General features: G+C 32.7%; 4 protein-coding genes across 7 annotated transcripts; 3 read left to right on the top strand and 1 right to left on the bottom strand.

Annotated features, from left to right (window-relative positions):
• The first annotated feature begins 9,773 nt into the window (after window positions 1-9,773).
• Window positions 9,774-15,898, top strand: LOC130644947 (ubiquitin-conjugating enzyme E2 Q2-like). Its single transcript, XM_057450751.1, has 12 exons — window positions 9,774-10,027; window positions 10,925-11,122; window positions 11,689-11,751; window positions 12,332-12,387; window positions 12,471-12,561; window positions 12,642-12,726; window positions 12,945-13,008; window positions 13,210-13,303; window positions 14,525-14,583; window positions 14,743-14,890; window positions 15,028-15,100; window positions 15,184-15,898. The coding sequence occupies exons 1-12, from the start codon at window positions 9,878-9,880 to the stop codon at window positions 15,213-15,215; spliced, it is 1,113 nt and encodes a 370-aa protein (XP_057306734.1). The 5' UTR covers window positions 9,774-9,877; the 3' UTR covers window positions 15,216-15,898.
• A 3,874-nt stretch (window positions 15,899-19,772) lies between these two features.
• Window positions 19,773-25,326, top strand: LOC130644931 (neuronal acetylcholine receptor subunit alpha-7-like). 3 transcript variants are annotated; one of them, XM_057450725.1, is made up of 9 exons: window positions 19,773-19,859; window positions 21,419-21,478; window positions 21,911-22,050; window positions 22,155-22,199; window positions 22,795-22,904; window positions 23,194-23,426; window positions 23,678-23,890; window positions 24,089-24,311; window positions 24,586-25,326. In XM_057450725.1, the coding sequence occupies exons 2-9, from the start codon at window positions 21,436-21,438 to the stop codon at window positions 25,043-25,045; spliced, it is 1,467 nt and encodes a 488-aa protein (XP_057306708.1). In that variant the 5' UTR covers window positions 19,773-19,859; window positions 21,419-21,435; the 3' UTR covers window positions 25,046-25,326. The 3 variants fall into 3 exon arrangements, with proteins under 3 accessions (XP_057306708.1, XP_057306715.1, XP_057306723.1); XM_057450732.1 differs by lacking the exon at window positions 19,773-19,859 and adding an exon at window positions 19,967-20,302; XM_057450740.1 differs by lacking the exon at window positions 19,773-19,859 and adding an exon at window positions 20,410-20,729.
• Window positions 25,327-40,651: 15,325 nt separating this feature from the next.
• On the top strand, window positions 40,652-56,220 carry LOC130644914 (semaphorin-1A-like). 2 transcript variants are annotated; one of them, XM_057450705.1, is made up of 20 exons: window positions 40,652-40,791; window positions 40,952-41,060; window positions 41,398-41,443; window positions 41,624-41,677; window positions 42,141-42,248; window positions 42,744-42,840; window positions 43,705-43,833; window positions 43,956-44,047; window positions 44,450-44,482; window positions 44,706-44,817; window positions 45,171-45,246; window positions 45,368-45,521; window positions 45,601-45,734; window positions 50,642-50,724; window positions 51,008-51,090; window positions 51,400-51,435; window positions 52,047-52,257; window positions 52,553-52,837; window positions 54,193-54,270; window positions 55,018-56,220. In XM_057450705.1, the coding sequence occupies exons 1-20, from the start codon at window positions 40,704-40,706 to the stop codon at window positions 55,389-55,391; spliced, it is 2,382 nt and encodes a 793-aa protein (XP_057306688.1). In that variant the 5' UTR covers window positions 40,652-40,703; the 3' UTR covers window positions 55,392-56,220. The 2 variants fall into 2 exon arrangements, with proteins under 2 accessions (XP_057306688.1, XP_057306697.1); XM_057450714.1 differs by lacking the exon at window positions 54,193-54,270 and having other exon boundaries at window positions 55,018-56,219.
• A 1,423-nt stretch (window positions 56,221-57,643) lies between these two features.
• LOC130644907 (sodium/potassium/calcium exchanger 2-like) lies at window positions 57,644-64,461 on the bottom strand. Its single transcript, XM_057450694.1, has 7 exons — window positions 63,431-64,461; window positions 62,429-62,522; window positions 61,346-61,872; window positions 60,738-60,887; window positions 59,804-59,923; window positions 59,322-59,458; window positions 57,644-58,820 (listed from the first exon to the last, which is right to left on the bottom strand). The coding sequence occupies exons 1-7, from the start codon at window positions 64,364-64,366 to the stop codon at window positions 58,577-58,579; spliced, it is 2,208 nt and encodes a 735-aa protein (XP_057306677.1). The 5' UTR covers window positions 64,367-64,461; the 3' UTR covers window positions 57,644-58,576.
• Window positions 64,462-65,112: the final 651 nt, after the last annotated feature.

Genomic DNA, 65,112 nt, shown 5'->3' with positions numbered 1-65,112 from the left:
AGCAAAGTTGTGAAACTCTCACCAACCGACTCTCCTTTGTAACACTAATCCTCTGCTTTATTGTCAACTATATAATAATATGTTCATACCGCTACTCTGGGCTAAGAATATGCGACGTTTCTCTGCGATTCTTTATCCAGGAGTGAAAAAGTAAGATTCAGACGTTTTAGTGAAAAATAAAAATGTAGATTTATGGCTATCTGGAAAAAAATAATTTTATACTTTTATTATCTTATAGACAGCTTAATTTGCTTTTATATTCAATAAATAACTTTGTAAAAAAAGAACTTCTAATAAAAAAATGAATATAATGAATATGTGTCTGAACCATAACAGTATCCTTAAACCTTGAATTTATCATCAAGGAGAATAATTTTAGAAATTTGAACTTCAAACTCGTTTTAAACACAGGATTAAATAAATTTTAGGATTTGATATCTTGGCTGAACTAGTTGTAAGTCCGTGGAAAAATGACAGTTCATTCGTCCCACACATCTCTATTTCATGCTTCCCTTTTGGCTGTTCGCATTAATCTCCGAAGAGTGCAGTAAAAGCTATGCGCAACCGTTTGACGCACAGCATATTATATGCTTATACCGTGTGCCGCCTCTTAAACAAACCTTCGGATTATCTATTATTTACTTTGGGAACACGATTCTGTACAGAAGTAAAAAATTTGGGGAATTAAGATATGCTAACTATACCAACTGGTTGTTTTGTTGCCGTGTCGGATTTTTGTGTTACGGCAGACTCCGTCACCTAAACACCGAAGTTATGTGTGATAAACAGAGTGCTATGTTGTTGGTGCTGAAAATATCTTGTAGGAATATTGCGCTGCGAACAATTTCCACTTTTCTCTATATGTCCCGTTTTGCTGCAGAATGGAGGTAGATGTTTATCAGCAGGGCTGTAGACGAAACGTCATGATCAGCGCCAAATCCAGCACTTTCTACGAGTGCTACGAGATTAAAGTCCATTCACATCATAGCCTGTTGTTATTGGAAATTCTTTGATAGGTTCCGTTTGTAGGTTGAAAAAAATAACATGGTAACCTTCTTTTCAAACGGGGAAGCAAAGAAACGTTAGGAAAGCTTTCGAAAGGCATTTTAAACTAGTGTCAAATACGTCCAAGAAGTCTGCGCAAAAGTGACTTTCACGATTTCACGAAATAAGATTCGATAAGTCTGTAGATATAGTATTTTAAAAAAACTGAAAAAATAATTTTACATGAATTTACATTTTGTAACAACGCACCGCAATAGCAACAAAAATTTCAAAAACACTATAACTTAACAGCATCTTCAATCCTTGGCATATCATTAGCCATCTGAAAAACATTATACATGTTAGCGTTTTTATCACCCTTTAAGGTGAAATATTAACTGTATTGTGGTGTCATGCACATTTGAAAATTTATCAGCTCTGCTCAACCTTATTATCGCAAAACTTATTTCGTAATACATAATAATAAATAATAAGAACTACAAATACAACACAACCACTACATATCTGTGTCTTCCACTTTCTTTAGTCCTTTGCACAACCTCCTCAACGTGTTTTGCCTTTTTATTGAGAAAACAAATCGCTTGATATAAACCAACAAGTTATATTTTTCTTTCTTAGCAAGCCATGACTACAGTACAAACAAAGAGACGTCAGAGTGACGTCTGTTACAGTGACATCAAAGCTGTCGGTATTTTTATCAACCGGTTTCTACGTAAGTGAACAAGCGTTGACGTATGATAAAGAAATTATAGAAAAGAATCTACTTCCCGGGGCGTTTTAGTTTTTTTATATTTGACAGAACCTAAAGAAAAGACAAGAAGAATGGTGAATATTTAACGAATATCGTGCCTTGTATTTCACAGAACAACATCAAACCGGGTCAATATACCCGTTTAATTTTTACCACACTTTTTCAGTTTCTCTAACAATATGAATAATTGGGAACGCGGCTGTTACTTTGTAAACCAAAATAAAGTTGTTTACAAACAATTTCCGGACCCACCTTACGTAATAGCATTTTGACACCCAGTAGCAATTTATAAAAAAAGGAAAGTTCATCGCCAACAAACATGCTTGAACTAATGTTTACAATTTTTAACCAATTTGGTTGAAAATACTCTAAGGGAAGAAAGTGTCTGCTTAAAAAGTCAATCCTAAAACGTGAAAGTTTATCTCACAAAATATTTCATTTAGAAGATGAGAATTTCGCTGCTATAAGACAAAAATCATAACAGCTAGTCCAAACTAAACAAACCAGCAATCGTTTATTAAACTTTTGTCTGTATCTATGATCTTCATATAAGTATAAAATGTTAATATTATGATTAGAATATACAAATAAACAATGACAAAATATATTTCATTTCGACCAGCAGTAAAAACTTTTTCCCGCTAAATTGATTCGACAAACACTATCTGCTTTTGTTGTTTTACGCAGCGCAAAAATGTTTTTTTCTCCGTCATGTTTTTGAAAGCAAAACGTGCTAAAAATATTTCTCTAGTAAAGCAGTGAAGTTAACGCGATGTTTAATATAACCTCTTGTTTTTAATAGCAAGTGGAATTAATGTTTTGTTTTGTTTTTATTTACCGACCGCAAAAAGCACAAATATGATTATTGTAATTTATATTTGCTGATGACAACAAAGGTGACATTTTTTTAGATTTATAATGCTGGCTTCTCAACTCTTCAAAAATAAACCATGTACACATAACAATACAAACCATGTACACATAACAATACAAACCATGTACACACAACAATACAAACCAAGTACACACAACAATACAAACCAAGTACACACAACAATACAAACCAAGTACACACAACAATACAAACCAAGTACACACAACAATACAAACCAAGTACACGCAACAATACAAACCAAGTACACACAACAATACAAACCAAGTACACACAACAATACAAACCAAGTACACGCAACAATACAAACCAAGTACACACAACATTCAAACCAAGTACACACAACAATACAAACCAAGTACACACAACAATACAAACCAAGTACACGCAACACTACAAACCAACTACACGCAACAATACAAAGCAAGTACACACAACAATACAAACCAAGTACACGCAACAATACAAACCAAGTACACGCAACAATACAAACCAAGTACACACAACATTACAAACCAAGTACACACAACAATACCAACGTTGTTGTTCACCATTATATTCTCAACTAACTCGCACTTGCAATATCAGAAACTTTCGTGGGCAGAAAGTTCGGGTTTTTGCCTTTAAAAATTTCAAAACAGCAAAACGCAAATTTTTTTTTACGCGAAATCATAGCAAATTTAAAAAAAGCGAAAGAATATTTTTTTCCAAGCAAATTTAATGCCCTTCCTGTAATTCGTTGTTGTCAAAAAAAATAAAAAAAAATAGATGGATAATATTAATACGTATACAATTTTTCCATTTCTCAGTCTATCATTCTATTACAAATTTTGTCTCTTTTTTTTATTTGCCATGCTAAACATTTCTCTAATATCTTTATTTCCTTTTTTCTATTTTGCGCTAAAACAGGTGGAGGTTCACGACTGTGGGCGAAGTTATTACAAAATCGAAAAGGTTGCCAATGGCTGTCTTCTACAGGCTTAATATAACACGGTAGAAGAATTTGAATATGGTAGCAAAATTTAGCGGTAAATTGGTGGGAGAAACCGTTAACGGAACTGATTCTGAGTGGGAAGTTAAAGAATTTTTTTTTTTACTTTAAACCAAGCAAATAACTTACAAAGAAAAAAGACAACCATTTTATTTAGAACCAATAAAATATACAATATTGTAAAAAATAAACTGAACCATTTTCCTTTTAGAATTGATACATCAACTTTTAAGACGCTGAGACAGAAAAAGATCGACTATAGCTTTTAGGAAAAATAAAAATGTATTTAGTTAGTTTGAATGTACTTAGTGTACGAAAAGCTTAACAAATAAATACTTTTTTACTTTTGAAATATTTTTTTTTACGCTAATTGTAATTGTCTCCTCTCTTTAACCTCAACTAGATGGGGCTTGATGATAAAACAAAATATGTCTTCTACTTGTTCCAGTCATTATTTGATTGTAAACGCGAACAAACATGTACAAAAATATATATATATATATATATATATATATATATATATATATATATATATATATATATATATATATATATATATATATATATATATATATATATATATATATATATATATATATATATATATATATATATATATATATATATATATATATATATATATATATATATATATATATATATATATATATATATATATATATATATATATATTCTGACAAAATATATACATACATACATAAAAAAACTTAATTTTTTTTAATATCTAGTTTAGATAACCTAAATATGGTATATATATATTTATAATTTTAAGTACAATGCTTTTATTGTACTTAAAATTATAGTGGCACCTTTATAGTGGCACCTCTCTACAACAGACATTATTTTTAGGGACGGATAAAATGACGGTCAAACTCTCATAACAAAACCTCTATGTAGCAGAGTCTGTAGCGTACGAACAATTTACTTCACCGCCCAAACTGACGTCTCTATAGCGAAACACAATGGGTCTCCCGGTTTATACAGTTTACAGTTTATAAAAAATTTTTGTAAGCAGTCTGTTCGTTTTTTTACCTTAAAACATTACCTTTCAAAATATTAAATTGTCTGCGCTAGATAAAGCAGAATCTAGAAGTTTTTGTGAAATCTAAATCTGTTTTACTTTGTTAAATGAAAATTCTGTCCTTAGGCATCTTCTGCTCCAAAACCTAGACTGTTGGCACAGTTTGATATCGATTTTTTAGGCCCTAATACCTCAGAGCAGGTTTTTATACTTAGGACAAACCTCTCTGTAGCGAACATCTCACTATAGCGGACACTTTTATCAGATCCCGATAGTGTCCCCTATAGAGATTTTTATGTGTATTCATCAGTTATTACCAGAAAACTTTAAAGCCCACAAGTGGTAATACTATTTTTGTAGTGCGTTATCCAACCAACCTTGTCCCCAGGGCATCTTGTATCTTTTCTGACCTCCGGGACGGCGATAAAGACGCAACAGGCGAGGTTGTTATCCACTAAGTATGTTTTTTACTGTATTAATTTTTTTTTAAATTCTGACCGTAAATCTTCAAAACCCTAAACCCCATTGTGAAGCTAGCGAAGTGTCGGGAGCAGAGAGGGAAAACCCTACTCTCTTCACTTGCCTTGTGTTGGGTTTTGAGTCATAGAAATTGTTACGAAGGATGTCTGTTACATGACAATTAACAATTATGCCTCAAGTGAAGATTTGTTAGCAATAATTTTTGCTGACGATAGCATAGCATCTTTGGTATAGATTTTGGCGATGTTTAAGAATGAACAAATAAAATATTATATTAATACTTCCGATGACAGTAATTAACTAGCCATAATAGATTACCTTTGTGCGATGTGTGGGCGTTAATATCAGTAAAACATAAACGCCGTAAAGGAACGTAAATTGATCCGTTGTAGCAAGGAGCTAAAATAGAACTTCAATGGAAGAAAATCAGTAACATATCAAAAAATTCGAACCTAGCTTTTTAAAAGGCATATGCTTGAAATTGTTTTAAAAAATATTTTGGTATTTCCATTCCGAAATGATAAGATTCGGGTAACATCAATCTCATCCCCAGGGCATCTTGTATCTTTCTGAAATCCTTGTCCCCCCCTTTATCACTCTTTATCGCTTGTTAAATCCTAGTTTATTCTTTACGTCACGGTGGATTTGCTTATTTATCACAGCTCTGATTTCTCAAGAGAAATCTTATTACAACCAAGAATCTGGGTTGAAAAATAGTCACGTGAACAGGCCTGTACCAGGGTCATGTTCGTATCACACCGTGTCCTAATATGTCAAAAAATACAAGATGTCCTGGGGACGAGGTTGAGTTATCAAAAAAGTTTTCAGGGATGCTTTTTCTCGAATTAGCGCCCTGTGTATAAAAATATCCGTGAAATTGTTACATGAGCCAGCAAGTCATTAAAGGGGTATTGATTTTGGAATTAAAATCATCATAAGGGAACTTTGTTGAAAGGGAAATTTTGGTGGTGTGATTTATATTTTGTATTGTTAGCCTCGCTAATTTCGAGGGTAGCGATACAATGCCGGTTGTGTCCAGGTGAAACTATAAAAGCGGTTCTAAATTGTGTAACCCTTTACTTGGACAGATTAAAAAATTGTGGATTTGTTTTTTTTATCTAATCCAAACTCCGCTCCTTCCCTCCCTCCAGCGAGACATCTGCAGAAAATAGGTAACACGCTGTTAAAAAGCCACTTTACCTCTCTTTTTTATGTTGTAGACAACTTGGCAGCTAGAGCTCTTATTTTCCCTCTAACGTGTTGTCACGTCTGACCAAGGGAAGTGTGAACCTGTTTTTTGAAGCTCCTCTTTGATGTTTCTGGCAGTTTTTTCCCAAAAGGAATTTTGAACAGATGTAATCAGTTGCGATGTGATTCATGGTTGTGAAAACTAATATGGCATCGTTTTTGATGAGTAAATTATTAAGTGACTGTTCCCTCTCTTTCTCAAGAAAGGCATAGCGTAAACCGACCAAATTCTGTGATTATCTAAACAAATAGCTCTAGCGACGATCTGGCAACTCCGCTCGTCACATAACTTCATGGTTTTAACTATAAACCATCTCTAAAGACAACTTTGCAGAAAATTCCTGCGAACAAAACGGGCATTTGCGCAGGGCAGAGCGAAAAAGAAACTGTCAAAAACGTCCTATTTTTGTGATTTGCGTCTTAACTCAGTAATGTGTTTTTTTCCAATGTGAGATCCACTGGAATTATTTCTAAAGTCTTAAAATGGTTGCAATACTTTGTCACTTGTCTCAGATGGAGCTATTAGCTGCTTGAAACATTGTCATGAACCTTTTTCTGATGCTCAAAAAGCAGACGTGATATTACGAAAACTTGGTGACGTGAATAACCAAAGGGGATCCATGGAGGAAAGCACACGTGGTAATAAAAAATTTTTCTTAAAATTATTGTTCAGCCTGTCTAATTTCATAATAATATATGTTTGTTTGGTATTTAATGAATGGTCACAAAGATAACAATAGATTAAAATGTCAAACCCCCACTGTGCAAAAATTTCCCCATGTGTGATCTACCCCAACAGTTTGTGCTGTCTGTATACAAATTTTCTTTTTGCCATACAGTAATTAAATTCGTATGAAATTTTTCTAAATTCGTATGAGTTTTAAACTAAATTCGTATGACTTTTAAACTAAATTCGTATGAGTTTAAAAGAATTTGTATGAGTTTAAAAAACTTCGTATGAGATAAATTCGTATCAGTTTTAAATTAAATTTGTATGACTTGAAAAAAATTTGTAGGTGTTTTAAAAAAAAATTTGTTTGAGTTTTTAGAATTAGATGCGTATTTTTTTTTTTTAGAAAAAATCGTATATATATACATTGTTTTGTTTTATATTTTTAGCTATTTACTAAATACATACAGATCAAGGTTTCAAAACCCTATACCAAAGATTATCATACTTCAGTCTGGGAAGCATGCACGTGCGCCACTCGGAAAATAATTGTTTCAGTGTAAAAAACAAGCTTTTTTATATTTCATTCTGATGTTTGCAATAAACATTTCTAGAAATATTTTTTGATGAGCAGGTCCTTTCTAAATATGCAAAAATCATTATTTTGTGTAAGAATAAACAATTCATGCACAAAAAGATTAAACACGCTATTTTTAAATCTGTTGTTTTTCAACAACGAAAGTAATTAAAGTTAGGTGAGAAATTTATACATAGAAGATTTTGAAGAAATAAAAAAAACGCTAATCCTAAAACCTTGTTATATACCTTTATTATTATATTTTAAACATTTTAACATTCAAAAACCTTCATTTGCAATTAACGCAAAAACCCTTCCCTATACCAAGTTTTCGAAAACAAATTAAATATTAATGCTGTTATAAGCTTGTGAAAGATCAAATGTTAATTATGCTGAAAAAAACTTTGTTATAAGGCCTTTTGTTTTTGTAAAGTATTGGAAAGAAGACACATGAAAAATGCTATATACCACAAATTATTTTTTTTTCTTTCAGATTGTCTAACTTGACAACATTTTGAATTTACATATTCGTTAATATTTTTAATATCTTCAAATTCATCACAATGTCTTTTTCTCGCTGCTGAAATTATGGTTTTCATTCTTCCAGGTGATAAGGTATCTTTTTCTTGGAAAAAGTCCTTTTACTTCCGATTTCCTCCACCTAAGCTTCCATTTAAAATTTTTCCTTGCTGTACAGACAAACCATTTCATTTTTGATAAATGTTGCACATTTGTTTTTTCGTGTTTGTTTCTTATCGAGGTTAACTTTTGGTGTTAATGGTTAATTGGGTTAATTGGAGGAGGAGGAGGAACACATTGCAAAATCTTAATAATTTGTATGAAAATTCGTATAAAATAGAATATAATTCGTATGACAATTCTTGAGAAATGCGTAATATATAAATGAGAGAATATAATTCGTATGAAAGTTTGTATGAAAATTCATATAAATGAAAGAATATAATTCGTATGACAATTCGTATGAAAATCGTATAAAAGAGAATTTAATTTGTATATGACAATTCGTATGAAAATCATATAAAATTCGTATTAGTTTTTTTAAAAATCGTATAACAATTAACACTATACGAATTATATACAATTTTTTTACAAATTGAAAGCAATTAAATTCGTATATATTCATTTAAAATATCTACGGAATTTGTAGACAACCCCTAAGTAAGTAAGTAAATGTGTTTATTTCTCAAAAACACCAGATGATACAAAATTATGCAAAAGATGATAGACTGAAATAAGTTATTATGAAGGAAACAGTGAGAAATAGCTTAAAAAGCTAGTATTGAATCATCATCACCTGAAGAAAAAAATTCAAAGGTTTTTAAAAGGTTTTTTGTGTAAGGTGTTTAACAAGATGCAATGGTTCTATGTTAAGAATATTTAATAAGTATTTTTCCATTTATATATGTCATTAATGTGCTCTTTCCATTGCATTTTTTGGTCAAATGTATAGTTATATAGTTGATAGTTTTGTTCTCAATTTTTTTAACTGGCTGTGGTTGCTGAAAGGATTGTTTAAGTTTTGTTCGTATTAAAAGTTATTAGAGACTTCAAAAGGAGAACCTTTGTTTTTGAAGATGGGGACTACTTTAACTAATTTTAGTGCATTGGGAATACCTGTACTAAAGAGAGATTAAATATATCTATTAAGATTTTAGATATGTCTATTAGGAGAATATTCAATAATTTATTTGGAATACTATTTGGTCCAGTTGCCTTGTTTGGATCCAAAGATTTTATTATTTTTATTACCTCATATTTCTTTATTGGAGAAAAGAAAAAGGATTCAGCAAAATGGTTTTTAAGAAAATATTTAAAAGTTTTATTAGAGCGTGGGATATGTTGTCTTATTTTGATTGCTATGGTAGTGAAATAATTTATGAATGTGTTACAACCCTATTCGTGCTGGGGGGGGGGCTATTTAGCTTTATTTTCCAAAAAGTTTTTTTGGAATTATGCCAAAGTGTTGCCACGGCAACATTTTTTTATGTTGAGCGAAATTTAAAAAAATGTTTTTACATGTTTTAAAAGCTTTATATGACTTCTTAGTTTATATTATTATATTATTTTGTGTTTCTATTATTATTTGTGGTAGCAGTGCTAAAATGGGAATCATGAACATGTATACATAATTTCTGTTTTGTTATTTTGCTTTAGATAAAATATGTGGCCTAAATAAAAAATATATACCAACCTCATCATAATGAAAGTCAAATCAGAGATAACATATTTAAAGACTGTCTTTCCGAAAACCCATGATGTTTTACGAATTATATCAGGAACAGTGGATGATTTGACTTGCTCCTTTACAGACAACAGTTCTAAAAAGCACACTATATTATGCAATATCACGGTAACTACAAATTTTAATATATATGTTATGAACTTTAACTAGATTTCACAATACGTAAGAAAAGGACTTTATAATAGTCACTCTTTAAATACTGTATTTGCCTGAAGATAATCCCTGATAGACTGCTTCCATCTCTCCATTTTGATGGAAAATATTAAATAAGTAGTTTCCTTTGAAAGTAAGTCATGCATTCATTTAGAAATTTTTCAATGTTGTCTCACAAAAATTTTCAGGCAAATTAAATTTTCTGCAAATTGTGTAGTATTTATTCTTTGTGTTCTGTATACATTTAAAAATGACAAAATTATTTCAATCTTTTTTAATATATACATGTTAATTGAACGACTCAGTGCAAGTAATAGAATTGTAAAATCTTAGAACTAAAATACTGTAAAATACTGTAAAAAACAGACAGAGGAAAACGCTAGTTAGTTCAGAAACATTTCAAAATGAAATTGCAACAGAAATCAAGAAATTTGTGAAACTGTAAACCCTGAGTCAGTTATAAAAAAGTAAGCATTAAAAGAAATAATAAAGTATTCTGAATATACAGTTGCATCAGTATTTTATGAATCCTTGTTTGACTGAAGTGATGAATTACTCTGCCAGGGACAGAGTGAAACAACATGATCATTTTGAATATAGAGACCGAATTGTGGTGTGTGGCCTAGCGGTTATGGAGTTTGCTTCGTAATCACAAAGTCCATCTTTGGGTCCACAGTGTCTTCATGTATAGCAAGTACCTTTACCACAGCTAACCCATGCATTTGGAACACAGGACCTATGTTGATAACAGTGTTTTTAACACTAACTATATACTGTACATATATTCGTAATAATAATAATAGATGGAGTATAGAGATCCTCAAAAAATTAGACTTTTTTCATCTTTTGCAGCATGAATACCCTGTTATCTCTCCAATATGGTTTTCTGAATCTGAAGAGTCATACATTGTTGACATCATTGAAAAGGTTAATGCTGTGAAAAGTGATAAACACTTGTTACTGAACATGGTGAAGTCACTGGCAATAGAATTGTACAAATTAAGGCAGCAAGCCACTCCAAGTGAAATAATGAATATGGCTGTTCCTGAGGTTTGTATTTTTATCTATTTACCAACATAAACTGTAAGCATTGCACAACACTGAAGTCCTGTGAAGATCTAAAGATTTTACATCTTACAGGCAAAAGAGTTGACACGTAAAAGCCTTCCATATTCAGTAACATCATCTCCCAATAACATCATCTCACAGTAGTATCATCTCACAATAGCACCATCTCACAGCAACATCATCTCACAGTAACATCATCTCACAGCAACATCATCTCACAGTAACATCATCTCACAGTAACATTATCTCACTTTTTGACAGAAACTATTTTACCGTTCTTATATGCAGTTGATTTTATTTTTGAGATAAAGTAGTCTCACTCAATGAAATTACGTTTGCTCCTTTGTCCTTTTTAATTAGTTATTCCAATACTTACTATTTATCTGGGAAAATTTTATATTTTGTATATTTTATCTCAAAAAATTCGACATTGTGACATTCAGTCAAAAAGTTGTTTTTGGCTGTTGTATACAGCTCGTAAAGCAACATAGGAAAATCTGTTTTCTGTTTCAATTTTATCGTCTTGCACTTGTTGCGTTTGTCTTTAGTCCACAGAAGTTGAAGAAGATGATGTCGATGTGGATATGGATGAAGATGAAGGAATTGAAGATGTAAGTTCCTGTAAAATTCTTCAAATACAGTAAACTCACTCCACGTATATGATGCTTTGTCACCAGGTTCAATCTATTACAAATTTTGAATGTTTAAATTTCCAATGCCTAATTCACCAAGTACTTAAATGATTTAAACAAATAATCTAATGACAAATGAAAACAAAGAGGACTTTTAAACGAGCTTTTATTATTTATTATGATTTTTTATAGTAACATTGTTGTGTCTCCCTTTTAAAAAACCTTACATTGTGATTTCTCTCAAAATTAAATCCCTTTTTATATGGGAAGTTGGAATCTTTCTTTACCAACATTGCACTGTAAAAAAGCCCTTCTTACCTTCTTAATCTTCTGCAATAACTTAGAGGGAAGGGCTTTTTTTCCTTAGAAGGCGGACAATTGCTGATTACCCTAACACAATTTAAATTTGCATAAAACTCTTTAAAAAGTTTTGATCCTATGTTATAGTGAACATGCATAATCCTTCTTTGTGACCTCAGGATAATTTGAGCAATAAATTTAGTTTATTTTACTTTCACTGATCATTTGTTTGAGTTTTCACTTTCAAATTGACCTACAGGAACAAGATGACTTTTACATTGATGACCATTTGAATTTTGATGAGGAGCCAACTAGGTTAGCTGTTCTTTTTCGTTTGTTGCGGACATTACCATGTGCATATATAAGGTGCTTGAAATGTAAAAGATAATTACTTTTAGTGAAGAACGTAAAGAAAAAGAAGAAATTGGAAGCGATAATTTCACACAGTTGCAGAAACTACGCGTTACCCAGAGACAGGAATATTTAACGGTACTACAATACGATCAAAGCATAGATTTGTGTTGGATGTTTGTGATGTTTGTGTTTCATGTATTTGATTATTTTCACAGGGTCGAGTGAGTGGATCAGTACAAGCGACAGATAGGTTGATGAAAGAGTTAAAAAATATATATGCATCAGAAAATTTTAAAGCAAGTAGGTGCCTTCTTTTTTTTCAAAATAAGTATTTCAACAAAAATTTTTTCCAGTACATTACTTTTTCCCTTTGGGTCATCAGGCGAAACTTAGGAAACTCAGGTTTGAGATTTGCATTTTAGACTGGGGAGTTTTACTGTGTGTTTTTCATTGTAACAACCGCGGACAAAATGTGTTTAAACATGTTTCAGTTTATATTTACCTTATCCATTTTGCAGAACTGTATACGATAGAATTAAAAGAAGACAGTAATTTATATGATTGGTATGTGAAACTGAGAGGGTGAGTTTTGTTTTCACACATTTTAAACTCTCATGTAATGCAAGGCCACACTGCAAGTTTGATAAGTAGGTGTCTGAAAGGAGTCCAATTTACTAAGCAGTGTGAAGCGTAGACAACAGAATGTGATTCATAAAATGGAACAATGTGTGTCACATGGGACTACGCATTTATAACTTCTATAATTATTAATTCTGCATTTAGGTTTGATAAAGAAAGCAGTTTATACAAAGACCTTCAAACACTTTATAAAAAAGATTCTAAAACAGACCACATATGTCTTAATATAACTTTTACTGTAAGTGATATATTTTATTTGTTTTTCACATGTGCCACATCTTATTTAACTATATATATATATATGTGTATGTATACCTAAAAACTGCATGACTTTGTTCGCAATATTGTTGAAAAAAAACATAATTCTTTAATTTTTGTCAATCTTCGACTTCACTACACTCAAGTATTAACATGAAATTCAAGCTGCATAGAGTGTTAATTTCTCTCTGTTAGGGCCTTTTTATATGAGACCGGGAAACTCGGTCCACCGAGATATCCCGCATGACCGAGATCTCAGATATTTGCGGAAGAACGCTGAAAATTGAAATCGTGTTTATATGGTGCATATTCATCTCGCCCCGGTTACAACGGGAAACTCGGTCAACCGAGATCCCGGGCAAGTGACCCGGGATCCCGGTCAAACGGGATGGATATTTGTTCATGTAAACAGAAAAACCCGGTGGCAAAGTACGGAAAAAGTTTATGTAACCATAGAGGAGCAAATAATTATCACTATTAAGGCATATCAATGGACATATTTGTTTTTGTATCATAGTGTATTTGTAATAAAAGACAACAAAACCATGAAACATGCTGAAAACACCAGGTTTCACTAAAATTACAATTGAAAATGATCTAAGATTAACTTTTAATCCTGTTTCAAGCGTGTGGGAGATGTTAATGAATAATATTTAAATTGGTCAGAAATGATGGTAATTTTCAAAAAATTTGGGAAAAAATCAATAGTGATACCACAGTTGTTTCAAGCATCAACAGTATCGCTATCTTCTTTTTTCTGTTGTTGAAAGCCATATTTGCTTACATATTCACCCCGCCACTTTTAGTTTCCCGCTAATTTTTCTTCATATAAACCTGGGATGGGAAATGACAAATTTACATATAAACCCGAGTTGATATTAGCCCGCTCTACCGGGAAACTCGATGGGCGAGTTTCCCGGTTCTCATATAAAAAGGCCCTTAACCACTCTCATCATCACTACCAACAGGTAGTGAAAAAATAACTAAATATACTTTTTAATTCAGTCAGGTTATTATGACGCAGAGGATTCTCTTCTCTAAGTAAAGTATTTTTTAGACGAAAAGAGCTTTTTCTGTATCCAACGCTTACTTTTGTTGCTAATGCTTGATAACAATTTGTTTAGTAATACACTTTGCCTGCTACTGACATCAAGAAAGTGGGTCACAAAACAAAACAAAAAGATCTTGTAAATTTTTTTAGGATCGCTTTCCAATGCAACCACCTTTTATTCGTATCTGCTACCCTGTTATATTTGGCGGGTAGGTTTCTGGCGTAATTTATCTTGTTATTTCTAGTACTTTTTGGATGCTTTTTAATATATTCTCATCTTGCCGGATGTCATAAAAAAGAGAAGTCTACTTACAGTTTTCACTTTTAGCGATCCCGTTTAAAGTGTGTTTTGACTCTCCTTCTCATAGATACGTTTTAAGTGGTGGTGCCATCTGTATGGAGTTGCTAACACCTCAGGGATGGAGCAGTGCTTACAGTGTCGAGGCTGTCATCATGCAGTTGTCAGCTACCCTGGTGAAAGGGAAAGCAAGGGTTGATTTCGCTGGCACAACCAAGGTATAACATAACATCTGGTGGAAAGAAAGTACTACCAGTCTTCGTCGTCAAGCGGTGTCGACACACTCATATCAAAAGCTCGTTTTCTGAGAAGCTCATTTAAAATAATTAAAATTAACTTTCTCATCTTATTTCAGGTTAATCATGTATATTCTTGGACGAAAGCTCAATCGGCGTACAAAACACTCGTTCAAATACACGAAAAAAGTGGTATGTCATTTTTATTTTCAACATCGTAAGTTTTGGATAGAGTAACATTGCTTATGTAAAAAACAACCTTACATTGATTTCAGGTTGGTTTACACCACCAAAAGATGAAGGCTGATCGCACTCGTTTTCTTCTTTGTTCTGTTTCCTATTAATTATTATTTTTTTTAAACTACCAAAAAAACTTTAAAAAATTTCCTTTAGAATATATTTTTAATATGTCGCATATGCTGCAGGGGGTAAAATAGGTAACGTGTGAGAACCACGACATAGAAATAGTTTCATAGTTTAAGAGTGACGAGCAAATTTATTTTGTAAATTTTAGAAGTAAGTAATTTGGGTTTCCATCAATTTTCTAATGTCTTTCCTTTCTTTTTTTTTCCCTTTCTAAAAATGAGATGTAAGGTAGAAAAGTTGAAGATTCACACAGCGAATTTTATGAAATAAACAGGAATTGTTTTTCACTATGCAAATGTCTGTTGAAGCTCACTGAATTTATATTCTATAATTTAGTGGACATAATTGTATAGCACCTATATGCTGCCAGGACTCTTGTTTTCATCTGTTTCAAGTCTTTTTGAATGATAAGTTTCCTGTTCAGGTTCTAAACTTTACATGCGTTTTGTAAATGCTTTTGCGAACAGCCACACAATCAAATCAGAGGTACTCTAAAGGAAATTTATTTTTGTAACCCTTTATTCTCGTCTAATCAGGTTATTTGAGTAACATAAACTGTTTCATGATGTTGTTGTTTTTTGTAAATATTTTGTTATTTTAAATATATGACTGCTCGATCTAAAAGAGTTTACACTTATTGTTTGTCATACATGCAGAGTAGTGTGATTTACCGGTTAACTTTTTGCAGTGGCTGCGGTGGTAAGGCCATTTTCAGCACATTGGAGTCAAGTCATGATAAAGATACATTTCACTAAATTTAGAAGTTTCTAATGTTTTCTCGCGACACAGTATAGTGTTGTTGTCTGTGCAGAAAGTTTTATGAAAGGAAGAAAATTTATCTCTAGCGTTTTTCTTATTAAGTGGTTTTAAGTAAACCCAAATCTTTTAAAAAGCATCAGAAAAAAATTGACATGAAAAAATAGTTTTTAAGACATTTTATTGTGAGATTGGTCAAAGATGTGCGCATTTCACTTGCAATTTGACTGTGGTTTAAGTGGAACAAATAGATTCATGTAATGTTGCTGAGAAAATTACTAAAAATGCAGAAGCCCAGTTGGATATGAAAATATGTGCCAATTACGGTGTGACAAAAAATCAACATTTATTTTCACTATCATGTTCAGTATGGTTTTCTTCTTTTTTGTCAATTATTTTTGTTCGATGTACGTTTAATCGATAACAAAAACGAGGCTCAGTCAGTCATGCAGCCAGTCAATCAGTTAAATCCAAGAAATTACTGTTACAAGAAAACACCATAAAAAGTTCACAAAGGAGGGGTTATTAAATGGAAATTCATCTTGCAGTTATTACTTAAAGGGTCAAGATTATGCTAATAAGAAAAGAATTAAACGTTAAGGTGGTTCCTATACCTGTGATGCTAAAATCTTCTGCCCTGTGTGTCTTCATATTTTGACTGAGTATACCATTACTTGTGTAAAACACAATGAGAAAATCAAAAATACAAAATTTAATTTACTATATACTACGTACTATATACGCTGCAGTCAATAATTCAAGAAAAATAAAAGACATCTTCCAATTTTTACTACTCATTCACATTATGAAAAGACAGGTAAAATTCAAATCAAAAGTACTAATTGGTTTCTATTTATTTTGAGTTTTAGGGTACAAAATTTGCCCAAATTTTAAAAAATAGGGGTCCAAAACTCACAAAATAAAATTCATAACATGCCTAAAATCAACCAGTACCTGTCTTTTATATAAATAAACATTCACTGAAAGTTATTGACCGCAGCGTTTGAAAAACGCATCTATATTATGCGTTTGTCTGTCACGCGAAGTGGCACTCCAAATAGCGAGACGCACTGAAAGCGGTATAGAAGGACGGGCGAACCCGTGGTTTTTTGCCATGGGCCACCGACTAGTATATTAAATAAATCGACCTAAAGCTCCAACAACATATTTCTAATACACTTTTCCCGAATATCATAAATTATAATAATTATGACGTCATCCAAACATTTTTAATCGTTCTGTGCTCTTCAACTAAGGATATTTAGATAGAATATCAAATTATAATGACAAAAATGAAGTTTTTAGAGTAATATAATATTCTGGTTGAATTTTATTTACCTGTGAAGAAAATGATTATTTTGAAAATGAGGCTATTCTTCAAAAACTCGGCTATATAAAGGGTTTGACAGTAGCCTTCTGTTCTGAATTGAGGCACTTAACAAACAGAAATATTTACGAAATTAGGTAATTTGTTCTACATTTTGCCAAGGAACTTAGGAATAAGAATAGCTTTTAATATCGACCGCTTTAATTGAGTTTGGCATGATTCGGAAAAGGTCTGTTACAAATCATTTCAGATTTAGGCCAGTTTTAGAGTAATTATGAAGCTGTTATGTCAAAAAATTTTATTTATGATGACTTCAAACTCACTGTCCATGAAGACTCTATTCAAACGCTAAGTTTGTCATAAAGTGACCTTGATGCTTTTGAAAAAAAATTATTCACATAAAAAAATATCAGAAAAAAATTAAAAATCAAATACAGCTAAAGAGTCAAAATAACAGTTATATTGTGTATTTTAAAGACCACCTTCATAAATAAGGCCTTCTTTTTTTCACTTGGGTCTATAAACCCTTTCTTTTTAGCACGGACATGCTTACGTCTCTTCTTTACTTCAACTGACGACTTTCTCCCCATTACCACAACGCGTGAAATATTATATTTACCATTAGTGTAAACTTTCCTGGAACGTTTAATTCTTCATACACTTTAACAATGTTAGACAATACATTTCTACCGTACTTCGTCCAACATACACATCCTTTGGGCATAGCTTTCATATGACACCATTCATTGACTCATTGTTGTTTTGAGTTTTACCGTGCAAACATTTGCTCAGCAGCTTGTCGTACTAAGATCTAAACACGCTGGTTTGATGGCTTGACGGATTGCTACTTGTAAGCCAGGCGTTTCCTTATACGAACTTGTGCTATTTAGCCGGTCAGCTTGACAGTGAGTGGACACTATCAAGCTGCATCAATTTTGCAGCTTATTATTTTTCTGTGAGTTTTCCCTTTCCACCTAAGGGTTTTTTATCTGATAGCAGAGCTTTGTTTGTTGCTTTTAGTTTTCGCAAGCGTCCACCAACTCTTTTTTAGATGTGATCGACACATTCCAATTTTTTCACCTCTGTACCTGGATATGGGTCACTTTTGACTATTTCACTATATGACTTTGTATCGCCATCCCCGATGTACGGAGTTTAGCGTAACTGTCGATTAGCTACTGAAACATTCAACTAAACCAGAAACTTCCATTGAACCTGAAGAGCCCTCATGGCTAATCTCACAGTTATGTGAAGATACGAAAGCATCATGCAAACCCGGCTCAGTGTCGTTTTGCTGTTCTCATAAAACACAAGGACCACATTGTTTTGAACGTACACGGTAATCAATACATTTCCCTGTATCAGCAGCAATAACGGCAACTACGCCATCCAGAAAGGCGTATCCTCTCCTCTGCCAAGTACCATCACAAGAAACTGTTACGTCAGCTGAAATATTATCATCATGATCATTATTATTACTGCACTGAGCTAAACACAACTCATATGCAGCACTTGGCATTTTGAACTTTCTTCAATATTTTTATACTAGTCGGTGGCCCGTGGAAAATCCACGGGTTTGCCCTTTTTTTAAAACCGCATAGCGTGCTTGTCGCTACTTTCGGTACCATTTTGCGTGACAGACGGACAGACGTATACGGGTGTTATAATATAGATACCAACATAATATTAAGTTGCATTTCGTTATACGCCCTTAAATTCTAAATAAATACAGGTGTTGTAAGAAATATGTTTTAAAAAAAAGCGAATTAAAAAGATGTCTGTCAATTTTTGTTTTATGGAGGTCAATTTCAACGGAAGTGTTAACACGAAATCGAAAAAAGTCGTTCCTCCGCTTTATGGAGTTGTCCGTTTTATAGAGATGTCCGCTTTATTGAAATGTCCGCTTTAAGGAGTCGTCTGTTTTAAAAAGGTGTCCGCTTTAAGGAGTCGTTCGCTTTATTTGCTATGGAAGGGACAAATGGATGTCAATGGACAATGGATTGTCCCTCTCATAATGGAGAGAGACAGACAAGAGAAGTTTCACTGCAACAGCTAATATTGCATTCCAGTTGATGCTTGTTTAATTCGAACCCCAAGGCCATTAAATAAATTTGATCTTCTTCTTAATTTATTAAGTTTTTTTATCAAAATACATTTCAAATCAACCTTGTTCCCAGGGCTTTTTGTCTCTCATTGGCGCTGCGCTTATTGATAGGGCTGACGAAGAAGTCTCGCCGTCCGATATGCAAATAGAGACAACATGTCGTGGGATCGAGGTTGATTTCTAATCTCATTTCCAGAACAGACAAAAAGAACAAAAAAGAGGCCCAAGCACGAAGTTGTTATTCAGTAATCTCATTTAAAAATTAAAAGTGTTTGTAATCTTGTAATTTCTTTTTTTCACGAAATTTGCAAAACTTATTATGTTAGCTAATTAATTAATGCTTGAGTCATGAATGGACGTGCAAAGGTTTTAAAAATAAGCTTGTAATCAAGTAGTCGGTAAGTTCATTGTAAAATTGTTAATTTTTTAACATTTTTTGCTTATTTTAACCTTCAGGTTAAACTTCAAGTTTTATCATTGTTTTCTGCGGTGTTAGTTTTGATCGAACTGGTACCAATTTTTTGCATCAGTTACAAATATGGTCGATTTTTTTTTTGGATTGATAAAGATAAGCTTTCATGTCATAAAGTTTGCAAGATAACCCCTGGAAAGATACACCCATCATTCTTTTTTATGCCATTTCCCATTGGTGTTGTTTTTTAAACGTGTACTTCCAAGTTCTTATTGAGAAATAACTAAATTTCTTTCTTATGTCGCCTTTTTTTGTCTAAGAAGAGCTAAAAGTTAAAAAAAGACGTGTCAAATAATGTAAAGAATATCTGGTTTATCAATTTGGATTCAAACTGTGTTTACTGTTCTGAAGGTCTAAAAGATATTTCGAGTAGGTACAACACATTGATCTTATCTTGTAAAATATCCTAAATATTCTTCTTTTTTTTATATATGGTCATATTTTCCCTGTCTTTGAATAATTTCAAAATAAATCGAAATATCGAAATGTCACTTTGGAATATCTTTCGTCCTGTATATTTTACTGTTTTAAACGCGCACAAAAGAAAAAGTTTGTAATCTGTAAGAATTTGCTGTGTTTCCCATCGCCTATATTAACGCGAAAAAATTATGTCCAATTTGTTAATTTTTTGACGTAACGGCGCGTCAATGCATTTAGAGTCAATGCGTTTAATAAAATTAGTGAATCCATTGCATTGCAGTTATAAATTTGAGGACAGAAAACTTGGAAACGAGGTGGTGATGGTCAGTCATTTTTCTCTGCCTGGGTAACCAGGGACAACCTGTGACCAATTTTGGTAAGTTTCTTAACCCTGGGTCTCCAAATCCGATTTAGAATGCGCGGGTTAATTACGTCATCAAAAAACCTTTAAACAAGAATATATCTGTACTTGTTCGGTTAAAAGCACATGATTCTATCTAAATGATCTTATCTAAAAGTAATTGTTCCTTGGCGGATCCTTGGTGACGTCATCAAATTTTAAAATGAAGGTTCTTTTTTTATTGTTGATCTGCTTAAACGTAGATTCTCTAAGTACTTTATTTAGATTTTATCCAGTTTTTTGGAGAGAGCATAGTGTAAACCCATCATTCCCTAAACGCACATCCGCACAAATAATTTAACACAAATTTGACAGTAATGTTTTTTTTTCCATAAGTTTTGACATAAACTTCACAGCATGAAGTTTATTTCAAAGCATTTTAATCAATGCACACAATAGCCAATAGTATTTTTTCTACGAAACAATTCTAATTGTCTACTACGTGATGTTTACGAAATCACGGTATGCTAAGTTCATTGCATTGTTTTCCCGCCATTTTGCTTTCATAAGTTCCCCCAACAATAAAATTTAGGTATCACAAGACAAAGAAGAGAACTTATAAACATCTAACCTTCGTAATGTCAAAAAACTGTCAGATAGTGCGATAAAAAAATTCACCAGATTAATAAATCTGACTGACTTAATGCCTCCTCACCTGAATTTAGTTGAAAGCAACAAGAAGATGGAGAGAGCTATCCTTCTACTTACACTCCTGCATTTATCAGGTAGGTTTACGTGTGTCGTCTCTACGTCACAGTTTTATCAATCTTGTTTGCAAAAATCGTCTTAAAGTATTCACGTTTAGGCTTTATATATTTGACCTAAATTTTTGAAACGAGGCTGGATTCAATCGAAAAAGAGATCTACTAGTTCATTTGATTTATTATTTCATTCTACTTCTAAATAACAACCTGGAAACTTTCTCAAGGAACTTCTAATTCTAAAGCAGTGCAACCAGCTTTCTTGTTTTGAATTCCTAGTCAACCCTTATTGTTGCAAATCCGCTTCATTTTTGTCGTCAATGAATAAAATTAGCGTGTCACATTGGTAAAATGAAAGAAAAACACTGCTTCCAACGCAACGCAACACGCAAGAATGCATACGGTATTATAATATAGAGATATGACGCAACTATTTTATTATTTTGTGTTTTATAGGCATCAAGACAAGCATAGTAGAAGATCGTTTATTAGCTGACTTATTTCAAAATTATAATCCTGCAGCACGCCCTGCATTGAATGACACTGATACAGTTAATGTCACTTTTGGATTGACACTTAGTCAAATCATCGACGTGGTAATAACACTTAAAGCTTGTGATGGGAAAGCTATAAATATTGATTATTATATTGCCTTGTTTTGTTTTAGTATCTAATTTTTACTTTCATTTATTTTTATTAGCACGAGAAGAATCAATTCTTGGTTATCAGTGCATTTATAAGGCAGGTATGTGCAACTTTGTTTCCGATTGAAGTTCCTAAATGATGTAGCAATATGATGTGAATCGTCAAACCTCGAACCCAATACCTGCAGCGTTTTTATGAGGTGAAAACGTGTGATTTTTATATTAAAAAACCCTACAGAACCTGGACGAAAGGTTGGTGAACTTCATCATCATTGACGATATAACATTATTAAAGGACATGCATGTTTATAAAAATGTCAAAATTTTGTCAAAGAATAAGAAGATGTTAAGAACGTATTTAAACTGAATTTCTTCGTAAGAACAAAATAATGTGGGTCTCTGGAATTAACGAAAAACTATCTTAAGAGGTCTTTCTTGCTTTTTTTTTGCTTTTTTCTAGTATATGTGTATGTTTTTATCATAATGTCAACATCATCATTTCTTCCAATCCTAAAATATTCATCCTTGTTCGTAAACTTGTTGACATAGCTATATGTGTATTTTTTGGAAGAACGCAAAATGAAATTATTTAAAGCCGAAAAAAGTGTAACAAAAATAAGAACAACTAGTCTGAGCTGAAATTTAGACGTTCTTATAAAAAACAAGGACGCTTTGCTTAAATTCGTTTTAATTTAGAAATGGAAGAATCCCATTCTCAAGTGGGTTCCGACAGAATACAACAACATCACAGAAATTAACATCGATCCAAAGAAAATATGGCGACCAGATATTATTTTGTATAATAAGTAAGACACCTGCCTCGATTACTTTATTAACGCTGTTTCTTTTTTTGACCAATCTTCACTTGTCCATATTTGTGCACGGAAACTTGCAACCAATTATTGCGCATGCGCGTGATGCAATTACTTTGAAATCAGGTGATTTAATTTTTTTCATAATTTATCTAATTATTACAAGCCATGCACACAGAAGTCTCTATTTATAATTTCGCTTTATTGCCACTCAAAGTTATTTAAAATTTTATGTTGGAACCTTTATATACACAACCCAGCTAAAATATACTTTATTTATCAGTGCTGACGAAGACAAAACATTTGGTGGAAATCTTGATCGCCTTAACACGAGAGCGATATTGAAATATACAGGAGACACTCAGTGGTTAGCGCCAATAATACTGAAAAGCAAATGCGACATTGACGTCAAATACTTTCCCTTTGACACACAAAGATGTCCTCTGAAGTTTGGTAGTTGGACATATGCTAAAGACAGATTGGATTTTTTCAGCGAAGGAGATAGTGCTGATATAAGTAAGTGAATGAGTCACATTCTATTAATAGTTAGTATCATGTTTGCTTATGCGTACAGTAATAAGCCGAAAACCGGACGTTATATTTTCTGGCAGACGTTACATTTTTCGCCGGACGTTATACTTCCCGGCTTTCTATCTATTGTTTAAGATGGGTATGAAATAAAGCGTTGTTTCTTTGTGCATCATATTAAGCCAAAAAGTCAGGGTAATATGATTGACAATAAGTTAAATTCGCCCCTTATGATTTAGAGTCGTATTCTAAAAACTCTGAATGGCTTTTGCGCAGTGCTAAAGCGAACAGATCGGAAGAAAAATATATATGTTGCGAAGAATTGTTCTCTGATGTAACGTATACTATTGAAATATCACGGCGCTCGCTCTTTTATCTGCTCAATTTGATCTTTCCGATGACCATTATTGGGATGTTGACAATGCTATCGTTTCTACTGCCAGCTGAATCAGGTATGTACCATGGTTGAATAAAAATGCGGCACTTTTAATAAGAGCAGCACTTTTAATAAGAACGAGGTGGTCCCTTTAGTCTTTGAAGTTCAAAAAAAAGTGTGCATATCTCATTCTCGTCCCGAAAGCTCGCTGGGATAAATCTTTTAAGGTTTATCTAAAAAGTTTTGGTGACGAGAATGCACCTATTTTTGGTAGGTGAACGAATATCATTGGCTATCACGCTGCTGCTTGCAATGACGGTATTTATGTTAGTCGTCGCCGACATTATTCCGGCAACTAGTGACGTCATTCCTTTGGTCGGCATGTTTTTCAGCGCGTCCATGGTTGAGATGGTGTTAATGATTGTGGTTCTGTGCTACGTCATGAGGCTTCATCACAAAGACAGTGATAGACCACCTATGTCTGCTTGGATGAGAAGGTGAGTGTGACCATGATAGAAGCACCTTTATTTTTAATTATTAACTCCTTTGCGTTTATTCTCGTCAAGATATAACGAATGGGAGAATAGCCATCTGTCGATCTATCTTTCTAGTTTCTTCGTAGTATATTAAGCATATCATTTGTGTCAAAGTTACCAAATTTTACATTAGTTAAAACGGATTGCTTTTCTTAAGAATATCTTGATATGGATAAGATCAATGATAATTGAAAAAAACACATCAACGCTCTGAACCGGTAGTTTTTTTTCTCAGATACGTTTTAGACTGGCTATCCTACAAGGTTGGTATTCGTGTACGTAAAGATGGCGACAATGCACTTTGCAATTCAAACCATAACTATCAATTAAATTCACCACTGCTTTTAAATAATCAAGCCATCAATTCAGCTGTGCTCAACAAAATCAAAAGACAAAACATGGCGGAATTAGATTGGAAGCAAAACAAAACAGCTTCATCCCGTTTTAACAATCACAATGAAAATACTTTCAACAGGAATTCTTATCAACGGAAAGTGACGGGTGCAGAATTGGTCATAAGTAAATTAGATGTTTTGATTGAGAAAATTCGAAGTATGGAGGAACAAGATTTGGTAAAAACAGAATGGCGGATAGTTGCTATGACAATCGACCGCTGTTTGCTTGTTTTCTTTGCTTTTGTATTTCTGACTACCTTTTTTGGTTGCTTTTTGACAGCGCCTGGCTACGTTCCGTGAAACAAAAGGTGAAAGATTTTGAAACATCAGGAAGCATGTGCTATCAAAACAGCCTAGTTTAAAAGGAACAATAGAATTTTCTCCTTTCTTTCACCACATTTGATTGTCGACTTTTTCATTTCTATTTTTAGTTTTTGTCAGAGGACAATTTGCAGTTCGTTATTCTGATAATTTTAAGGAAGTAGTAACTTCTTTAAACTGAAACCTAGTTTGTTTGTTTTTGTTTTTTGTTTTATATCGTTGACTTAATTTTAAAAATATCTAATGAAATTGTGTTTCTGTGTCGATCTTGTTGAATTTTCGAATGATATCTTGGACATGATAACAAAAAGTCAAATGACAAGTGACACGCCCTTTGGTTTTAAAAGAAGCATTTTCAAATCCTCCGTAAAACTAAACAACTGTTGGGTGTGTAAAAAGCAGGGTTTGTAAAAACAGCAACAGTTTCCAAGACAGTTAAGTTCCATTCGAAAACAGACCCGTAGTACCAGTAAAAATGCGACATATTTTTATAACTTTGTTTTGACCGCTTGTGCGAAGTACTCCAATCACAAAGCACGCATTTTATAAATATTCAATCAAAGTTCTTTGTGGCCCTGACTTGCCGACACAAGAAAATGCAACTATCAGATAAATCAAGGTTATTTAGATTTAGAAATGGCGGTGTTGAGGTTCGGGTGTGTGTTTTTTTCTCTTCTAAATACAGTTAACTCCCGGTAACTTGAACCTCCAAGGGACCAGAGAAAACAATTCGACTTAACGAATGTTCGACTTAAGCGAAGCTCCCATTAATTCGAACTTAGACAATAAAGAACTTATAATTTAAAAGAGGACTGTAACTTTTAAGGAAGGAAGTTTTGTTACGTGCAAGAATGTATTTATTTTCTAACCTTTTTTTTTTCACTTCTCCAGCCATCCATCTGACGCTTCAAAATTTGTGAGATTGAGGAGCCTTCTCTTTTATCTTATCTTATCGCCATCAAAAGGAACATTTTAACTTCTTTGTAAAGAGAACCATTGAAGAACAGCTTTTTCGAAATTTCTAGCTACATTACATACCAGTATTTATTTTTCGAACATTTTTACTTAGACACTAAAAAGTTCGAGTTATCTGAAAAAATTACCTTTAGGGGGACCAAAAAATGGTTCGAGAGACGAATGTTTGAGTTATCCGGGGTTCGAATTAACGAGTAGTTTTTATAGAGAAGTATTAGAAAATATCCAGGGGAGCGTAGAAAATAGTTCGAGTTAATAAAAGTTCGAGTTAACCGGTGTTCAAGTTACTGTACTTCGTATTAATTTCTTTGTTTTCACTAATTTTAAGATTGTGGTTACAAAAGTACATTGTAAAGAAAAGTCTAATCTAACCGTTTTAGCTCCTGTTTTTTATTTGGATTAATAAAAGCTCTTTCTTCTAGACCAACATTATTGTTTTTCAGGTGTTCACTAATCTGATTCTAGTGAAAAAAGCTAGCTTCACAAAGTTGAATTTTCAGATGGGTAGCTAGCTAAGTCGTTGTTATGTTAAATGTAGTTAGGTGGCTCCACCCTTGCCTCGCTAAATTTATAAAGTTTTTTTGATACAACGACGAGTATTCTGCTGGGCACCACGCGACAACATTTTCCAAACCTGCAATTTACTGCGGATGAGATTTCGTTTACATCGAATTTTAAAACTTTTACAGTAACTTATTCCAAAAATAAAAATTCTATTTGGCTGTCTTCTAAGCGGACTATTTTTAAAGTAAACGGAACACGTATTCCTCCAAAAAAAATTACTAAAGTGACTGTTTCAGCTGGACGAGTAACGACAGGTTAGCGTTGCCTGTGTTTTTATTTAAACAGGCATTTAGGCACTCCACACAAAATGTGCAGCACGAATTTCCTCGAACCCAATTAAAATATTATTTCTAATAATACTTGTTGTCTGTGTGTTTTGTCTCCCATGACCGCATGCAACAATATTAACCTTAATTTATACCAATTATTTTAGCAAAGATTTCGGCATCCCCCAGTTCGTTTTCTCTTCTCACAATCTCGGGGACGTTGAAACAAACCGTAACGCATGCGCAAGCTTACGAAAACAAAAATGGCTAGAAAATGAAAGGCGACAAATCGTAACGGAAAAAAGCTGTGATTTGAAGCAACTTCCTTCCTGGCTACCAAGTTAGAATGAAAAGTCGCAAGTATACTTTGCTCACCTCCGATGTATTTTATTATGCTCTGCGCTGTTAAAGGGCAGTTAATGATTTCTAAATCCCTTCAATTGGCTATGCAAACGTCAACGCATTATTTCAAAGCACCTTCCTTTCCTTTATATTTATATTATATATTATTATACCAGATTCTGACCTGAATTTTGAAGCTGTGAAATTCAATTAACATAATTCTTCTAAATGTGAAATGATGTGAGTTATTTAATTTGCAAGAGGCTCATAACAGTCTGTAACAAAATTTGTGCTCTCTTGAAGTTGTAAAATAGGAACTGTATATTTGTACGCACTTTAATATGATGTAAAGTGTGTATTAATAGTGCGTAGCACTATTCATCTGTAATATATGACATATTTACGCGGGAAAAAGGAAAAAAGAATCCTAACCCTAACCCTAAAGCACTTTACGTACGAATAGCGAATGAACATATACGTACGTAAAAGTGGGCAAAAGTGCGTGCAAATATACACTACGTGTAAAATAATACATGGAATCACAGTCCTGATATTAACATGCACGCGCATCTAAGTGATTACATAATACCTGATGCGCGCACACATTTGGAGGTAAAATGTAAACAAACCGAGTGGAAACGACCTCCATTCTTGCGCACACATCTTTTTGGGATAGCATTACGTAATGCTATCCCTAATTGTGATGTTGATTTCGTGTATGTTTGCTAATTGCACCCTAGCTATACTATATCTGGGCATATATATATGTCTTATATCCCCTGTTTTAGGGGGGCCATTTTATTCTTTGTTATGTGTGGTGTAATGTTTTTAGAGAAGTTGAAAAATATATAATTCAGGTTTTCTATGAATAGCATCTTATACAACCCAAGGACACAAATAATAATCTAGGTTTTTTATTGAAGTATAGACTCTCATAAGCGAAGCTATATATAATATTCGACGTACTTTTTTCTACGTGTATCAATTGTGTTCCTGAAATAAGTGGGAAAAACAACTTAAAATTATTGTTCGAAATCAAGTATACATAAAGCAGAAATACAAAATGCTATGGAGTGCAGCTTCTCATGATGTTATGTAATAAATCTCTACAATAACTTTTGGCACTTACATGAATTAATTCTGTGAACCACTAAGTACCACTAAGTAAGTGTATAACAAGCCTGTTCGATAAAATATATTTTGGTTTAAGTAGTTCCATCTGTTTATGAAAGTGTCAAGGGAAAGTATAAATTTTTCTTTTCCTTACAATATTAGGACTGTAATTTACATGTTATGCATTTTTTGTGTGTACATGTGGAAAACAATGTGTATACTAAGCATTTAATTACTATCATCAAAAGAAGTTACTCCTGCAGAATAGAGAGGATTTAAATAACAAAAATTATAATTAATTCTTTTATAATTAAATGATAACAAACATTCTTCCAGCAATGTTTATCATGCATGAATTTTAAAAAAACTTATTACATGCAATGCACATAAAAGAAACTGCCAACCCTGAATTTTAGTACAATATTGATGTCAACAATTATCAAATGTGAACCTCTGTTGGATTGACTAAGTGTTGACTTAACCAATTAAATTAAGGTTACAAGGAAGAAATTTTTTATTTTTTTATGACCATTGTTATTTCTCGTAGGCCGTTTTTCTTTTGCTATAGGACATCATAATTGTTATTTTTTCTGTAATTTTAGGTATTTAATTGAAATTAGCTAGTTTTATTTCTATATTGTTTTACCACTTTTACATTATATATCATTATTAATGTTTAGAGTTTTGTACTGCTTAAACTAAGCCATAATATTTTATGTGTACATAACAGTAACTTCAATTTGACAAAACATACCCTTAACTTATTTGTTATTGACAATCTCATTGTTTGTTTAAATTAAAAGATTGGTTATATTTAGTAGCTTGTGTGTGTACAATGATGTAAAAAAACTTTACTTTTTCATTTTCATAGCTACCATTATGGTCTACTTTAAGATGTAAACAAAGAAACAAAAAGCCATCTGATTTTTGTTTACCTTTACAATATACTCCTTTTTCTGATGTGCCATCAACAATAAAAATGTTTACATGTACATTGTGTTTGTAGGAAGTGTCTACATTCTTTTCTGTCAGCTTTGACGTCCTGCTGTAAACCAACATTAAACTTTTTAAATGAATCATTGGTTTCTTAAAGTGTACATAGGAAAGTGTAAATTTCACTTTTGTTTATTACACACCTAAAAGTTACTACATAAATATGAGACTTATAATGTTTATGATTTTAAAGTGAAAAAAGGTTTGTATCTTGTAACTTTTGATGAAAGCTATAGGAACAATTATACACATATTAGACATAATTGTTTACATAAGTTTTTCTGTTGCTCAAATTAGTAATTAGTTTTTGTGGTTTCTCATGATTAATCTGTTAAACTTCTTGAGGTGTACTGAGATGTCGGGAGGTTACATCATTTACCTATAGTTTATATATACTTCTTATAATTTTTCTTTAATATTTTTAACTGGGTTTTTAAAACACAATTCAACACTTTTATATCTTTTACATTGTTCAGATAAACTCTATTTATGGATGAAGAGTTGTGAAAGAAGCCAAGGTTTGTTATAGTATAGATATGATAAAAGATCTTATCTTTGTCTCCATACTTCTTCATTTTTTGAGAAAATAGTATTGTAATATATAAAATTCTTGTAGAGAGGTTGTTGCTGAACTTTTTCCAAGCAGAACCTTTCCTGTAAGTAACACTTCTTCCAACACCCCCTTCACTGCCCAACATATCACCTAAGTAACAGAAGTTCTCAACTATCTCTAATGAGCCACTCTTGTACATCATTAAAGCTGGAAATACTTCATTCTCTATAATCTCACCTTTGCAACGCTTGCATACAAACTGAATGTCAGCTCTTAACCTTCCACCAATACTACTGCACTTCTTATGTACCCAATGCTTGCAAGCCTGACAAGAAATTGAGTTACTACCAACCCCTTTCCTGCAAGCTCCACAAGGCCACTTTCCAACTACAAAGTCACACTTAGCGGCAATGCTACTAATCATGACTTTTGACTTTGCTGTGTTCACTCTTAGCCCTTTCTCTTCTAGTCCTTTCTTCTACTTCTCAAACTTTTCAACTAATTCTTCCATCGACTCTGCTATGAGAACCAAAATCATCTGCATACAATAACTCCCATGGACAATCTGTTCTGAACTCCATCGACAGAGCTGCCAAGACTAGAACAAACAACAAAGCACTAAGTAAAGAACCCTGATGTACACCAACATTTACACTAAATTCATCACTGAGTGAATCGGTAATCCTGACGTGACTTCTAGCATTTCTGTACATAGACTGTACCATTGTAACTAGCCAGTCATCCACACCTAATTTTCTCATAGTCCACCAAAAAACTTTACGTGGCACTCTATCAATAGCTTTCTCTAAATCTACAAAGGCAAAATAGAGATTCTTTCTCTTTCCTAAATACTTTTTCTGAAGCTGTTTGAGTAAAAATATTGCATCTGTAGTGCCATGCCCTGGAACAAAACCAAATTGCATCTTGTCTATATCAATTCTTTCTCTAAGTAACTTATCAATCACTCTTTCAATAACTTTCATTACTTGATCAACCAACTTCAAACCTCTATAGTTACCTCTTTCTAATGCATCACCCTTGCCACTCACTCGGAATAACACCATACTTTATAATCTGATTAGCAAGACTTGTAATAAGCTCAACTCCAATATATCCAGATGCTTTTACCATCCCTGCAACAATACCTGATACTCCTGAGCCTTGCCAATCTTCAGTTTCCTAATAGCCTCCACTACTCATTCTGTCTTGATTTGCATAGCTAGCCCTTCTACAACATCATCATCAGACAAATTATCATCATCCCAATCAAACTCTGTGTTAAGCAACCTCTGATAATAATTCTTCCAAGCTACCCTTTTCTCCTCCTCTGTGCTAGCCAAAACACCTTCATCATTACGTATACACTTCTCACCTACAACATCTTGATTAGTCTTCTTCATTTGCTTTGCTATCTTGAATACCTCATTGCGCTGGTCTTCCCTTCTTAACACATCTGCAAATCTGTTTCTCTCTGCCTCTGATTTTGCCTTATACACTGCTGTACGAGCACGACGCTTAGCTTCATAAATATTTTTACTACCACCTGACTTCCACTCTCTCCAAAGTTTCCTCTTTTCCTTTATACACTGGTCAACCTCATTATTCCACCACCATGTCTAGCACAGGTATCACCAGAAGCTTCTAGAAGCTTGCGGTAGAAAAGTGGGGGACGTTTTAAATCGTGAACCCCAAACACGATGATCGAGCGTCTACTGGTATAGTGACTCTCTCAATCTTAACTTCCTTTTCTACATGTCTGAAATAGTATGCATGACTATACTGTCATTTTTATATTTATTGTTCACTTTTCAGGTCATCACAAGCAAATAGGCAAAAATATGCTTTGTTTTCAAGTTAAAAAAATCTTTATCCACGTGGCTTAAAACTTCAAAAAGATTTACACCGCATGTGGGTTTCGTTTTTACAGGCATAAAGAAAAAATCTGTTAAATTCGGACCTAAAGAAATTATTTACAATTAAATCCATGATAAAATGTCTATTCCGCCTGTAAGTGCAGTTTTGCAGACTTGCTTCATCCATGCTCCGTCGGCGTTCACCTCCGCATTAGTTAAGAACCGCATGGCTAGATTTCTTGTGCAAGACCTGGTTACCAACGACGAAGGGGCCAGGCAAAAGAGATTTATGTCTATATAGTTCTTTTAACTAAGTCAGGAGTCAGTGAATTAGCTAGGATGGTCAGGTTGGCTATGAATAGGCTTGCTCGTGGATTAAAAGGACCAGGACTATTCAATAATTTCTGAGATCTAAAAATGTCCGACCATGACGGAAAGCTCTCCTGAAAAAGACTGAAGGAGTTATTAAGAATGTTGGCCATTGCATTGCATGTTTAATTTTCAGGTGGAATAACTTGAGACAGATAGCAATAACTCCTTTGTTGGTAACACTTACCATTTTACTATTTTTTCCACACTTCAAAACCTCCTACTAGAAGAGAGGGCCTCTAGAAATAAATTTTTATGTTACTAAATTGTGCCTGAAAAAAAATCAGTCATGTGTAAATGTATCTGGGTTTGTTTGAATTCCCTTACTCAAAAACTGCTATATATAAATAAATTGTCAAACTGGAACAACCAAAAGATGATATAACTGCTGAAACTAGTATATACTAAATATTGCTTCGTCTTACACTTAAATCCAATAAACTAATATAGCTTTTATTACAATATAAAATTGTGAAAATAATAAAATATAGCTATTTAAAACATCTTAAAAAGAAAAAAGAAAAAAATTCTTAAAAACACTTGAAAACTTTAAGAAGACAAAGTTAAAAACAAAAACAAACAAACAAAAAGGAAAACAGAAGCAAATCATAAACAAGTTAAAAACAAAAATTAAATAAGCCAAGACGATGAGTTTAGGGGAGAGACTACCACTAAACCCATGGCACTCTCGAACCTCTTACGCAAAGGACAGTTTTGTTTAGAGCTATGTAATCACTGTTGGGTAGTCTTTGTTTTGTTTTGTTTTATGGAGAGTTTTTTTTGCAAGTTCTTGAAGAAAAACATGACATTCGTTTCCCATACCTCCATTTGTACCCATCACAAGAGTTGTGAAAGTACCATGTTCAACATTTATTATCCTTTCATTATACGATCTCTTCTTCTCGGATTGATTTTTGTAGCATTTGGAGTTTACGTGCGTGATACGAACATCGAAAAATGCCGTTTGTTCATGTCGCCAAAAATCATTTGCCTTTATATTCAGTCGAGATTCATCACTTCTGTTTGCTGTGTGTGGAATAAGGTGTAGTTAAGCTTCTACGTTGTGACATGTACAATTAAGTAACGATGTTAGTAAGTCACGAACGTTATCATGTCTTTTCGATACAAATCCACCTTTCTTGCACAAAAGAGCATGATTGACAGTAAATGCATCTCCACAGGTGCAAAAATTGGGTAACCCTTTCAATGGTAAATTGTAACAGTGTCTTGAAGCGTCACTGAATTCCTTTTAATTCAAATCAAGGCCTTGTTGTTCAATAGGAATGGCATTCAACCATGAGTTTGCTTGACAAATGGTAATAAATCCTCTGGTATAATGGAGTCAACATGGTCAATTTTCTCTTTCAATACAGCTTCTTTTGCCTTGGAATGTTTTTTATTCAGTTTCTTGGTTGTTTTACCATTGCAACTACGGGAAAACATGATATTACTTTAAGATATTATCGATTCCACATGTGGTTTGGTTATTAACTTTGATCTTGCAAATTGAAGTTGTGACTCTTGCGTTAAAATTGGAATAACTAAACCACCATCGCTTGCTGATAACGAAAGTAATGCTTTAAAGTATTCTGGTTGCTCTTCATCCTGCGCAAAGATTGTCGGCAAAAAGTGATCGTTCAATATGTTCTGAATTGGTTCCAAATAGTTTTCGAAACCATGTATTGTTTTTATAAAGTAAGTAAACTTTGATTTGTAGGCTTTGGTGAATGCTGTATAAACTGCATGTGGTCATAGTCACAAGAAAAAGAATAGTCTGGGTAGCCGGCCATTTCGGGCCATAATGAAATGTGTGTTACTTAAAATGGGGTGGCTGGAACAGAGAAGCATTAAAGTACAATAACATGGCTGCGCAGCATGAAGATTACTTTGTCGGCGACGATCTAGAAGCCGTTTTGGCTTTAATTGACAAAGATATGTTGGCAGAAAATTCTGATTTTACATCAGTGTTACCGAAGATGTTAATAATATCTCAAAAGTAGCTGTGGAAACGTTTAACTGCGATTTGTGTTTCAAAATATGTGTTAGTAACGGGGTTTATCTCGACATCAAAACGCCAAACATAGCTCCAGCGTGGAAGGTAAAAAACCTACTCCCGTTCCTAAAAAGCAAGCAGAGGAAAAGTTACATCCAAATGCATTCAAATGTAAATGCTGTGGTGAAACTTTTCAATGATGAATGCTATCCACCTTAGTAATGGCAGAGTTTAAGGTGTATAATGTTGGTTCTTTGGATGCTGTTCTTCCAATGTATCAATTAATCAGACATGTCATCGATGCCTACAACAGGGATGCTGAGGACTTTCATCCAAAGTCCATATCTGAAGCAGCAAATCCTTTTGGTCCTAACTTGACAAAAAACTGTGGTATGCTTTTGGGTATGCAGCTTGCTAACCATGTGTTGGCACATTTATCTGGTGGTAAAGTTGAAAATGATGTAATGTCACTAAACGAACCTTCCAGTAATGTCACAGATAAAGAATAACAAATAATCTGCTACCTGAGTGGTTATATGTTAGGGACTTACAGACATCATCATTTTGATAAGTCAGTACAAAACATTTATCAACAACAATGTTTAACTCTTTTACTTGCTGGTAAAGCATCACAAGATGACCAAGAACGAATTGAATATAAGCTGGTAAATGCACGAGATTGTGTTGGTGGTTTTTGTGACCAAAAGTTTTAAAAACGAGATCAAGAGCAAAGCAATTGTGAAGCATCTTGTAGAAGATCCCACTGTCTTGTGTGATTTTAAAAAAGTCCAACAAAAATGTAAAGACCCAGTAAAAAAGGAGGTTGCATTGAACTTTGTTGAAGACCTTTTATTGTTGTATGTTCGTGTACGTGTCTTTTCTTTTCTTTTGTTAAAGACGTACAGATGTCACAAAAGATCAAAGCAAATCGAAATAAGACAAAGGCCATTAATCACCCTTTAAGCCACTAAACAAAACAGCTATTTTTATAGCTACAAATATGATAAAAGCATTGTCTTGGCTAACATTTTGGAAATGTATTTATTGTCATCTTTTTTTTGCTGCACTTCTATCCTGAAAAGTAATATTTGTTTCCACAATTGGCTTCTGTTTAATAACCATTAATTATTGGCTTCTGAGATTATGCCTCAAATTATTGCTTGACCATAATCAGCACAATTATATTTTGACAGAGGGGTAACCTTTTATAAAAAATACTCTGAACTTACTACTGAGCATGGCTAGGTGTTTCAGGATAATATTTAACCTAAACTTTAATTTAAAAATAACGAAAATGTTATTTTTTTAAAAAAATAGTGTGACTACATTTGCATTTTGACTATTGTTTACATCTTGTCTGAATTAAACTTTTTATACAAAAAAAGCTGAGAGAAAGATCATCCATCACGTCATATCAATTATGGGGATATATGGATCTCTGTTATAGATAACAGCGTTAGGCGGTAAACAAACACAAGTGGCGAGACAAGGTGTGAACAGTCCAGAAAACGTAAATCTAAATGTACTTGATTCTTGTATAAATATGCTTTGCTTACTAGAAAGTACTTGCCGTAATCCAGTTAACACAGATATCAAGTAAGTGTAATGTTTTTTTTTCAATAATGCTGCTATAAAAATAACCCTTTTTTATGTTGTTCCAATTTCTGAATTTGTTGTCTTTTTTCTGCATGGTACAGGATCGTCACAAATTGATATTCCACCATTATCAACGACATTTCCTCCTTGTATAGGTTTTAAAATCTTTTGATTTCTGATAGTGTTGTTGTTGTACCCAAAATGTTGTATTGAAGGGTTGTCTTTCCTGGCTCCCATAGATCTCTGTCGACCAAAATAGTTCTAAAATTGTAAAAATGCTATGTAAGGCTAGCTAGCTATGAGATAACAAGATTAAGAAATAAAACATTTTTTTTGTACATGTACAAAATGAAAGTGGCAAAGCCAAGCAATTCTTTTTTAGCTAGCTAGCTCGTATATTGTGTATTTCAGTTTGTCTCTTCTGTCTATAATTATTCAATTTTTTTCATTTCTTGAACATAATTGTTTACTAACACTAGCCAGAGTTTTAATTTTAAACTGACTAACCTCTAACGGATCTTGTGATAATCTTTCAGTGAGTACATATGGAAGACCTTGATGAATGAGATACTGCACCAGCTCGATGATGGAATGTGTTGAAATTTTGATTGCAGTAGTTGCAATTTCTTCCCGCAATATTTGAAGTTCGTTTTTCAATTGCTTATTTTTAATCATGTAGTTCTGTAATGTCAATTTAATTCTTGCCCCTGATGTTTTGGATATAGGAGCCTTAGGTTTGGCAGGTATTGTTGATGACTCAAATGCTCTTTTGCAAGCTTTTGTTGCCTTTGATGAGGCTTTGACACAATTAGAACAACTTTTTTGAACCAAAAATAAAAGAAAAAATAACATGACCTGTGGTATAAATTATGATATAAAGGATATGTAGGTGGACTTGGTATATATGTCTTTGGTACAGAGTGTTTTATCAAATAAGTGCTATTGTGTAGAGATGGATCAATTTACCATTACACAACTGATACTGTGATATGACTGAAATAAGTTGGGACAGAGTTATGTTATTCATGGAACGATTATATGTTTTGAAGATGTCGTGATGTTCTGGCAAACACCAAGCCAAAGCTCGTATTGTAAATTATAAAAATTTTGTTACATGTATTTCAATGTTTATCATGTAACAATTTTTATTTTGTGATATTGCCACCCTATTGTCATTTTCCCTTATAACCCAATCCTTAGGTAGCTGCAAGGTCTTTATTCTTAGATAAAGTTGTCAAAGTTGTGGTACTTAGGGCTTTCTTTAACCCTGATTGGGGGTGCATTTTGTCTTTTATTTGATATACTGCAGGCTGATGATCTTTCTTTTGTTACAGTACTACAAAAAAAATTTTCAAATAAAATATTTTTCAGAGTCAAACAAGGAAAATTTAAGAAACATTAAGGCTCAAATTATCAAAATTTTAAGACATCTTAGGCTCAACCAAATGCTTTGGTTTCTTATAAAAAACTGTGTCAAGTTTACTGTTGGGCCGGATCCAGGTATTAAAGTAGTTCTTGTGTCATCTGGAATAAAAGATATGTTTACATAATAGCTATCACCTTAGTCAAATATGAGGAATAATCACAAAAATATGCTACTTGAACTTACGCCTGAGGATTGCTTACATACATGTAAGCAACGTTTTTCAATCTGCGATCTTAAGGACTTGTGAATGACACGATCTCTTGTTATAACATTCACCAGTTTCTCTTGCCAAGCAACGCTAAATTCATCGTTTCCTTTGGGAATTCCAAATATAGAGACACCAGCAGGGCCTCTAGATACATTACAATCAAAAATTGAGCAATTAGCACCAGGCAGTTTACACAGTACGAAACGCTATTAAAATGGTTCAAATTTTTGTGCTGTTTACATTTCATTCAGCTAAAAGTAGACTGGGCACTAAAAAATTGGAGAACACATCATAAAATGCGGAAATTGGCTTATACGCGCGGGAATTACCAGACTATTCTTTTTCTTGTGACTATGATGTGGTTCAGTTTTAGCTATCTTAGACAAATTAGCTAATTATTTTGCCCAGTTTTCGAACTTATCACTACAGTACGTATCCTTGAAAGTTTTCGAACCAATTACAGCACCCAAGTGTATCTTTCCATCGAAGGTAATATTTAAAGACTCCTTAAATAGACTGTTTGCATACTGGGCTAGTTTCTGCGATTTTACAATTAACCATGTTTTGATCCGTTAACAAAAAATTTGTTTCATTTGCAGAAAGGTTTCTCTAACATACTCTAAATCAGAAATAATAAACATTGTATTCTTTCACTATGTACAGGAGGATTAAATATCTTTTTAAATACACTTTTTGGAAAATAAATGGCTACAAACTCTTCTTTATAAAAAAGTTGACAGTCCATGTTATGTCCAACATGTCTCCCAAAGGCTGTGTCACATCATTGAATTGTTACTAACAGATTTCAACATATTTCTCTGCAATGAATTAAATGAATATATCTTATCTTTCACAATTATTTATTATTCATGTACATTTCTATATTGCTGACGTTTATCCCTTTGATATGAATAAACTGCATAATTTATTTTGTTTTACCCCAATGTTTATTAAAATGCGAAAAGTGACTCTCAACAAATGTTGTATGGAACATTAATGGCTAGTGAAAAGAATTTTTATATTTTTTGATTGTTACTTTACTTTTATTTTCCTGATTCAAGTATTTACAGGGCTTGAAATCCAACGTGAGTCAGCAAGTCCGACTCGCGCTGAGACTCACGTAAGTCAGAGTCATGGGAGTCCAAAGGGACTCTCGCAAAAAGTTTAGAATGAAGCTTGCTATGCATTTTTAATTTACTTACTTTTTTTACTGTTTTAGTTATTTTTTGGAGTTAACTTATTTAGGTTAAATGCTGTATTTACATGTGTAAAAAGTTTACACATGGGTTTATATAAAAAAACTTAGTAGATTATAATTATATTATTTTAAATATGTTTAAGCATGTCATTTTTTAAGCATGAATTAAAAAAATAACATTAAAAAAATTAAACCCTTGTTACTTATTTTTACGGCAGTCTAAAAAGACTTGGTGGATTCGTGCAATGTATTTGATGCGAGTCTGAAAAGACTCACTCGAAATGGGTTGGATTTCAAGCCCTGATTTAATGTAATCTATAGTTCAGTCATACTGTGAATCAAAGTATAAGTGTTTAGTTTAGGCAGCAAAATTTTGCCTCACCATTTTTTACTTGCGATGATTGGTCAAACAGACAATATTAAAAATAAAATGTAAGATAGAATTAAAGCAAATGTGACCACGAAGATGCAAATAAAAAAGGGACAGATATAAGAATGGTTGTGTGTTGACATTTATTTTATCCCAGTTAAGCATAGCTGCAAAATTTATGCCCTTTGCAATTCCACTTATTATCAAGTAGCAAGTTTATCAATAGTTTCGTTATAGAAGAATGGTAAAACATTTTAACAATACAGTCAAGGTTTAAAACAAATTTTCAAAGATATGTTTATGTTACAGATATGCAGAAAGTTACGCTCATAATTAGTTTTGACTCACTTAGTTTTATGCACTCCTAGCCTGTTATTTTTTTTTTAAAAAAGAAAAATTTTTAATAATCATTGGCTTTTGCTTAAAAATTTTCTGTTCATCATTTTGATTTTGCGTGAAATTCTTGTTTGGCATCCTTAAAAAACAGCCAAATATATAATATCTGCAGTTTAAATCTTCAATAGGGGAAATAAGTCAACAACTGCTTTTGGTTTTTCGTGCTTTAGATGCTGGAGGCATTAAATTAGTGGAGGCATTAAATTGACTTAACATTACTAATGTGTTGGTTTTAGAAACAGTATGACTGTTCAAGCTTCTAAGCTTTCATTTTTTTATTTGTTGTTTTTTTAGATCTCTTTAAATCAATTTCCCCTAGTATCCAAAAGGAAAGTATAAATCTCCTGGAAATTTTGAGTTTGTGTACAGGTTTCAGTTTCTTTTGAATTTTTCCCTTAAGTTTTATATAAATCAATTTCAATATCATTTTAAAAAGAGATTTACATTTTATTTTCTCAAAAGAGAATAACGGAACACTTTTAAACCTCACAAGACGAAGGGAGTGACAGTTTATAATAAAGTAACATTTCGCATCTTTGGAAATATCACTGGCTCTCTTTTTTCTTGTTTTTGTGGCTGTATTATGAAATGAAATAATTACAGTATTAGGACTGACAAACATATATTTTTTATGTCTATTTAATTTCTACTTATTCTGCAAATTTTTCCTTTTTGTGTACTTCAGATCCCACAGTTCTGACTCATTCTTGTACACTTTAAATATCTAATGTTTGAATATGCATTGCACATTTTTTAAGAGCAGGTGAAAGTTATGAATAAATCACATTCGTTTGATTTTCTTCAATGGATGGTGTTTATTTATTTATAGGCATGTCTATTTTTTGGATTTTATGTGTTTTATAGATGTTATTAGGGTTAGCATATTTATATCAAACTGTTAAAGATGGTAACAAAGTTTCTAGAAGAAAAAATATTTATTTCAAATCAAATTTTCTTGAATTATAAACAGTTGCTTTTAGTTTCACTCTGTTCATTGTTTTCTCCTTTAAACTTGAAAATCTCTGTTTGTTTTGTAACTTTTGTAATAATACTCCTTATCTTCATTCACAACTTGACACAATGTTCTGCAATATGTCAAATCAAAGAAAAGCAAGTTGGATATTTTGGGTTTAATTATTCCTTTTTTTTTTTGGGGGGGGGGGGGGAATGTTATTCTAACCTATTCCTAATAGATATTACTAGGGTGGATATTTAACCAGATTTAGCCTGCTTGTCTTTTAGCTTTTTAGATTTTCTCATATAAACATTAAAAACTAGCAAGCTATGCTAACTGATGATTGATTTTTGGGTAGTTTTCATAAATGAATGTATTGCTGTACAGCTTGAAATTTTATGTTCTCTACTTTGTGATTTTCACATGCTATTTCATTTAGTCCAAACAAAAAACAAAAACAAATCAGCATGTATATGTATATAGTACTCTTCTTACAATGGTTTCATTTCTCCATGCACGCCAGTGTTGTAGCTGTAAACACGAAAGCCATGAAAGGTATTTTTTGTTATTGTTCTGTGTTTACTTCCCAAATATCTTTACCTTATCCTCAACATTTTTTCTTTTTATATATGAGAACAAACTGGTTCAAAAAATAGTCCCAATACTTGCTGTAAAAATCACTTGATTGAATATGTTTCACTTTGTTTGTTTATAGATCCAAGTGTGTATATTTTCCCACCAAAAGATTCTGAATTTTATAATAAAGTTAAAGATGTAAATATTCTGCTGGATGAAGTTAATGAAAAAGTATACATCAGTGCTGTGTATGTATATGTGTATTTGCATACGCATTTATATCCTTTGAGAATTAAGGCAAATCAACCAAAAAAGAAAATTAAAACAGAAAAGCTGCTGTAAATTTTTTTTTTTTTTACTTCCTACTTTCAATTTTACAATTTCTATATTTAACAAGGATGTGTTTTTGCATGCAGTGTTCAAAAAAATATAATGCCGTGCTGGAGTAATAGTTTTGTTTGCAGACCTCTGTTATTTTCTGAAAATTAAACAGCCTACAAGAAGCCAATTAATTCAGTTAATTCTTGATTTTAGTTGGAAAATTATGTACGACATATTCAGGAAGTTTTGTTTTTCTTTTCTTAGAAATAATTTGTTTAGTCTTTCACTTGATCTCAAGTCAATAGACAAAGTAAGTACTTTTTGAACTTATTTTTATTTGCCGTGTTTGTTTGTCATATTGATGAAACAAATGCAAGTAGTATTTTAAAGTACAAGCTTGCAGAATTACTAGCATGGGTTGGTGGATTAGTGACACCAATTCTAGCAGGTAAACTGTTCATGTGAAATTATGATGATTTTTTTTGTTTAGAGAATAGATTTGTCTCCAACGGAAAAAACAAAATGTAAAAGAGAGGGACCCAAGGTATGTTCAGTGCTGTTTTTTTTTATCCTGTTTTGCTCATCTCAATTTCCATTTTGCTATAACTGAAAGACTTTAAATTTAAATATTCGACATATTCTCATGTGATTTTTTTAAAAAATCTCTCTTTTTTTGGCTCTGAAATTAAAAAAAAGCAGTCCATAGAGAAAGGTATGTATGAGGGCTTCTGATTTTAGGAATTTTTTAGCATTTGGAACCCAGTGGAGGGGTCTAAAAATCTGAACATTGCTAGCATACACTTTTTTTACTTGTGGTTTACCCCTAAGTTAAATTTCTCCTTGGACATTTTAATGTGATTGCAGTTTACATAACATCAACCTGCCATTTTACTTGTTTTTATTTATAATAATGACTCCCAAACTGTTGTCTAAAGATTAAATTGTGCTTGTGAACTTCTTTTTGCACTGTTTATATGTTCACGTGTTGTTGTTGTTTTTTCTTACAGGACATGAATTGTGAAGATAACTATATAAAATCACTTCTATATGATTCGCAAAAAAGATTGTACATATGCGGGACAAATGCATTTTATCCAGAATGTTGGCGGTATCAGGTGAAATTTTTTTTTGACACTTTTAAAGTGAACTGTAAATCTCGTTTGCAAAAAAGCAAACTATTTTAACATAACAAGTTCCTTTTCATCTTCTTTAAGAAATCTTCACATATAACCTAAGTAATGATTTAAGTGTAATTAGAAACTTTATTTCATATGCCCCTTCTTTCAGAAAACGAAACACATTATAAAAAACTTGTCATACAAAGCTTTTTTATCTTATTGTAATTTCATAATTGTATTAAATACACGAGCCTCATATTTCTGTGAACCTAAAACCTTGTAGGCACACACACTTAAATGCCATTTGTACACCTCAATATCAGTTGTATTTGTGCTCAATTTTTCGTGCACATCAAACAAAGTTTAAGTGCTTACCAGGTGCACGCTGGCCAGTGTGTATCTAATTTTTAAAGCTCTGTGATAATGGATTCAATCACAAGCAAGAATTTATTTCAAACTAAATTAAATATGACATGTTTTTTGTGTTTTTAGAGAAATCCTCTACAGATCAACAACAGCCTTACAATAAAGGACGCTTTTAGTCACTGTCCCAGATATAAAAAATACAATGCTCTTACATATTTCTCAGGTATCTCTTATAATATTTACTTTCTTTAAAATAACTAAAATGATGTGTCTCAATTGTTAATCAGCAAATTAGATATTGCAGCGGCAACATGTTGCAGATTAATTTTAAAAAACCTCTAATCTCCTGTAAAAGTAGTTCTGTCTAACTTTATCCTATTTTTAAAATGCATAGAAATGCTACATTTGTAAAGCATTAATTTGTTCTTCATTTGTGGATTTAAAATCTAATTTTTTCGGACAAATATGACAATCACCTCCAATCTTCTCATTTTTTAATAAAAATAATGTTATCTTCTCAAAAAAAGTTGAAAATCAAGTCTTACTCTAGAAAAAGAATGAAAACTCTATAATTTAATGTGAGGAGAAATTTCAGAAGCCATTGTATTGCATTTATAATTTTAAGGCCAAATAACTTGGCAACAGATAAAATAAATGATGTCAGGACCCTCTAGTGTAACTAGGGACCACCTGAGACCATTGTTGGTCAAATTCCATAAAGCTCAACTAATCCACCCATTTCGGGCCTACAGGTGTATGATGTCATACAATGATGTCATATCTTTAAAACCCTGTTATCTCCTTAATAATTCGTTGGAGGCACATGATCTTCAGTGTTCGCAGCTCTATGGGAATACAATTGTACCATGTACTGTTGCAAAACTGTCAAACAAAATGAAATGGAGTATCATTGAATATATGTTTAAAAGTTGCGACTACACAGGTTTTAAATTAAGACAAAACATCTTAGAATACAGTATCATATTTGATGTAGAGGTGCAATAGAAAAAGAAAAAAAGCAATAGAAAAAAGAATTCTTAAATTGTAAAGAATCTTTCTTATACCTGCTGGTTCTTGTTTGTTTCAGGTGATAATGTTTTTGTTGCTACACAGAAAAAACCAAATGAAAAAGGGAGCAGCATATCGAAGGTGAAAACATTTGAGGATGAGACACTGGTTTCAACTGCAAATAGCAGACGCAAACTGTATTTTTTTGGTAATCATAGTTAATTATATAGATTTCATTCAAACTGGATTTTAGTATACTAACATCAGCAATTTGTTACCTGTAATTTGTGTAACTGCACGCATCACAGCAATTATTCATTGTTGTTTTAGGTGCAAGTTTCAAATCTGTGTACTCATTAGATGCTAGTGGTTACATTTATTATTTTTTTCATGAGATTGTGGACATCGACTTAGGGCGTAAGGTAGGTTGTTTTCCACTCTACCAAGTTTGTCTTATATAACTTAACGATACTTTGGTCAACTAATATTAATTCACAATTCTATTGCGTTGCAATCAGTTGTGAAGCTTCTAATTGGTTTTGCACAAAATTATGTCGACTTCTCCTCCATGCTAAACTTCCATTTTCACGTTTATTTTTCAAAACAAACAACCTAAATTTTTTAACCTTTAGCTTATATATTGTTTGTTCATTTCTTATCTTATTTAAATTTATTTTTTGTGTGCTAATACTCTTTTATGAATTTGACTGAAAAATTAGCGACAAACTTTATTTTAAAGTCATTCCTTAACTAATATACAGATCAGCAAGTTAGAATAATGATGTAAACAAAATTATTCTCACTCTGAAGCATGTTGTTTTTAGGTTGTGTACTCGCGGGTTGGAAGAGTTTGCAAGGTATGCATTGTAAATGATTGTAGAGAAACATTTATGCATCTTTTATTATGCTTACAGTAGATTCACTATTTCGAATTCCTAAAAAAAAAAAAGAATACTTTGGAGATAGAAAAGATTCGAGATGAATAGAGAAAAATAGCTCAAAAGTGACACTTCTAAGATGTGTATTCGAAATAGGGTATTCACAGTATTTTTGAAAATAAACCTTTCTTTCCTTATTTAGTATGATAATGGGGAAGATAATCTAAGCCCAGAGAGATTTATAACTTTTTTGAAATCTCCGCTTATATGTTTGAAGAAAGGAGACATTGTGGCATCATACTACGATGTCTTAGGTAAGTGAAAATGATTGAACCACTATAGATTATTGAGATTTTTAGTGGAGAGGTTGTTGTAAATAACTGCAACATAAAATATCACAAAAAATCTGTGAGAAGATAACCGAAATAATTTGTCATAAAATGCAATTTTATATTTTACCGTTTTTTTAAAAAACACTCAAACGCTGATCTGTTACCATGTTACAGTCAAAAACGCTAGCTTTAAACAGCAATAATTTGTGTCACAAAGCTCTAATTATTTTGTGATACAATATGCATTTTTTTTAGCTTTTAACAATTTGCTGTAATTTATATTTCTATGTTTCACCTTTGACACTGTGTTATTTCACCACTGGTGTTTTTTGTAGAAAGCACCTATGTGAGGGATGTGGAGATGAATGGGAAAACAGAAAAATTTGTATATGCAACTTTTTCTTCATCCCTGTATGTATAAATATGTTTGTTTTTTTTCCTTAGTATTCATGTGTTAATAAGATGTACTCACCAATAGACCTGCTTAGACAAAAAATTTCAATTTTATATTCATGTTGTTGCTTTGGTTTAGGAAAGACACTGCAAATACAGCAGTTTGTCGATATCGTGTGTCGGACATTGTTCATGTTTTCGAAACAGGTCGACTAACATATAAAGATCTGAAAACTAAACAGTGGGTTGTTACGCCATTCTCAGCCTTTAAAAATAATGTCTCAAGGCCTGTGGTATGTATGCTACACATAAAACTACTTGCTTTCTTGCTATCCAGTTGTACCACTGACAAAAAATGTTTTTCTATTTTAGTGTGACGGTCCTAAAGAGGCTTCCTTCTCGTCAGATCATGATACAGAAATCTTTAATGCACCAGACCGTTCTCTTATGTATGATATGGTCTTGCCACACGATGGTGAAGCGTTGTACACTATTGATTCAGCCAGGTAGGGGCAAAGAAACGTTCTTCTGTTTTTAAGAAGTCATGAGTAGGAGGGCGAGGGTGGACTAATTGGTTGTTACCAAGTCTTAGCAAAGGCGATATGGACATGTTTAAAAATATGAGGCAGTTTTTTGCCCAATTGTGAACATTTTAGGGTGTATGTTACATAATTATCATTTTAAATATCTTAGTCAATATTGTATCAATTTTAGTCATTCTATCTCTTCAAGGAAGATAAAACTGTAACAATTAGAAATTCCCGTGAAATTTGGGCAATCTGTCAAAGAGAAATAAAAAACAAAAAAAATGATAATAAAGTAACAAACTTTTCTTTTGAAAAATTGAAACTAGTCTAATAAAGTCAAGAAAAATAATGAAAACCGGTTTTCGGACTAATGAAAGTTCCGGTTGTTCTATTATAAATACAACATTTACTTCAAAAACAAAAAAAATGATAATTTTGTAACACTTTGAAAGAAAAAAAGTTACTTTTTTATCAACATTTATCCAAGAAAGCATAAATGTTGAACTTAATTAACTGCTAAAATAACTTTATATGAATTGTCATTTTTCAGAATCTTCAAGGGAAATCTTGTATACCAAAACAAAGATGTGATAATAAAGTAACAAAAATCTCGCCTCATTAGAAATCTCCAAGATCTGTATATGTTACAAAATCATCATTAAAAGCAAAAGTAGATTGCTTTTATTAAGACATATCTCTTCTAATGGATGTCTAACACCCTGCAGTAGGGCACAGAAACAAAAAAGATCATTTCTGAGTTCTTAAAATGACACAGAAATGATAATTTTGTAACAAAAATTTGAATATTGTGTCTTATATTATCTTTTCATTTATTTTTTTTGCTTTGAATCAAAAAGTTTTTCCAAAAGCTAAATCTATATTTAAACAAAGCAATTATCAATTGAGACAAAAGCAGAAACTGATAAATTCAACAACGCAGAAATGATCAGAAAGTAACGAAAAAGATATTCCTGGCAAAGTCCAAAATATTTACTAAGAAATACGAAAAATTTTATAGTTCCTTAGAATTCCCGAAGATCTGTACTTGTTATGAAATTGTCATTAGGAAGCAAAAGTAGATGTCTTTATTCTTTAGTCTTCTTTATTGTGTCTTATATTATCATTTTTGTGCAACCCTCCTTGATATGGCAAAAAATGTTAGGTCTGTGCTTGCTTGTATGTTTTCTTACAAGTATTGCAATGATACAGATCATCTTTTAGAGTGTATTTTTCAACTTTTGATGGTGTTGGTTTTAAACATTTTTTTTGCATGTCTTGTAACTTGTGTTCTAAATTTGAAACTCTCTCTGCAGCCAATATTCTTACAACTATAATTACTCATTTTCTTGTTTAAATAAAAATTATGAGAACTATTATTAACTGTCAAAATACTTTCAAGGCTATTTATCCAACTAGATTTTATTCTGTTGAGGATATTTTTTGCTATAATATCTTATATATTAATTCCCTTGCGTGACTAAAACTGTGAGTCCACGACACGGAAATCACGGGTTACTTTCTTATGACGTGGCTGTACGCTAAAATTTAACTAAAAAGATTAGGGATGTACTTCATAGAAATCGCACATAAGGTGTAAATATATAACCCGCTGCTAATAACGATATAAATATATATACCCTTATGCCAAAAAACTCTATGTTAGCATATATATATAGGTATCGCTACATATGAAACGGTATTAGATATTCACAAAGCATACGGACTGTTAAATGAAGCTCCCAGCATAAAACGGAAATTGTGTTTACGAAAAAGATGGCTGTTCTTTTTGAGTATTCTCTACTCTTTCATTCAAAATAAATCTTTAAAAAAACATTTGAAGAAGAGCATGGTTTTATAAATTAATCATAGCAAGGTTCTGTAAGGTTTTTTCATGTTTTATTTTCAGTTTCGATTATATTATTGTTGCCAGACATGTTTTATAGCTAGCATCATAAAAAGCCAACCACCACTAACAACTAGCTAGCTAGCTAGGAATATATATATATATATATGTAGCCATGTTCTTTATACCTAGCTAAGTCTCCAGTTTATATTTAAGTGACTAGCTATTAGCTGCTGTAGCTAGCTAATGCTAGCTTTAAACTAAAGATTCCCAGTATATATATTCCCACAAAACACATCAAACGTTATTAACCCTGAAAATTTTAAACAATTTTCCTGGGTTTTTTTTGGTTTGCCAAGTTCTTTTCCTCCAAATATTCTGAAAATAAAGTTCAGAAATTACTTATTTTTAAAATGTAAATTTAATTTGTTTCAAATTGTGGGCAAAAACCTTAATCAGCATGCTAAAAGAACTGACTTTTCTTAATTTAGAATTACTAAACACAACCATTTTCTTACATTTAGTGTAAACTTTTGTGCGTATGGCTTATATTTAATACACCAAAAGAGCTACTTTGTTGATTTCAATTTTATACTCTTTGTAAGCTATTTTTTTCTTCTTTTTGACATTTCTGTTTTACCACTCAATTTTTACATTTTATAAGTTATTTGGAACAGAATGGTATGAAATAGACCAAAATACCTGATCTTAGTTGTTTTTAATTTACAGGCTGTGTCTGTGAAACTTTAAGGGGAACATTTGGTGGAAGACAATGGCATGACATATACTGATAGAACTGTTTTTTGTTGTGTTAGATGTTATATCTGAACCTTTTTGACATTTTATGTTAATTTTGCGAGGAAGGACCATATATATATATACACAGAAGAAGAATTCAATTTTACACCTTGCAAGCTTTGTATAAATTCTTACTGGGGAGGACTCCGTGCAATATATCGAAATGACTGATCCTTCTCGATTTAAATTTGATGTGTTCTAAATCGTATATAGTTTTGGAAATTTTGTGTAAGATTTAATGGGTAAGGGCTAGATGCAATATGTCGAAAAAACTTTTTTTGTTGAATCAGAAGCACTCCCTACAACCATTCTTTTTTTTACAGTTTGTGAAGCTTTTGTGAGGAAATAGTGTATGCAATATTATCGAAATAACTGATTTTTGTTGCAAACTGTTTTTCTTTGGCATTTTGGATTAAAATATTGTTTTAGAGGGCATATGCAGTAGATATATGTACTGAAATAGTTAAATTTTGCAAACTTTGATTTTGTTGTTACCTCTCATTTTTTACATTTTGATTAAACTTTTGTGGGAGACCGTCGGTATGCGAAGGACCAAAATAAGAGATTTTAGTATTATTTAGAATTTGTATTTTGTGTTGCAAAATTGGTGCAAAAATTGACATAAAATGAACTTATATATAGAATGATTGCTGTTGTTTAACATGACTCATTATGACTTATATATATATTTTATGAAAATTTGTGACAGAATATTATGTGAGATTTGAAATTTTGTTTACTTTATTGATGGTAAAACAGCATGCAAATTGCTAAAAGGACTTTATTAATTTTAGATTTAAACACCGTTTTTTTGTTGGCATTTTGTCTAAAGTTTGGTGAGGAAGGACTAAATGCAATATATCAAATAATGTTTTATTGCATTATTTGTCCTTGCAAATCCCTTTTTTTACACCTTAGATAAAAAATTCTGTCAGAGGCACAATTTATTGTTTATTATTAATTTATTGTTTCACACTGTGTGTCAACCTTTGGCAGGGTTTGCAATAAACTAACTGATTTTAACATATACAATGAGAGAGATTTGTGTTTGACATTGATCAGCTTTTTTGTATATATGTGGCGTTTTAAGTGATTTAAATTTTATGGGTGAGATGTATGTTGAAATGCTTTTGGAAACTTCTTTCCGAATAATTTTCGCATTTGTCAGATGGTCAGAGCAAGTAATTTTAGTAGATTTAGATTTTAAATGTCACATAAATACTGCAGTTGTTGAAAACCTTTAATTTTTTTGGTCATTTATATAATAATGCAGATGTAAGATGCGCACTGCTGTATTGTTTGTTTTTTGATGGACATATATCTGCTACATAAATTAAATGGAATACAGTGGATTCTTTCACGGGAAACAGCTAGTCATATAATAAATACTTTCACAAAACTAATTTAACGATCCAGATGGTAAGTCCTAACCAAAACTAGATGTCTCTTATTACCTAAATAATATAAAAATTTATACAGAATACTACTATCAATGTTATATAAACACAGTAGTAACTTCAAGATCATCAGCACAATGTCTTTTTTTATGAGAAAAATTTACTAAATGTTCTATTAACATTATATCCTGTGCAATGGCTTCTTTTCAAATACAATGCTATGGTTTCTCTTAAAAATCAAATCTCCATTATCAGATATACTATATTTCTGCTTACTGTTATAAACTTTGTCACATCTTCCTTTCAAGTGTTTATAAAAAATAAATATTATTCTATTCTTTTAGCTAAGTGTTTCCAGTTTAAGTATAAATCTTATCTGCATTGCACTGCTGACGTCAGCAAAACATCTAAAATAACTTCCTTTTTATTGACCTTTTGCGTAAGTGGATTTTTCCACGGGCTTTATCGACTAGTTTTATGATAAAAAGATGTTTTTTCTGATTTTAGCAATGTTCACATTGCTTCCTCATATTTTTGAACATGTCCATATATGGGATTACAAATGAAACATAACTCAGATTTATCATTCTATTAAAATGACGTCATTTATGATTCAATTTTATTTGCCATATTCTATTGTTATGTCAAGTTTTACGATCAATATCTGCAGAAAAACGAGACTTATTTGTGAAATAAGAGACGTTCTTGCAATGTTATTTTTACCCCAGTCACTAAACTTGCACCTTCCACCAACTTCCACCCTCAGTGCTGTACAATAAATGCGAAAAACATGGTGTCAATGGGTTTTAAAAATTATGGTTACATAAAAAAGTATCTTTTACGCGCAGGTTGACGGCGATCGTGGTGGATGATTTTCATTTGGAAGCAAATAAAACTGGTTCTGGATTGCATGTAGCCTTTGCTGGCACATGTGAGTGTTTCTTCTTTTTTATTTAAATATTTATGATACAATTGTAGAGGATCTGCACTGAGGTCAATATGTCATGCCTTCTTTTTTTCTCCAGGTTTTCTAAAAAAAAACACATGCACATGTGGTAACTAGATCAATTTTTCAGCCCATGGTGTGCAATGAAATGTATTGCCATGTTATCTGTTCTCAGAAAGACAAAAAACACAAATTTGGAAAAACATGGCCATCTGGTGAAACACTTGTTCAAACGTTTTAGGTTATTTTTAATTTTGTTTGTCCATAGCGAATGGTCATGTACACAAATTGACTATAAACAATACTGGTCAAGTCGAGGTTAACGCAGTGAAACAAACACAGCCCTTTCAGGTTGGTTGGTGATTTTTTTTACAGTTACACTAGCATTTACTTGTTTAGGTTTAATTTATCTTGACATGCTTCTGAGTAAATAAAGAAAGCGTCGTGACAATTCACGAACTTCAAAAGCGGTAAATGGTAATTCGGTAAATTCTTAAAAAAAGTTAAAGTAATTCTTCTGTCATATATATTTTGTTTCCATGTTGGTGCACTGCAACATTTTGCAGAATTCACTTTAGTATTTAAATTTCTTCAGACACTTACGCAAGAGATTGCTTTGAACGATGTACGCTTTAAATGTTTAAAACAATCTTCATTTAGACTTCAGGTCCAATAAAAGTGATGAAATTATACAAAGTAAGTGCTGCATTTTTTACATTTCCTTCAGTTAAAATGTCACTCAAGCGAGAACGAGATGGGTGTAATCACAAAAAAACTTGCACTAATTAATTTACTATAACGCCAAGAAATCTACAACCCTGGACACAATATTTGTGGTAAAAATTGTTTTTCGGCTTTTTTCACAATGGCGAAACACAGTTAACAGTACCGTAGACTAAGTAAACAATGTCGAAGAATACGCAAGCCTAGCAATCCGCCCCACGGCCCAGAAAGTCCAAAGAAATTGGAAATTAGGGGCAATTCTTTTAAAATCTTGTGCATATTCTGATTAACGTAGAAAAGCGATTAGATCAATCAATAACATATACTGGGCTCCCTGTGAAACGTGTTAAGAAAAGACTGGGAACAAATATGACAAGTTTTTTTACAACTGAATAAATCTAACAGCGTTTAAAAGGTGTAAAAATGGGAGTTGTGTTAATTATAAAAGAAAAGTTAAAATTTCAATCGTTTTGTAGAAGAAACTTCGTTTCTGTGGTTATTCAACATCTCAACGTTTGATTGGTGCATTTGTTGTCTTGGTCTACATTTCTTAACTTTATTATCATCCATATCATCCACTTTAGAATATGGTTTACGCCGCTGGAGATTCTGGAGTGGCTGCGTTTCCAGTTCACCACTGCGAAAGTTATTGGCTTTGTAAAGACTGCGTACAGATCAAGGATCCGTACTGTGCTTGGAGCATGAAGGAAAACAGGTGTATGGAAGCAACGAAACTTGATCCTTTAGAGAGAATACAGGATTTAAGGAGTGGAAACGCAATTCGATGTCCGAAAGGTGCTTTTTATAAGTAGCTTGTCACATTAGTGTCATTACACATAACATTAATTTATTTTAATTAGCGACATATTTTTTGTCGACTTGTGTTCCAACTTTTTTTCACTTCAGTTTTTTGTGTGTCTGAACATAGGAACACTTAGCATCTCAGTTTATATTGCGAGTATTTAAATTCTCTTTTTTTTTTACGAGTAAAAAAACTGGCTTTCTGAATGTTTAGTGGTAGAAATCAAAAACTGGCTTTCTGAATGTTTAGTGGTAGAAATCTGATTCGATATGTACATAATGTATTTAGTGCAAAAAGATTTCAAATGCACGGCTACCGTTGAGAATGTCACATTTGGCATGAGTGCACTCCTCGAATGCAACCCCATTGCTGACACCAACACTGGTGAATTACCAACCATCAATGGCTGGTCCCGAAGCGGCGTCCGTGTATACGACGGCGATATGTACAAGCTGATGGACAACAACAAGAAGCTTTTGATTACGCAGTTTACCGAATCGTATGTTGGGACGTATTCCTGCATCGTTCAAGTCAAAGACTCGCAGTCAAAATCTTGTTCGTTAGAATTGCAAGGTAAGTCCGTTTTAAAGCTCCAATTCTTTAATTCACTGCAAACTAACTAGGCGTATAATCCACACCAATTATAGGACGACGATGTTTGAAACAGCCATTGTAGCGAACACGCGCTCTCTAATTTTGTCTCCATTTAATTTTCATATCACCGAACGAGTTATCACTTACCACAATGGAAAGTCGATTTAAAAACTCGTCACAATAATTTTGAGACAAGTATTATAGAGAAAGTTCATTTTTTTGCACATAAGTCGTGCTAAAGACCGTCTACTGGAAATTCAACCTAAATTCAACACAAATTGTTTTAAATATTTGTTCGAGTCTTTTCATTAATTAACGACCAAAGTTTGTAGAAGCTGAATTTTTCGACCTTTCTTTTTATATATTTGCACCGACGTATATAACAAGCTCTATAATCAGCTAATAAAGTCTGATTTTTTAGCACCAATCCAAAAAAATATAGGTTTTATTGTTTCTTGAAAGAAAATGGAAAAAAAAAACGTTTTTGTCAATAATTGTTCTGAGTGGCGTAAATGTTCATACTCTTTCTAATTCACGTCAACACTTACTAATTGCCGAGTGCTGACGTGTCAACAAAAGTTTTTGGTTCACATCGGCACAGCTGTTTTGTTTTTTAAGTTTGATGTAGCTTTCACTTATATTATGTCGTGCGATCGCAAAACAAAATATAAATTGCAGATTAATGGGTGAAATGCCATTTTTGTCTTGTTTGAGAACTTGTGAAAATAATCGTGATAAATCCTGAACACGGTTATTTTGTGATAAAAATGATGCAGTTTAAAGCAGAAGTTTGTTTCATATAAGCCAGATCGAGCTCGTAGAGTAAGTAGAAAAAGAAGTGTTTAGCATATGAATGGACATATAAATGTGAGGGAGAGTGTATAAATAGGTCATGCATGTACAGCACTCCATCGCATGTCACCGCGCGTTTTTTTTTTTTTTGCACTACAAACTAACTTTCTTTAGCACAAAACATGACATACTAACCAGTAAAATCGAATGTCATCGAATTAAAAAATTTCCCTGTTGTTAATTTACAGGAAAATGCCACTTGCAAATTTTAACATCTCAAACTTGTTTTAATCGGCGTAATGCTGAGGGTTCAACTTGCTCTAAAGATTTGCACGAAACCGGCTTTCCGTGTAACTAAACCATTTTGCACACGAAACTAAACAACGGAGAAATTTAGAACCAAGAAATTACGGTTCTCAACGTTCTGCTATTTTAAGTGGACTCCGGTTTTTGAGTCGGATTGAAAAACTGTTACATATTTTATTTCACTTCCCTTGTGTTTTGTCTAAAGAAAGTTTTGTTTTTATTTTGTTTACTTACAGCACCAACCACTAAACGACCACTCGTAACCACCAAAGTAACCGAGCGAGGACCACACGTAACAAATGTAACTCGACGAGGTAAATAAGTGTAAATAAATAAATTTAACTACAAGTGTTCGCTCATCAACATGTAAATGATGTTTCTCGCAATCTTGAATTTACGGTGGTAAATTTTTGTGTTAAGTTTTAAACAAGACTTTTCTATCACATATAGCAACAGCGCTTCTCTAAAAAAATTCTTATCAGTGTAGTGGCATGTTGCAGCCAATGTTTCAACAGGAACCTCCCTGAGTTCAAAAACAGAAACCTGTCTAAATCAACAATTTGCCACTGATATATTCAAGATTGTTTTTGTGTAAATTTGTTAGTCCAAACTGCGATATATCTAATATTTAAAATCCTCTAATTTTTTCTTCTTTTTTTTTACAATGACAGATCATAATTTTTTACTTATTCATTCATTTGTTCGTTTATTCATTCCCACATTCCCACATTTAGTTGTTTTTACTACAATTTTTTTCACGTGGGGTTTCATTTATTGTTTTTAATTATTTTTGTATTAAAATGTACTACTTTAATTTCCCTATTAACATGTGCTTTTTTTCCAAATAATATTTCAACAACCTCCCTAATAATACTTGCGGTAAATAGATCTGTTTTGCGAGTGGCCACAATACTTTTTTTTGTCGAAAAGTAAGCCTTGCAGAGAAGATATCCACGCAACAAAGAATTCGAAATGTCATTTCATATCGTTATGTTGTTTTGCCGAATATGTCGTTGCTGAGTATGCCGTAAATATAATAAATTCGAATTTTTATTTTTTAGCGAACACGACAACTAATCGTCCAGCCATACCATACACAGGTTCGGGAGGAAAATCATATTTTAAGGAATTTGTCGCCATGGCTGTTTTATTCGCCATCGTTTTGCTTCTCGCTTTTTTGCTGTTTTGCGTGGTGTTGGCAATGAGGCAGCATAATGATAGCGAGGTGGATGGAGAGACGGCGAACGGTAAAGCGAACGGCCATTTCTCGATCATATCGTTCACGAAGAGCTACCAAATTAGAAAAAGACAGAACTCGGCGAACAAGGAACTGATTAAAAAGAAAAATAAAGATCGGGTGTATCAGCCGACGACTTTAGAAATGACGGATAAAAGGGTCGAAAATGACGACGAAGACGACGTCGAATTTAGGTAATAGGTGAATCGATAAGTAGAAAATATGGAATCGATAATCCCAACCTTACGGCAAAATGCAAGATTAGTCGTTCCATAAGACGTCGTTTTCACGCTGGTTAATCCCTTCTGTCGAAAAGATGTCATATATTATCCAGCCGCAAGGTTGTTTTAAATCATGACTTATACATACACACAACCAAAAACTAATAACATAGACATCATTGCATCAGGATTCATATTTTTATTCATTTCTAAAAGAGAGAGAGTATTACCCTTTTTTATTATTTTTTTAAACCACCATAAACGGTGGTTTACCAAGACAATAAAGTACTCGTTTGTCTTATTTAGTCCAAACGTTATTATTTGGGTTATTGAGACAATGTATAAAAATGTTTTTTTATTTACAGAAAGTTTTGAAAACGTTTCGTGGCTGCCGAACTTTAACGTTGTTTTTGCGTTTTGTTTTGCTTGCTAAACCAGTTTTTTATTGTGTTTACTCAATTGGACTACGTGTCTTCTTTATATTGCGCATTAGACCTTATTTTGTTTTCACTGAAATTAAACTTCACAAAATTAATTCGTCATACTATTTCGTACAGAGACTTGAAGAAGGTTTAAGAGTTTTATTTGTGTTCTAATAACAGATTTTTAGTGACTGTGTATATTATATATGTAGAAAAGAAATTAAATAACAGTAGAAAAGAAGAAGTGTGTTTCATCTGATCCGTCCTACCAGTGATGTTTTCAACTTTTCATCAACAAAAAGAAATTCCTAAAATAGATTTTTACTTTTTAAGGGTTTTGGGAAGAAAACTGGGCGAAAGTTTGGATTTTAGGACTGAAGTAAAAGCAAAAAATTTACATTTAGTTTCTTGTTTGTTTCTTTATATATAATAAAAGCAGGCTGGGGTACTTATTCGGGCTCAAAATATCTTAAGGTATGCCTATCTTTAAAAGCAAATATGTCCTTCAAAAAAAGGTTCAAAAGCGATGTTGACGATTTTAGAAAGGGAAGTTTCTTTCCGATGGGTGTACTTTGAGTGTGCGCGAATAAATATGCGCATTGAGAATTGTCAATTTTTTAGTACGCCGCTTATGTAGTAATATAGTAAAAGTAGTAAATTTTTCTCGGCTCAAAACAACATACGTTTTGTCCCATTTTTTTATCGTTCTCCAAGCGATGATCTTCGAAGATATCAATAAAATTACAAACGTAACCATGGATTTCAGGAACTGCGAAATAAATTTTTTTACCGATTTTTCTTCTTGTCAGGAAGATGTGACAAAAAGCAAAACTTATCAAGCGTGACATTTTAAACATGCATAATAAAATATCAACCAAGTTCACGGACACGATAATACGCGCATGTGCAGTGAACACATATAACTGATATAGCACATGAATATAGCACATGAATATTTTGTAGGTGTTACTTGGTCCTGCTTGCGCACATTTTCTTTGTTTTGAACTTTTTCCTGCATATATGCCCGATCGCAGATACACAAAAAATATTCGTCCACCAAATATCTGACCCTTCTAGAGTCGTTAAAATTTTCTCGTGTCATTTTACAAAACATATATAATATTTTTAAATCACATATTTCAATGTGAGACGTAGTAAAGCGTATTATAACGAAATCCAAAATGATTAGCTAGAAAGTTCCTACCGTAAAATCGAAATATCGATTTACACGTAAGCAACCTATATCCAACCTCGATACCAGGATTTTTTTTTGTCTTATCAAAAAGAGAGAAACAGCCCTAGGATCGAAGTTACGCTTTTTCCTCTATATTTTCAGTTTTTCTTGAGAATTTGCCTATTTCAATAATCAGAAAATGAAAACTGTATGTTTCTGTATAACACAGATTTTTATCTATACATCTCTTGTATACATCAACTAATTTATCGATTATTCCGATACAAAAATATGATGTTTCAGAACAAGTTTTGACAAAACAGGCTATATAAAAGTGCAAAGTGCAAAATATTCTTAGACACCACTGCGCTAAATGTTTTAAATAGTACTGAACCTCAGTTAGAGGATGTAATAATGTGGTTGTGAGACAAAGAGTTTCAGATGCAGATTCCATTATCTATGTGTATATTATACGCGATAGTACTCTACTTCAAGAAATCATCAAAATTAGCATCTTTCTTGTTATTTTACTCTGATAGTCAAGAGCACTTTGTATTTTTAAATCAGATCTCAAGTACTTTGGAACTTACTGGAAAGAAATTTGTATCTCTTTAAAATGAGCAGTTTCTCTATTTTACATTTTTTTCTTTTCATCTCAAATTATCACGAACATTTTAAGCCAGGGGGGACAGCTAAAATAGTTCGACTTAGTAAATGCTCTATATATCTGAGGTCAATATTTAAAAATAGTTTGAGTTACTGTTCGAATTATTATCGGGGTTTATATATACTGCACGCATGCGCTGGATAACGCTGACCTAACCTCGTTTCAAGAGGTTCTATTTGCATTTTTTAATATGAACTTTGGGAGCTAGTTTAAAAGAGTCATTAGTTTGTGTTGTTTTTTTTATGCGTTTTGAGGGAAGGAAATTTGCTCTTGTGTAAGGTTAATGGAAAAAATAGAAAATAAACAAAAAATTATGACATTCGACATATTTTTTTTAAATATATATACTGTAAAATAAATAAATAAATAAATAAATTGAAAGTTCATTCCACTTTTTTGTCACGTATCAGAAATTATTGACATCCGTGGTTATACATACAAGGCCTAAAAAATTATTTACAAACGACTGAACAAAACATTTTAAAAATTATCAGCAAGTTAGCGTGCATACTATAAAAATTTGACTGCCATTTTCATTCACTATATTCGATATTTTAATCTGAAAGGCTATTATTTTGAAGACAAGGTGCAAAAAGGGTGGTGCTAGGGCGTTTTCCTATGAGAGTTTGTAATTTTATGCTTGTTTTGTTTTTTTTTTACTTTTTTATGTCGTAATATATACTTTTTTTTTCTGAAAGGAAAAAATAGTAATAATGATAGTAATAGCATTTGATTGGCTAACAATTCCTGTTTCTGACAGCGTAGAAATTTAAATTGGTTTTCTACAGATAAATAGAAACAAAACACCTTTTTAAAAAGTTTCAAGAGCAGGTTAGCTGGAAATGCAGATGCGTGAATAGTCTAACTATGGCATTATTATTGTATCTTCATGCAAACATTTATAGAAAGCATGACCATACCTCGAGTTGTATAAGCAGAGTAACAGTGATAAAAACCACATATAAAAGAAACATGGTTGCACCCAACAATTTCGTCATTTTCCACTTACTGAGAGCAATGGTTGCTACAACCGACAATAACATGATAAAAAGCAAAATGGTGGAACAAAACAAACCATCGCTTTTCACATTGACAGCGGCGGCGCCATTTATAAGACTATGGATTAACCATGGCAACGGCAATCTAAGAACACATTTTTATTTAAATATTATAAGCTTTTTATCGTCAATCCGACGTTTAGATGTTAACCTCAGCTTCCCCTTTCCCCTAACCTAAACGTAAAACTAAAAATATATCATAGTTTAGTATCCGTTAATGCATCCGCACGTGCGCTTCTACAAAACCTGTAGTTTAAAATACACGTTTTTTAAAAAATATTGAAACTTAAAATGTTTTAAAAATTAAGAATATCTTAAAAGTATGAATAATACTCGTTGATCTCGAATTTTGTTTTTCATTTATCTATTTTATAATTCATCTTCACAGCCTAAACGCCAAAATATTTAACACCCTTCCTCTCCATCGCCCGTAACCACTTTTCACTTTTCAAATCACTCTTGCTAAATTGACAACATCTTTTTTAAATAGGTTTGTAAAATCTTCATAGAATTTGTCGCCAAACACGAGACGCGAAATAAGTACAAACTAGGAGAGAGAAAAAATAATGTTTCAGTACAAACTTACCCTACGGTGACATCAAAAATATTACTTCCTATCGAACTCGACACAGCCATGTCGCCTAAGCCTTGACGGGCTACCACCACACTGGTAATAAGATCAGGTATACTTGTACCAGCCGCTAAAAACGTTAATCCCATTACCTGCACATAAACACAGAGAAAGTTATCCTTTTTTATCCTTTTTTAGTCAATCATACAACATTCTTCACACATGGTTGCTCTGAGAAAATTCTGAGTTCAAATCTTAATATAAGTTTTTTATTAGCAATATTTGAGATGTTTGAATATGAATTGAATATGAGGTTTTGGGTTTTAACGTGCCAGAAAAATTGTTGAAACCATAGAGTTTCGAATTAGACAGTATATTTAACTTCACACGTGTTATGAAAGGCAATCACGAAAAATGGGACAAATTAAATTTTTCAGTAAAAATAAAAAAAAAAATACAAAGAATTATTTAAAAAGATTCAGTATTTGGCGCCTCACCTCGTCCGGTATACCTAATGTCTTTCCAACTTCTGCTGCCCACCATACCATGAGATAAGTGAAACCGCCTATCCATAAGATGCTGCCTAAGAACGTGATCGGAAATAATTTCCAAAGTTTCTAAAAATGAATTAATTATGTTGGACTAGAATTTGCTAAATCATCTGGTAATTAAAAGTGCACCACCGTAAATAATTACCTTATTCCATGAAATTAACGAGTCATGAAATTAACTCGGTGTTTAAAAATTCGCGTTAATTTAATGACCGTTAATTAAAATACTGGTAATTTGGTGACTTTTTTTATAATATATTAAAGTCTAAAAAACATAAAAATACAATTTTTTTACAAATTTTTTACTATTTCCTTCTCATCAGACGAAAGCTCAGCGGCGTTCACATTTTCAGAGATCTGTCTTAGAACAGCTTTTGCATAGCCATATATTTTGTATAATCTTAATACTCTAAGTGGAAAACTAACTAAAAGCGCTTTTCTCATATTTTAAAAATTTTAACTTCTTTTTAACAATATTTTTCAAAACACCGAAAACCTTTACTTCGATTTCCATACCGATTTGTATTAGACGAGATTGCTTTATTACCGTGAATTCGACTTTTGCCGTAATTTTTGTTTCGCGTTATATCGCATATTCTCAAATTCGCGTTATATAAATGCATTTTTGAAAACAATCGTGTTCAACTGCGTTAATGTCATGACCGTTGATTTAATTCGCGTTAATTTCTTGACTCGTTAATTTCATGGAATAAAGTAGTCAACCTTTCGGGGCTTTTTTGGAGGGTGGGAGGGAGGGTTATTTAAAAGACAGGGGTTTGTTAGAAGGGGAGGTAACTGAGGTGTAATCGAGTATTGATAGTACAGAGCTCGTGTCGATACTGTTTTAACTTATTAACTAATCAAAAAAATTTAGACTCACCGGTCGACGGACATCCGGTAAAGTGACAATTAACAAGAACATTAGTGGAGCTTTGATGACGTAAAATAGCCGAGCAAAGAATGTATCTGGCCATGATATATCAACAGGTCCTTCTTCTTCATCATCACCTTCTTTGACGACTTCTCTCTCCTGCAAGTGTAAATTAAACGATTTTTATTTATCGGCCCGCTCTTCTCCCTTGTGTTTTTCATGTATGATAAACATCATGATAAAAAATATATAAGAATTTCTGCAGTAGTATCGTTAAAAGCTAATTAAGAACAATTGAACGTTGGACTGTCTTAAAAAATAAGAAAACCAGGTTCCATTTTGAATTTCTTAGTATAACAAAGTATGGTGTTCCTTTGTAAGATAGCTTCTATGTTTACTATAGACGGAAAAAACTTTTTTGCTATGTGAACCTTTGAGGAGGAGTATGAGGAAGAATTGATAAAAGTACCATGACATGCTGCAGATAAAAGTAATACGGCACGTCCATTCACTTGCATTTTCAGCAAAAACAGATGTTGGAACCTTACGTTCTTGAAAGTTCTTGTACACGTGTTATGTACAATTAAATGTACCTTTCCTAATAAAAAATTTCCTACCTCCACATTCAAAACATCAAATTGTTGCGCAGGTGCTAAGCCTCTGTGGCTTCTTAGACTTGCTCTGGATGAGGAACGAGAAATCTCTCTCGTAGAGAATTTTACATTCTCACGTAAGCTCAAATCAGACTCCATACCATCCATGCCCTCGTTATTCTCATTTGTTTCCAGTGATGGAAAGTTCATCCTATTGTCTAACTTATTTTCTTTACCCCCACCCTCATCCACAGGCGCACTTTCACGGGGAACATTCATAGCATCGAGTTCTTTCAGCATTTGATTTGCGTCCTCGATTGTATCGCTACGTGTTAAATTATCCCTTTCCATGCTCGAGTCCTCATAATCGAACGAGCTTCGATTTTTTAATTCGCCATAGCTTTCTTTTTGTGTAGCTGAATTTACTTTAATTAAATTCGAGTTTTTATCAATTGATATCGATTCACGAGATGATTGATCGCTAGTTTCTTTAGTCGTGAATGAACTGTCGCAATGATCGCGAAACTGGCTTAGTTTGCGTTCAACAGTTTCTGCAATGCAAAAAACGAATCCAATTACATTAGGTAGGGCAACAAATTTATATAGAAACTTTTACATGTTTGGCATTTATAAAGGAGTTTCCATTTGGTTGGATTTTTCACTAGGGCAAAAGCTAAAGGTAATATGACAGCTGCTGTAAACAGAAGATTGTTTTTTTAATTCTATAAGCTTACTTTAAAAAAAAAGAACAAGAAAAAAAGAATATTCATAATTTAAAGCTTATATCAATCAGCAGCTGGTGATAAAGCATCGTATCTTGCCAAATTACGTGATAGCTTAAAGTATTCTAACATCATTAGCTAGCTGCTAAAGAAAAAAACAACGCCTGTAAAAGTAGACTGGTTTAAACTTTGCCGCTGAACTCGAGAGCTGCTCTTCGAACACAAAAAAATCTCTCACGCAGGGAAGATATTATCAAATTGCGCATGCGCTAACTAAAAACTCTTACGCCTTTTGCGCTATTAAGAAAATTCAAATAAATGAAAACGAGCCTTCCGTGTGTGACCACGTCAAATATTTGTATCGCACACAAAAAATCGAAAGTACCTTCTGCAATAGGATCCAATGTATGAATAACTAACTGCAAAGCTCCGTGTCGAAACGCGCTTTCTTCTAAGTTATTCGACAGAGCAAATAAAATCTAAAACATTAGAATAAAAAAAAAACCTTTTAATGTTAAATCCAGTGCAGTTTGCATTTGAAAAAAATGTCAATGTCAAAACGCTCTTAGAGTATTTGGGAGTTCCAAAATTTTAAACCATACTTTGCTTACGTCAGCATGTCCTGTTTTCCCGAATTTTCAGTCGCTCGTGTGGCGTGTTTTTTTTTTTGTCTATAATATGCATGTTTGTAACATTGTCGAAAAACGACAATTGTGTCATGACACTCCTAATTTCAGGATGTGAAACGCAGGGTTGTCAACTGGGAAAGTTTATATCGACATAAAAACAAAATAATTCTATGGATTGATAGAATGATACCTACCTTCAACCGATTTGAGTTAAGTGACTTTTATGAGGAAGTATTAGTGAAAGTTTTTAAGGAATTTTCAAAGTTGAACAACTTGAATCTAAAGTTCAAGTTACTGTAGATTCAAGTTGTTAATATAGAGATTATACTATATTTTTGAATTTGGTTGTTTCTTGGCCATTTTTATAAACAAATCAAAAAACAGCGCAAAACAACAATTAAAACTTGGATAAAAGTGAATGGCTTTTCTAATTTGAACGACAAACTTTGTCATATTAATATAGTGCAAGATCTGTGTGACCAGTCTGTCTCACTTCAGTATAATAACGTAAGTGGAAATCGCAAACATTCTAAGCTCTAAAATGACGACTAAAATATTTTCTGTCCAGCATAATTAAATGGGAAGTAAATTTTAATTATCAGTATTAATTAGTAAAAAGGGGGCAACGAAATTTTTTGTTATAAACGAAATGAAACATCACTTAAGCAGGTTAAGCCTAATTTGCATTCCTCGACCCTTCACCGTCGCCGCGGCCCACGCAACCTATTTGAATAAGTAAACATGAAAATAATACTTACTTCTTTATGTTTCTCTTGTAAAGGTGTGATGATGGAAGTTTTTTTCGTTTTCTTTTTTTGAACCTTACTTTTCACATACCTTTCTATGCGCTCGTTAAATACCATAAACGTAACATACGCAATGTAAACAGAGAACAACACCAGTGCTTCCCACCACTCGATGAAAGTATCATAAAAAAACGATATAAGTATAACTAAAGCCAATATGTAAAACAAACTGTCTCTAAGCAGCGGCCACCATGTTAATTCAAGCAGAACTTTGCTAAAAATAGCGCACATTCCAATAACAAACAGTATATTAAACACAGCGCTACCAACGATGGTTCCAAACCCTACATTAGACTTCGAAATAAATACTCCGATCACGGATATAAACAACTCCGGTGCACTTCCACCAGCTGCCATAAATGTGGCACCCGCCACGTCATCGGAAATGTTTGCTATTTTTGATATAAGATGCAGCGCAGGCACGAAAAACTCATCGCATACGAGAGCTAACGCAAGGAACATGTAACATATCCCAATAACATGAAGCACGATGGCACCATCTTTTTTTTCTTGCGCTGTGAATATATCCTCTGGGTAATTTTCATCGACGGTATCTGTTACCTCTGAAGTATTCAGAAGTGTCCTTGATCGGTACAACTCACTGGATGCACGGTAAACGAACGGAACACGAAAGGCTGTATGTGCAGTTTTAACTTTTGATGTTTGCACAAGTTTAGCTTTTTTTTCTGTTTTTAATTTTTTACCTGCCTCGCTTGATATACCATACACATTCTCATTGGTTTTCCGGTAAAGCTTTAAATTAAGTTTGTCATTAATGGTAGTGTATACCACAACGCCGCTTAAAACGGCAATAAATACGACGACATTTAACACGAGTCGCAATTGAGAATGCGTCGCCTTCATCCGTCTGTCGTAACATATTCGCATAACGACTTTCACGTTAGTTTAAAATTGTTATTTCTATCTAACATCTCAAAGTTGAACTGAAAAAAAAAATATAAACCTTTCATGAAGAAGGAGAAGTGAAGCATAAACTTCAGTTTTAACCAAACCAAAAAAGCAAATTAGTAAACCTAGAAGTGCAAGTTTATTAACATACTTATAAAATTTTAATATAACAAAGTTTTAAAGCAACAGGAAAATGACAAGACAAGCTAACAAAACAAGTACAGAAGTAAGTAATAGATCAAGAAAATATATATATTCATAGAGAATTTATAATTTGTTAAAATCAATTTTTTGTTTTCACCAAAAATACAGGTCATGTACGGTCGAAAAATAATAAGAATAAGCTTTCGGACATAAAGAAAACATTAGTCATACTTTCTCAAGTTATTTTTCTTTCAGGAAAATAGGTACCCCAAGAATTTCTCTTATATGTCTCGGGCACACCAAATTACACTAGCACGTAGTTTAAATTTTCTTGTCTAAATAGTATGTAAAGATGTAAAACAGCTGTTAAATAATGACGTAACAGCTTTCAAAGTGCACAGTCCTATTCTCACTTGTATGTTAAAATTGATATTTGTTCATGTCAAATAGTCAAAAGACATTTCAACAACCTCGTCCACATAAGTCTTTTTCCAAAACACAAGTCTAGGAAGCAAGTTTGCTCTATTGTCTCCGCATGTAACAGCAACCTCTAGTCTTATATGCATGTAACAGCAACCTCT

The sequence above is a fragment of the Hydractinia symbiolongicarpus genome, chromosome 1 (assembly GCF_029227915.1).
Source record: "Hydractinia symbiolongicarpus strain clone_291-10 chromosome 1, HSymV2.1, whole genome shotgun sequence".
NCBI classification, from domain to species: domain Eukaryota; kingdom Metazoa; phylum Cnidaria; class Hydrozoa; order Anthoathecata; family Hydractiniidae; genus Hydractinia; species Hydractinia symbiolongicarpus.
Note: the sequence above shows the minus strand (reverse complement) of the source record. Positions and strands in the feature narration are given on the sequence as shown.

Bases quoted from the DNA above. Each gene is read 5' to 3' on its own strand.
- LOC130644947 (XM_057450751.1), top strand. From the start codon at position 9,878: ATGAAAGTCAAATCAGAGATAACATATTTAAAGACTGTCTTTCCGAAA. The intron at 11,752-12,331 runs GTAAGTTCCTGT...ATTGACCTACAG, and splicing joins AAGATGAAGGAATTGAAGAT to GAACAAGATGACTTTTACAT. The intron at 12,388-12,470 runs GTTAGCTGTTCT...AATTACTTTTAG, and splicing joins TTTGATGAGGAGCCAACTAG to TGAAGAACGTAAAGAAAAAG.
- LOC130644931 (XM_057450725.1), top strand. From the start codon at position 21,436: ATGGAGAGAGCTATCCTTCTACTTACACTCCTGCATTTATCAG. The intron at 22,200-22,794 runs GTATGTGCAACT...GTTTTAATTTAG, and splicing joins TCAGTGCATTTATAAGGCAG to AAATGGAAGAATCCCATTCT. The intron at 23,427-23,677 runs GTAAGTGAATGA...CTTATGATTTAG, and splicing joins AGGAGATAGTGCTGATATAA to AGTCGTATTCTAAAAACTCT.
- LOC130644914 (XM_057450705.1), top strand. From the start codon at position 40,704: ATGTATATGTATATAGTACTCTTCTTACAATGGTTTCATTTCTCCATG. The intron at 42,249-42,743 runs GTGAAATTTTTT...TTGTGTTTTTAG, and splicing joins CAGAATGTTGGCGGTATCAG to AGAAATCCTCTACAGATCAA. The intron at 42,841-43,704 runs GTATCTCTTATA...TGTTTGTTTCAG, and splicing joins TGCTCTTACATATTTCTCAG to GTGATAATGTTTTTGTTGCT.
- LOC130644907 (XM_057450694.1), bottom strand. From the start codon at position 64,366: ATGCGAATATGTTACGACAGACGGATGAAGGCGACGCATTCTCAATTG. The intron at 60,888-61,345 runs GTAGGAAATTTT...TTACACTTGCAG, and splicing joins TTGATGTTTTGAATGTGGAG to GAGAGAGAAGTCGTCAAAGA. The intron at 59,924-60,737 runs GTGAGTCTAAAT...ATTCATTTTTAG, and splicing joins TACCGGATGTCCGTCGACCG to AAACTTTGGAAATTATTTCC.